This window comes from Zingiber officinale, chromosome 10A, assembly GCF_018446385.1.
Source record: "Zingiber officinale cultivar Zhangliang chromosome 10A, Zo_v1.1, whole genome shotgun sequence".
Classification (NCBI taxonomy): domain Eukaryota; kingdom Viridiplantae; phylum Streptophyta; class Magnoliopsida; order Zingiberales; family Zingiberaceae; genus Zingiber; species Zingiber officinale.
Genome location: NC_056004.1, coordinates 98508264 through 98580161, shown reverse-complemented (window position 1 = coordinate 98580161; position 71898 = coordinate 98508264). Strand labels below are relative to the sequence as shown.

The 71898-nt window shown below is 42.4% G+C and overlaps 3 protein-coding genes across 5 annotated transcripts; 2 read left to right on the top strand and 1 right to left on the bottom strand.

Moving 5' to 3' along the window:
• Window positions 1-33664: 33664 nt before the first annotated feature.
• Window positions 33665-37241, top strand: LOC122027917. Its single transcript, XM_042586930.1, has 6 exons — window positions 33665-34102; window positions 34565-34710; window positions 35673-35841; window positions 36293-36391; window positions 36540-36622; window positions 36819-37241. Exons 1-6 carry the CDS (start codon window positions 33698-33700, stop codon window positions 36949-36951), a joined length of 1035 nt encoding a protein of 344 aa, XP_042442864.1. The 5' UTR covers window positions 33665-33697; the 3' UTR covers window positions 36952-37241.
• Window positions 37242-39864: 2623 nt separating this feature from the next.
• LOC122026865 (C2 and GRAM domain-containing protein At1g03370-like) lies at window positions 39865-46948 on the top strand. Its single transcript, XM_042585582.1, has 10 exons — window positions 39865-40100; window positions 40223-40587; window positions 41812-43095; window positions 43168-43350; window positions 43459-43742; window positions 43822-43938; window positions 44108-44370; window positions 44630-44786; window positions 44887-45162; window positions 46071-46948. Exons 1-10 carry the CDS (start codon window positions 40039-40041, stop codon window positions 46272-46274), a joined length of 3195 nt encoding a protein of 1064 aa, XP_042441516.1. The 5' UTR covers window positions 39865-40038; the 3' UTR covers window positions 46275-46948.
• A 1983-nt stretch (window positions 46949-48931) lies between these two features.
• Window positions 48932-65131, bottom strand: LOC122026866 (acetyl-CoA acetyltransferase, cytosolic 1-like). 3 transcript variants are annotated; one of them, XM_042585584.1, is made up of 15 exons: window positions 64982-65131; window positions 64527-64609; window positions 64293-64391; window positions 64041-64214; window positions 63855-63960; window positions 53831-53969; window positions 53430-53507; window positions 53278-53343; window positions 52290-52375; window positions 51323-51422; window positions 51070-51180; window positions 50940-50981; window positions 50725-50811; window positions 50247-50351; window positions 48932-49037 (listed from the first exon to the last, which is right to left on the bottom strand). In XM_042585584.1, exons 2-14 carry the CDS (start codon window positions 64552-64554, stop codon window positions 50262-50264), a joined length of 1206 nt encoding a protein of 401 aa, XP_042441518.1. In that variant the 5' UTR covers window positions 64555-64609; window positions 64982-65131; the 3' UTR covers window positions 48932-49037; window positions 50247-50261. The 3 variants fall into 3 exon arrangements, 2 of the variants coding, with proteins under 2 accessions (XP_042441518.1, XP_042441517.1); XM_042585583.1 differs by having other exon boundaries at window positions 50266-50351; XR_006124186.1 differs by lacking the exon at window positions 48932-49037 and having other exon boundaries at window positions 50337-50351; window positions 50725-50836.
• Window positions 65132-71898: the final 6767 nt, after the last annotated feature.

The following is a 71898-nucleotide window of genomic DNA, read 5'->3' as shown; positions in this document are numbered from 1 at the left end:
AGGCGATCCAAAATTTAATTTAAAAGAACACATGATAGCTAGGAAAAGGTTCAGACCTTTGTACAAAATTTTTGTACAGTGGAACCTCTAGGCTTTCCGAGTATCAACCAACACCGTCGATCGCCATCATCCGACAGGCGACAGCGACACCGTGAAGCCGATCGACGACAGCCTCCCGAGCGGTATCATCCTCAGAGGCACGAGGACAATCCCCGGGTATCTAAGGAGCGGCCTAGGTCGTCCGCACGGGAGGAAGAAAATAGAAGCAACACGTCCCGCGGCGAAATCAACATCATCGCTGGCGGGCCGACCGGAGGTGACTCCAACAGAGCAAGGAAGGCGAGCGTCAGGCAGCTCCAGATCCATGCGGTCGGCTGCAGCCAAGAACGGGCGAGTGGGCCCGAAATCAGCTTCGGGCCCAGGGACCTTGAGGGAGTCGAAGTGCCATATGACGACGCCCTCATCATCAAAGCAGCTAACTATACTATTCACCGTATTTTCATTGATACAGGCAGCTCGGTCAACATCATATTCAAAAAAGCTTTCGACCAACTGCAAATTGATCGAGCTTAGTTGCTGCCCATGACAACCCCCCTCTACGGGTTTACGGGCAATGAAGTTCTACCGGTCGGACAGGTCCGACTAGCTCTTTCGCTGGGAGAAGAGCCGCTCAGAAGGACGCGGACGACAAACTTTGTCGTGGTCGACTCTCCCTCAGCATACAATGTTATCTTGGGGCGACCAACGCTCAGTGAGTTCCGAGCGGCCATCTCCACGTTTTACCAAAAAATTAAGTTCCCGGTTGAAGATAAAGTTGGAGAAGTACGAGGAGATCAGTTGGCGGCTTAGCGATGCTACGTCGAAATGGTCCGAGCCGAAGCTAATTCCGTGCGGAAGACGCCACGGATCGAGGTGAACGCCATAACAGAAAAACCATCCTCTTTGATTTATGAAGAAAAAGAGGAGGTGCAGATCCACCCGACCCGATCGGAGGCCACCACATTCATTGTGGCCGATCTGGAGGCGAGTCAGAAAAAGGAAGTGATCAAATGTCTACAGCGAAACTGCGATGTCTTCGTTTGGTCGACGCATGAGCTACCGGGAATTTCACCAAGTATAGCACAGCATGAGCTTCACGTCCGACCGGACGCTCGACCAGTGAAGCAAAGGAAGAGGGACTTCAGCGCCGAACAAAACACCATCATCTGAGCGGAGGTTGAGAAACTCTTGGAGGCCAGCCATATAAGGGAAGTCCAGTTCCCGAGCTGGCTCGCAAATGTGGTGCTAGTCTCCAAGCCGGGCAACAAGTGGAGGGTTTGCATCGATTTCTGGGATCTCAACAAAGCATGCCCAAAGGATTTCTACCCTCTACCCCGGATTGATCAACTGGTGGACTCCACAGCCGGGTGCGAGTTAATATGCATGCTAGATGCCTATCAGGGCTACCATCAGGGGCCGCTCGCCCGAGAAGATCAAGAAAAGGTTAGTTTCGTCACAACCGATGACACTTATTGCTACAATGTAATGCCGTTCGGATTGAAGAACGCAGGAGCAACTTACCAGTGCTTAATGAACAAAGTATTCAAAAAGTAGATCAGACGCAATTTAGAAGTGTACGTGGATGATATTCTCATCAAGTCCGTCCGAGCGGCTGATCTTTTTGCGGACATGGAGGAGACCTTCTGAACGCTGAGGAAGTATGGAGTCAAGCTGAACCCTCAGAAATGTTTGTTCGGAGCAAAAGGCGGGCGTTTTTTGGGCTATATAGTGACCGAGCGGGGCATAGAGGCAAAACCCAGCAAGGTAAAAGCGTTGCAAGATATGCCACCCCCAAGAAATCTGAGGGAAGTACAGCACCTGACCGGTCGGATAACTGCGTTGTCAAGATTCATCTCCAAGACTGCCGACCGGAGCCTCCCTTTTTTCAAGATCCTGCGCAAAGCTACTAAGTTTCATTGGGACGAGGAATGCGATCGGGCGTTTGAGGAGCTGAAGGCATACCTGAATTCCTTGCCCGTGCTAGCCAAGCCAGCTGTAGGTGAGCCGCTCTATATTTATTTATCTTCAACCGAGCGGGCAGTGGGCTCAGCATTAGTGAGGACGAGCGGTGAAGAACAACCCGTGTACTTTTTGAGACATATTCTAAAAGACGCTGAATCTCGCTACACTAGACTCGAGAAGCTGGCTTTTGCTTTGGTCCTCGCCGCTCGGAGACTTCGTCCTTATTTCCTAGCACATACAATCATCGTCCCGACAAATTGCCCATTGGGAAGAGTGCTGCTGAACCCAGAAGCGTCCGAACGGCTCATCAAATGGACAACGGAGTTAAGCGAATTTGACATTCAGTATCAACCCCGGTCGGCGATAAAGGCGCAGTCCTTAGCAGATTTTGTTACCGAAGTGCAAAATCCCGAGCCCGAAGCTATGTGGAAAATATTCGTGGATGGATCGTCTACTCGGCTCGGGAGCGGGATTGGTGTGCTATTACTTTCTCCCCAAGAAGAACGGATGCACTTAGCCGTTCGGCTGGACTACAAAGCCACCAATAATGAAGCGAAGTATGAGGCCCTCATAGCCGGCTTGCAAGCAGCCCGACATGTAGGCGCCGGTCGGGTAACAATCCATTCAGACTCTCAGCTGTTCGCCCAGCAGCTCTCAGGCACTTTTGAGATTAACAATGCTCGGCTTAAGCTCTACGCTGAGGCCTTCAAAAAGCTCAAGACCCACTTCAGAGAAGTTATTATCCAGAAGATACCCCGAGCGGAGAATCAGGCGGCAGATGAGTTAGCCAAGCTCGCAAGTTCAATATCACCGGTCGTCATCCAGCAGCCAATTGAGCAAGTATCCTTGGTGGCGCACATCGACCGGATGGAAGGCCTCGCATCCTTGAGCGATTGGAGGACAGCCATCATGGAGTTTCTCCGCTCGGGTGCTACACCTTCCGATCGAGAGGAAGCCCAGCTGTTAAGAAGAAGAGCCGGTCGGTTCACACTCGTGGGAGACCAACTCTACAAGAAGGCTTTCTCCCGTCCACTTTTGAAGTGTGTGAGCTCGGAAGACGCGGAGTACATCCTCCAGGAAGTGCACCAAGGATCGTGCGGAGGACATCCGGGCGGACGATCGCTGGCCAGGAAGATCCTGCTGGCCGGATATTTCTGGCCAACCCTGCAAGCAGACGCCGCTCGGACCGTCGCGACGTGCCTCTCTTGCCAGAAGTACCACAACGTCTCCCACCGACCGACGGAGGAGATGAAGGCATCTACAGTCTCCTGTCCGTTCAATCAGTGGGGAATGGATATCGTGGGTCCGTTCCCTATGGCGACCGGTCAGCGGAAGTTTCTTCTAGTGGCGGTCGACTACTTTTCTAAATGGGTGGAGGCCGAGCCACTGGCCAAGATCACCGAGCAGATGGTCAAAAGGTTTATCTGGCAGCATATAATCTGTCGGTTCGGTATTCCTCGCCGGCTCATATCTGATAACGGACGACAGTTTGCCGGGAAGCAACTCGAAGAATGGTGCAAAAGTTATGGCATCGAACAACATTTTACTTCCGTGGCGTATCCCCAGAGCAATGGTCAAGCCGAAGTAGCCAACCGGGAGATTCTTCGCATTCTTCGGGCTCGGCTCGACCATATGGGAGGAAGCTGGGTGGACGAGCTGTCGGGCGTCCTATGGGCTATTCGCACGGCCCCAAAGGAGGGAACGGGCGTCACGCCATTCCATTTGGTGTACGGCGGCGAAGCAGTTATCCCAGTTGAAGTCGGTATAGAGTCCGTCCGGATCCAGAACTATGATGATGACAACGCCGAGCGGAGGCAGCTGAAATTGGACTTGATCGACGAAGAGCGAGCCAAGGTGTCCGTCCGGTTGATGGCGTACCGGTAGAGAATGAAGCAGAACTACAACCGACGCGTGATCCCTAGAGCGTTCCAGGTTGGCGACCTAGTGTGGAAGAAAGTAAAGCCGATCGGGGACGTCGGCAAGCTGGAAGCTCCTTGGGCGGGCCCCTTCAAAGTCATCGAAAAGCTCCGCTCGGGTGCCTATTATTTGGAGGATAAAGACGGACGGCAACTGGATCGACCATGGAGCGTGAACCACCTCCAGCCTTACCGGGCGGGGTGAAAGGTGCGCCAATGTAATGTATTCTGTATACTTTCCGTTCGGCTGTATACTTGAAATGCAAGAGTAAAAAATCGGAAAATTAGCGCAAGTATAAGGCATCGTCAGCCGAATCGGAAGACCGTCAAGCTCCGACGTTAAATATCGAGAGTCGAACCGGCGACTATAAACCCTCCGGCCGGAAGACCGTCGAACTCCGACGTTAAAAATCGAGAGTCGTACCTACGACTATAAACCCTCCGGCCGAAAGACCGTCGAGCTCCGACGTTAAATATCGAGAGTCAAACCGGCGACTATAAACCCTCCGGCCGGAAGACCGTCGAGCTCCGACGTTAAATATCGAGAGTCGTACCGGCGACTATAAACCCTCCGGCTGGAAGACCGTCGAACTCCGACGTTAAATATCGAGAGTCGAACCGGCGACTATAAACCCTCCGGCCGGAAGACCGTCGAGCTCCGACGTTAAAAATCGAGAGTTGTACCGGCGACTATAAACCCTCCGGTCGGAAGACCGTCGAGCTCCGACGTTAAAAATCGAGAGTCGTACCGGCGACTATAAACCCTCCGGCCGGAAGACCGTCGAGCTTCAACGTTAAATATCGAGAGTCGAACCGGCGACTATAAACCCTCCGACCGGAAGACCGTCGAGCTCCGACGTTAAAAATCAAGAGTCGTACCGGCGACTATAAACCCTCCGGTCGGAAGACCGTCGAGCTCCGATGTTAAAAATTGAGAGTCGTACCGGCGACTATAAACCCTCCGGCCGGAAGACCGTCGAGCTCCGACGTTAAATATCGAGAGTCAAACCAGCGACTATAAACCCTCCGGTCGGAAGACCGTCGAGCTCCGACGTTAAATATCGAGAGTCGAACCGACGACTATAAACCCTCCGGCCGGAAGACCGTCGAGCTCCGACGTTAAATATTGAGAGTCGCCCCGGCGACTATAAACCCTCCGGCCGAAACGAAAGACGTTTGAAGATAAGCGGCGAGGGAAAGTAGTGACAAGTCAAATGTCACCTACGCCCGCTCGGGAGGCCCAGTTGGCCAAGTTGTGTGTCATAGGCTCCGACCAATCACTCACAAGCATGCAAAGTAAAGTAAAAATGAAGTTGCACAATGCAGATAAATTTTTCATTGAAAACAGGGGAATTAAGGCCGAGCGACCAAATTACAAAAAAGGATAGTCTTTGGCCGAGCGGCCGAATTATATAAAAACTTCTACTCAAGGAAGTCATAAATGTCCTTTGGGATGGTGCCGAGGAGCATCGCTTGGTCTTGGGCCGAGATGAGGACGGAGTCGGGAAGATGAGCCTTGGACTTCAAATAAGTTGTGGTGGCCATCATAGCAAGCTCAAAAGAAGTATACATCCGCTCGCATACTTTTTCGGAGAATTTGACCGAACGAATGTAATTCAGCCTCAAGGCGACGACCCGGTCTGGCTCAGCATCCTGGTATTCTTTAAGGGCCGCTCGGGAAGCATCGATGACCGCCTGATGTTCTTGCAAGGCACCCTCAAGCTTCGTCACTTCATCCGATCGGGCCGCCTTCTCGCCGGTCAGCTGATCCATCAGCTCCTTAACCCGCTGCTCCAGGCCCCAAGCCTCGACATTCTTCTTCTCCAAATCTGAGATAGCCGTTTTCTTCCGCTCGGTGGCCAGACTTATTTTGCGATCCAGTGATTTGTTCCGGTGATTGAGTTCGGCCAGAGTGTGAGCCTGGTCGGTCGTCTTCTTCTGCTCAGCCGCCAACAAGTCTTGGGCCTTTTTGAGCTCTTTCTGCAGATCGGCGTAGGAGGGGCCTTGGGAGCCGGGCGGACCGCCCGAAGCCTTCAGCCTCTATAGCTCCTCATCCACCATGGCCAGACGATTGCAAACGGCGATCTCCTCCACCCATCTCTGGCATAAACAAGATTGTTAATGGTCGATCGGAAAGAATGCGTAAAGGACTTGAGAAAATACGCTTACCCCAGTGGCCTGCTGCATGTGGCTGTTAGCCAAATTGCTGAGTGGAATCATAGCGATGCGTGCCCGAGCGTCAGCCCACATTTCAGCTAGAGGCCCCTTCATTGTGATCATGTGCTCGGGCGCAGTTGGCCGATCAGACTCGGGCATCAATTCTTCGGTGGGAAGATACGAGGAGACCCTGACGGTACAACGCTGACCGGGAGTAGTCTGAGCGGAAGCTGGGGAAGGATCGGAGGCCGGCGCAGAAAACTGGGACAAAATGGCCGAACGTTTGACACGGCGAGGAGCGGGCGGAAGGGAGCTGACAGGAATGGCCTCGAGGGGGCCCGCGGACGTGTCCAATTAGGATGGCGTTCGATCGGACGAGATCGCCTCCACCGCGGGGGCTTTGCCACGAGAATCGGCGGTGGTTCGTTCGGACGGCTGGACCGCGGAAGTCGCCGATCGAAGTGGTGTCTCCACTCGGAGCCTCTTTTGTCGAAGAGGGCGCTCTTCCTCCTGAGCGGAGCCTTCCTCCCGGGCGGAAGGCCCTCGGCTAGAAGTTATGCCAACCGCCGGCTCCGGGAGAGAAGCCTGAGCGGCCGACTCCCCCGTATTCGTCTCGCTCTCTCCTTCGTTAGAGCCGACCGGGGTGATACCCAGTTGCTCCATCTCTTTGGCAGCTGCGACCTCGAGCGCCGCCGCCTTCCTCTTCAAAATGTCGGCCATCACGGACTCCATGACAATGTTCGCTGCAAAAGAAAAAGGAGAAAATCAGTTAGCAATCAAGGCGAGTGTACAAGTAAAGTTCTTACCGAAGCCGCTCGGGAGGGGGGTCCGGATCGGACTCAGACCAAAGATGTACATCACCCCTTCGGGTAAGAATTTGTTGATGTCGAACTTCAGACCGGCTAGCATGTTGGCAGCGTGAAGGTAGTCCGGTCGGGTCTTGAACCTCTTTAGCTCAGGGGAGGTTGGTGGTCCAATCTGCCACTAGGTTCGGAAGGAGGCCCGATCGAGAAGACGCAGATAAAAGTAGAACTCTTTCCAATGTTTATTAGAAGAGGGTAGTTTATTAAAGAAGACTAAACCGGGCCGAGCCTGGAACATGTAAGTACCTAGCTCGGACTGTTTAGGATAATAAAAATAATAGAAGACCTCCGGTCGGAGGGGAATGTTGTGGATTTTGAACAAGACGATGACGCCGCATAGAAGGCGGAAAGTGTTAGAGACTAAGCTTCCGAGCGGAATGCCGAAAAAATTACAAACTTCTACGATGAAGGGATGGATTGGAAAGCGCAGACCGGCTATGAACTGGTCGCGGAAAACACAGAAAGCTCCGCGCGGCGGTTTGTGTGGCTGAGCGGAGGGGGAGGGTAGGATGATTTCAAAGTTAGATGGGATGTCAAAGTTGTCCATCAGAATATCGGCGTCGCGCCGATCGAAGCGCGACTCCATGGTGGTATACCATGGGCCGAGGGCTGGGTCTTGAGGTTGAGAAGAACTGGCCATTGTCCGAACGGACGAAACCACAAAAGGCAGATGATAGAAAGAAGAGGACGACAAACGAGACAGCGCCCAGAGGACCAAAACTCTGGAAAGAAACACAAAGAAAACCAAAGATAGAGAAGAAGAAGAACCTTATAGAGAAGAATAGAGTTCGACGAGGAACACGGAGTCGCCGGAAAAAGTAGCGACAAGATCACCGGAGCACTGAAACACCAAAGGAAGCTTCTGCGCGTGCCCGACCTTAATGTCGAAGATTGGCGCAAATTTCGAAGAGATCCGAGGAATGTTGCCGTTGACCGACGCCATAGCTACCCCCGTGGGGGTCGAGCGGAAGATAGTTTCAATGAGATGCCGCTCGGCGCAACTAACGGTCCAGTCAGTCGGACTAATCGCCTCCTTCGACTAGACTTGAAGGGGAGGCAAGTGATCCGGCGGTACAGACAGGGGATGTCACGCCCCAGAGGAGTCCCTGTCCGAAGAAATTTCGGCAGCATCTCCCCTGTACGACGGACAATCTGAAACTTTCTACATACATAAATACCTCAGCCACAGGCGGCTGGAATAATAACAGTAAATAAAACCAATCACCACGCAGTTTATATAAGTATTCAGCCTCTGGCTGTCACAACCACGCAGTTAATAAAATAGTAAACAAAATAATAAAACTCTGACTCGAAATCCACCCTACTCCACTACACTCGTAAAGCTCAAAACCGACGAACCCACCTCTTCTGCCGTCCAGGCAGGCATATAGTAGAATAAAATCCAAATCATATCAAAGGTCCATCAAACGAAAGGATTCCATACAATATCCATATGAAAAATCCAAAACAATACTAAAACAAAGTCTGATAGAGAAAAAAAAACTAAAATAAAATAACAACTCAACCCAACAGAGGACTAGCACTACGTGCTGTGGGGACTAGCGACTGGAACTCCCACCTGACAGCATCAACCTGAAAATAACAACAATGGAGGCGGGGTGAGTCCAACACTCAGCAGGTACAATTGATATGCAAAGTAAAGAAATAACACCTAACACTAATCATGCGTACAGTCTCCTGATAAGAAAGATAAGAATGCATCTGAAATAAACAGGAGAATACTGTACTAACCAGGTCCTGAGTATAAGGTCAAACAGTCCGAGGGATAAGGAAATCCTGTATGCATATCAAACATAGGTATCCAAACAATATGCAGCACATAAATGCAGCAAACACAAACACAAGCAATAAATGCATCATGCATATGATGCCAATGATGCGTCCTGGTCACCCCTGACGCCAGTCGATCATCTCATACCAAAGTGAGGCCGAGTGGGTAGGGTCATGACAACCGTGCACTGTCGTCACTACTCCCGATGAGTGACCGAGTGGACGGATGTTGTCTGAGTACACCTATCCTCCTACCCCAAATCATAGATGGGGAGCGCAATGCTCTCAACTCCGGTACTCAAAGACGGGAGGAATCCCCACACTGCAGTCACACTACCCATGAGCGGACCAACGGTGCCTAACAGAGTCCCTGCTGCAACACACTCAGCCTGAATCGACCACTAACCCATGAGTGGTGGTGTGTGCAGATCCATGTAACTGGCGATGTGCTCAACAATAATGGAGCGGACTATCGCACAACATGCAATCATGCAAATGATGCATGGCAATAACCATATAAACATCCTGACCTAATCCATATATATAGAAAAGTGCACCCTAGGTCAACGAATCATATCGAATCAAAGGTACACAGAAGGTATAAAAACCTAGGTCCTGAACATGGTCAAGCATGGCATATCACTACCCCTATAAGCATGTATAAACAGGTAAAATATACCTGAGATGCAAAACCAATCAATCAATCAAGCATGTAAGATTTGGGTAGTGATTAACCGAAACAGATAAGAAACACAATTAATGCAACATGTTAATTTAATTACTAAGCATATCAAATGACATAAGTCAAAAGTACCCGCCTCCGAAAATAGAAAGGTCCAATCCGATATCGAGATACTCGTCTCGCGACCAGTCCTGTAATAACCACATTTAATTTAGCTACATATATATCACATAGCTAAAGAAAATTCCTTATTTACCAGAACCCTAATTCGTTCCACTATAAAATTTGATTTAGGTCTAAACCTAAATCAACTTAAACTCTCCCAAATACGAACCTGATACCAGAACAAATTTATACACCTTACCTCTAAACAAACCATTAGATAGAAATCCAAAAACCTAAATCCAAGTACTCATGAACATAATTACTACACCTTACCTCTTCCTCACAACCCCTCTTCTGATGATCCTCTGCCAAGATCGTTGCTACTGGCAACCAGGTGAATCACTGGACCAAAGCACACCACAAGCAAACCAGATCAAAAATAAAAATCCTTGCACCTACTAAATTTCCAACCAAACAAAACCTCACCGTGGACTTGATCAAAGGCAAAGAGCACTAGGGCACAAGGTGAGGTCGTGGTCAGCACTGTGCAGTGGAGAAGGCTGAGGAAAAACTGTGGCCGACGGTGCTGAATGAATCAAGGGCAGAGGAAATGCAAATTTGTGGTCGGCGGCTGTAAACTCCACAGCAAAGGGCAGAGGAAAGGAAATGCAAAGCTGTGGCCCAAACCTAGGGCAGTGGCGTCGGGAAGGAGTCGGCTAGGGCACAAGATGGTCGTCGGCTCTAGGGCTCGGGTGCCGGCACAGAGGAGTCGGGATCACCGTACGCAGCGGGGAGGAGCGGTGCTCGGCGTCAGCGCCGGTGGGCAGAAAGCAGGCGGTCGGGTGGCGCCGGGTGGCTAGGGCACCGAGGGGTGAAGGCTTCGGCGGCGGAGAGGGCAGCGGTTAGGGCTTGGAGTAGTCGGCGGCGTCGGGGAAGAGATGAGGTGCGGATCGGGGCTGAGGGATTCGGCGATATAAGAGAGAATAAAGAAATAAGAAATATTTAATAAAAGAATTTATTAAAGGAACAATTCCTCACTTAAATCGGGTAGCCCAAATAGGCTTTTCCGGGCCCGCTCCTGTCCCCGCTAACTCGTCCATACGAGCTCGAAAAATTCGAAAAATATCCAAAAAGAAAATTCCCTTATTAATATTCGCATTTTTCAGTATTTTACATTCTCCCCACTAATAAAAATTTGGTCCCCAAATTTCAATATTCACCATCAGCAAGTACTAATAACAGATATATAAAGTATAAATGCTGAACGGTAAATTAAACCACATACCTCAAGTGAAAAGATGGGGTATCGAGCTCGGATCGTATCCTCGAGCTCCCAGTTAGCCTCCTCGTCCGAATGATACTGTCATCCGACTTTAACCAGTCGGATAGTCTTGTTCCACAATCGACGCTCTTTCCGGTCGAGAATCTGCACCGGAACCTCCTCATAGGTAATGTCAGGCTGAACGAGGCTGAGATATCAGCCAGTACATGCGCTGGTCGGTATATATCTCCTCAGATGGATACATGAAATACATCGTAACGCCCGCCAGAGCTGGTGGTAGCGCTAAACGGTAAGCTATCGCTCCGATCCTTCCCAAGATCTCAAAAGGACCAATATATCGTGGAGCTAGCTTACCTCTGAGGCTAAATCTCTTCACCCCTTTCGTGGGTGAAACTCGCAGAAATACATGGTCACCAACAGAGAACTCTAATGGTCTCCGTCTCCGATCAGGATAACTCTTCTGGCGATCCTGCGCCTCTGACATCCTCCGTCTGATAGTACGGACCAACTCTGCATCATGCGGAACTCTATGAGGTCCCAACAAGCCTCTCCAACCTCATCCCAAAGGACGGGTGTCCGACAAGGTCTACCATACAACGCCTCAAACGGTGCCATCTGGATAGCCGAATGGAAGCCGTTGTTGTAGGCAAACTCTACTAACGCAGATGATCCTCCCAACCGCCTCCAAACCATAACACATGACCTCGCAGTCCTCTAAAGTCTCGAATGGTCCGCTCGATCGCCCATCCGTCTCGGGATGAAAAGTCAGATCAAACGGAGCCAGTGCCCAAGGCCCGCCGCAGATCGCTGTAAACGAGACGTGAACCGTGGATCTCTATCCAAATGATACTCAATGGAACACCATGTAGTCCGATAATCTCTCAATACAGATCGCCAATCGATCCAGGGAATCAGTCCTCCGAATCGTTAAGATCAACGATTACCCAAATCGCGTCATGGCCTCGTCGTGTCCTCGGCAACCCTACCACAAAGTCCATGGTAATGTGATCCCACTTCCACTCGTGAATAGGAATCACTGAAGTAACCCCGCAGTCTCTCGTGCTCACCTTCACCACCGACAAACAAGACACCTACCACGAAACCGCGATGTCTTTCTTCATGCCGTTCCACCAATAGGAACGCCTAAGTCTCGATACATACGGGTTCCGCCGATGGATCGCAAACCGAGAACGATGTGCCTCCTGTAATAGCTCCCGTAAGACCGGATGAGACCGAGGTACGCATAATGCCTCGAAGTATATAACACCCTCCTCGTCTGTGTGAACTGGTCACGCCTAAGCTATCTCGATCACGATGAACCGCAATGTCGATCACCACCAGGCTCTCTCGGATCCTCGCCCGATCGACGATCGAGCAACCATGGTAACAAGAATACCCTGCTGGTCCCTGCTCCTCGAGATCTAACTCCGAGAAACTCAATCAAGTCCGTGATCAAGCCCTGGCAAGCCAAAGTCCCTCCGACTTCCCGCCGAAGTATTCGCAACCACATTAGCTTTCCCGGTGGTAGCTAATGGTACAATCGTAGTCCTTCAGAACTCCATCCATCTCCTCCGTCGGAGATTAAGCTCCTTCTGAGGGAAAATATATTTGAGACTCTTATGATCGGGAGAATCTCAAATGTGATACCATATAAATGATGACGCCATAGCTTCAGAGCAAAGATGATGGCGCTAACTCCAAATCATGCACTCGGTAGTTCTTCTCATGCTCCTTCAAATTGACGAGAAGCATAAGAGACTACCCTGTCGTACGAACAGCGCCCAAAACCTGAAGAGACGCGTCGGTGTAGAGTATAAATCTATCCTCTCCGTAGGTAAAATCAAAACCGAGCCGACACTAATCTCGCCTCACCGGAAGCTAGTCTCGCAACCTGACCATATGAACTTCACGCCTTCCCGGGTAAGACGTGGCATAGCAATACGCGAGAAGTCCTCGACAAATCGCCGGTAATATCCGCCAATCCCGTAAAATCGCGGATCTCTCGAATCGACTTACCGCTCCCAACCGTGATGACCGATCTTCCGAGGATCAATGAAATACCGCTAGAAACCACGTGTCCTAGAAAACCGATCGAGGATAGCCGAACGCACACTTGCCGAACTTCGCGTACAGCTGATGTCGTCGAAGAATCTCCAAGACGTGCGAAGATGCTGTGCATGCTCCTCCTCGAACGAGAGTAGACCAATATGTCATCAATGAAAACGATAACAAACCGATCCAGATACTCCAGAAAATATGCGGTTCATCAAGTCCATAAACACCGCTGAGCATTGGTAAGCCCAAATGGCATTACCAAAACTCATAATGACCGATCCGTACGGAAGTCGCTCGATATCGTAATCTCGACCTCACCGATGATATCCGGATCGCGATCAATCTTAGAATACACCGATGTACCTGAGCCGATCAAATAAATCCTCAATCCGTGGTAATGGATATTTATTTCGACGACACGAATTCACCTGTCAGTAGTCAATACATAACCTCATGGTGCCGCCTTTCTTCTTGACAACAGAACTGGAGAACCCCATGGTGAAACACTAGGGCGAATGAATCCTCGCCTAAAAGCTCCCGGAGTTGAACCTTCACTGCTCAACTCTTTCTGCCATACGATACGAAGCTGATGTCGGCGCTCCCTAATCACCAATAGCGAACTCCACTGGCCTTCTGGGAGGCAAACCTGGCAGCTCCTCTGGAAATACATCTGGGTACTCCCGGACTACAGGAACATCGGAGAGCTGCGAACTACTACTGTCCTCAGTACTAATCAACGACAACAGAAAACCATGACAACCGTGAGACGGCAACTTCTGTGCCTGAATCGCCGAAATAATCGAGATGCCGTCGTCTCTGATGCCAGTGAAACTCCACGAGGGTTGGTTCGGAGGCCGGAAGGTGACCACCCTCGTCTGGCAATCAACGGTAGCATGATATATTGACAGCCAATCCATGCCAAGTATGACATCAAACTCGACCATCTCCAATACTAAAAGATCTACCGTAAGTATCATGTTGCCAAAGTCTAACAGCCAATCCATGCCAACGGTACCCAACAGAGGACTAGCACTACGTGCTGTGGGGACTAGCGACTGGAACTCCCTCCTGACAGCATCAACCTGAAAATAACAACAATGGAGGCGGGGTGAGTCCAACACTCAGCAGGTACAATTGATATGCAAAGTAAAGAAATAACACCTAACACTAATCATGCGTACAGTCTCCTGATAAGAAAGATAAGAATGCATCTGAAATAAACAGGAGAATACTGTACTAACCAGGTCCTGAGTATAAGGTCAAACAGTCCGAGGGATAAGGAAATCCTGTATGCATGTCAAACATAGGTATCCAAACAATATGCAGCACATAAATGCAGCAAACACAAACACAAGCAATAAATGCATCATGCATATGATGCCAATGATGCGTCCTGGTCACCCCTGACGCCAGTCGATCATCTCATACCAAAGTGAGGCCGAGTGGGTAGGGCTGTGACAACCGTGCACTCTGTCGTCACTACTCCTGATGAGTGACCGAGTGGACGGGATGCTGTCGGAGTACACCTATCCTCCTACCCCAAATCATAGATGGGGGAGCGCAATGCTCTCAACTCCCGGTACTCAAAGACGGGGAGGAATCCCTGCCGGATAACACGTTGTGTCACACTACCCATGAGCGGACCAACGGTGCCTAACAGAGTCCCTGCTGCAACACACTCTGCCTGAATCGACCACTAACCCATGAGTGGTGGTGTGTGCAGATCCATGTAACTGGCGATGTGCTCAACAATAATGGAGCGGACTATCGCACAGCATGCAATCATGCAAATGATGCATGGCAATAACCATATAAACATCCTGACCTAATCCATATATATAGAAAAGTGCACCCTAGGTCAACGAATCATATCGAATCAAAGGTACACAGAAGGTATAAAAACCTAGGTCCTGAACATGGTCAAGCATGACATATCACTACCCCTATAAGCATGTATAAACAGGTAAAAATATACCTGAGATGCAAAACCAATCAATCAATCAAGCATGTAAGATTTGGGTAGTGATTAACCGAAAACAGATAAGAAACACAATTAATGCAACATGTTAAATTTAATTACTAAGCATATCAAATGACATAAGTCAAAAGTACCCACCTCCGAAAATAGAAAGGTCCAATCCGATATCGAGATACTCGTCTCGCGACCAGTCCTGTAATAACCACATTTAATTTAGCTACATATATATCACATAGCTAAAGAAAATTCCTTATTTACCAGAACCCTAATTCGTTCCACTATAAAATTTGATTTAGGTCTAAACCTAAATCAACTTAAACTCTCCCAAATACGAACCTGATACCAGAACAAATTTATACACCTTACCTCTAAACAAACCATTAGATAGAAATCCAAAAACCTAAATCCAAGTACTCATGAACATAATTACTACACCTTACCTCTTCCTCACAGCCCCTCTTCTGATGATCCTCTGCCAAGATCGTTGCTACTGGCAACCAGGTGAATCGCTGGACCAAAGCACACCACAAGCAAACCAGATCAAAAATAAAAATCCTTGCACCTACTAAATTTCCAACCAAACAAAACCTCACCGTGGACTTGATCAAAGGCAAAGAGCACTAGGGCACAAGGTGAGGTCGTGGTCAGCACTGTGCAGTGGAGAAGGCTGAGGAAAAACTGTGGCCGACGGTGCTGAATGAATCAAGGGCAGAGGAAATACAAATTTGTGGTCGGCGGCTGTAAACTCCACAGCAAAGGGAAGAGGAAAGGAAATGCAAAGCTGTGGCCCAAACCTAGGGCAGTGGCGTCGGGAAGGAGTCAGCTAGGGCACAAGGTGGTCGTCGGCTCTAGGGCTCGGGTGCCGGCACAGAGGAGTCGGGATCACCGTACGCAGCGGGGAGGAGCGGTGCTCGGCGTCAGCGCCGGTGGCTAGGGCACCGAGGGGTGAAGGCTTCGGCGGCGGAGAGGGCAGCGGTTAGGGCTTGGAGTAGTCGGCGGCGTCGGGGAAGAGATGAGGTGCGGATCGGGGCTGAGGGATTCGGCGATATAAGAGAGAATAAAGAAATAAGAAATATTTAATAAAAGAATTTATTAAAGGAACAATTCCTCACTTAAATCGGGTAGCCTAAACAGGCTTTTCTGGGCCCCGTTCCGGTCCCCGCTAACTCGTCCATACGAGCTCCGAAAAATTTCCGAAAAAATATCCAAAAATTCTAGAAAATTCCCTTATTAATATTCGTCATTTTTCCAGTATTTTACAGGGGACCCCCTTTAATGGGAATCAACGCCACGTGGAGGGCAAAATTCAAGGGCAGTATGAGGTTCGGCCGACCGGATAAGGGTCGGGTCAACCGACCGAACGGGTCAGTACAGAATCAAAGACAACCCGACGGGGAGTCGAGTTTCCGACGCTCATAGTGAACAGGGTCGCCGAGCCGAGCAGGAAGCCTACTCGGCCAAGGCGTAAAGCAGCGATGATGTGAAGGAACAGTCTCAGCTGAGCACGCGAGGGGAGTGGAAGCTTGCCGGTCGGACCGATATCCACGCCCGGTCGGACCGATGCCGGCCAAGCGGATGGACGATCGGCTCATGGAAAAAGAGACAAGGCCAAGGACAAGGGGACATTGGGGAACATCTTCTGACAACAGGCATGTTCGACGACCAGGCCATACGCAGAATCTGACGACGGAAGGTTCTGTTGTCCCATCAGAGACGTGCTCGGACTGTAGCAGTATGGTGTCAGGCAAGCTCCTCTGACAAGCCCATACTGAGGTATGGTAAGAGGACATGTGTTCACCTCGGTATGTGTGCATAAGCCTCTTTACAGCTCTATATAAGAGCCCCCATACTCCGTCGGAGGTACGCGATCTCTGATATTGGAAGCCACTTCATAGTTTCCTCTTGCCGACTTGAGCATCGGAGGGTCGTCGTCGGGAACCCCTTCCCGGCCCGACTTCTTTGCAGGTTCGCCGGAGCTCCATACGGCCGGTCAGAGATCCACGTCATCGGTTCGGAGAGTGCCACGTGCCCAGTGTCCATCGGTTCAGCGTTCGGACAGGATCAACAACTTTATTAAAAGAGGCAGAATATCAAGTTCTTTGAATAGTTTAGAAACTGAAAACTAGTTCTTTCTAAACTTGGTACGTAAAGACAATTACTCAAAATCCATGTTTTATTCTTATCAAAGGATAAACATCTACCACTGCAACAGTTGCCACTTTTACAGCAGTGCCCATGTGGACGTTGTTATTTTTTTCATTTAATTGTCAGGTTTCCTGGAACCCTGCAATGAATTGCAGACATGATTAATGACATCTGTATCTACACTCCAGGTTCTGGTAGATAACACCACTAGACATGTTTCAACTAATGAATTAAATACACCTATATTGTTCTTAGTTCTAAGAAGACAGTCTACCTTAATGTCCAAGTCCTATTTCTAATCATTACAATTGAGACTACTAAGTCTTTTCTATAGTATAACAACTAGGGGATTGACAAACATTTTAAATCCTAAGAGTCACAAAAATATTTGATCAAGATCAACTCCTTAAAATCCCCATGAATTTTATATGTCACGACAATGTGGACGTATACAAAATCAAAGAGGAGATTTTATCCATTAATTTTATTATCTCGTCAACTTTACTTTATGACGAATAAAATTAATAGTTGATATGTCTTTGATCAAATATTTGGTCAAAACTTTTGAATTTAAAATAATATTGATTCCTCAAACAATATTATTTAAATTCATCAACACCTCAAACGCCGTGAATTTTGCATGCCACGATAGTGTGGACGTATACAAAATTGAACATTTATAAGAGGAGGGTTTTACCCATTAATTATCTTGTCAATAAATCTTTATGACAAATAAAATTACCTCAAATACCGTGAATTTTGTATACCACGATAGTGTGGACGTATACAAAATCAAACATATGTAAGATGGGTTTTTAATTTTATTATCTTGTCAACCTATTTATTTGACAAATTAATAGTTGGTTTTCTTCGGTCACACAAATAATAGCAGTGACTCCGATGGGGAGGATACTATTAGACGTGCCTAAGTGTATACCATTACTTGACACTAAGTCCATTAATAAGATTGTGCCCCTTCCGATGGGGAAGATCACACGCTCTTAATTAATTTCCTATAGTCATCCAAAATGGAAGTTTGATCTAGTGATCCACAAACAAACTCATCCGATATGGAGGATGGCACTCAGAGACAACGCGCAAGTTTGTTGCATCACTTACAAACCAGTAATGGAAACCGTGGAATTTATTTAAAATCCATCTCCCACTTAGTTATTTAAAATGAGGAATTTTGACTATGCTAGCCTACTTAACATGCATACTAACAAGCACACACAGCACAACATAAAAGCAATAAATAGAAAAACTAATTTTCAACTATTATGGCTTTTATCTATTGTTGTCCAACGTGTGTTGTCATCCCTAGCTGCTGCCATTTTTGGCCGCCACCACTGGGTCTAGTTGTCGCATCCATCTTGCTCCTTGTTCCGCTGCGCCTCTGGTTCTCAAAAGGTTCCACGCCTTGCAAGATTCGATCCGCGACATAAATAGAATTTTACATTTTTCAATCCTATATTCCTCGAAGGAATGTACATGTATCTAGATCAAAAATAAAATCCTAATAAAACTAAATACAGCTCCTGCTGTATTTTATAATACAATCATGCACACATAATAAAATGCCGTTGACATGTCCAAGGGTCCAATCACACACACAATATCTATAAGTCATAATAGTTGGATCCTGCATCCACAAAGTTAGCACATCCTACTATTATCCTACCTAAATTATGTATGACATGTGCATAATTAAACTAATACCAAATACACAGAGGCAAAACCCTAGCTCTGATACCAATTGTTGGTTGCTACTCGGAAAACCTAACGGTTCCACTGTACAAAAATTTTGTACATAGGTCTGAACCTTTTCCTAGCTACCATGTGTTCTTTTAAATTAAACTTGGATCGCCTGCGGAACTTAACACGTTTGATCCTAAGTTTAATTTATTTGTTCTTTTAGGTTTAGACTTGGATCTCCTGCGGAGCTTAACACGTTCGATCCAAATCACCTAGGTCACGAAGACAATTAAATATCTATTTCCAAAATCGACTTCCAGTACTGCATGGCAAGGCATATGACCTTCTTGGATATGGGAGCAACCACCACCGACTAGACAAAGCCTTTTAAGGAAATTAAATATTTAACCTTCCCATAGTAACCCTAGGTTAACCACTAAGAACAATCAAATCACAAGGAAAAGAAAAAATAAAAGAACACAACTTCGAAAACTAATTCGAAAAACTAGAATCACATGCCTCTTGTATTTGGTATTTTTACAAAGAAACAAAACTAACATGATGCGGAAAATAATTATTAGTTATACCTTTCTTTGTGAATAATGACCTCTTGATCTTCTACCGTATTCCTCTTCTAATCTCGGACGTTGTGTGGGCAACGATCTTCCGAGACGAGAACCACCTAGCACCTTCTACTTTTTCCTTCAAGTTTCGACCAAGCACAAAACCTCCTAAGGATGAAGAACTTTTTCCACCAACCAAGGTCCAAGGGATGCAAACTTTCTCTCCTTCTTCTCCAAGCTAGAATCCGGCCACCAATTAAAACTCCAAGAGCATGAAGAGGTTCGGCCATAAAGAGAAGAAGAAGAGAAGAAGGAAGGGCCGGCCACACCACCAAGGAAAAGAGGGAGAAAAAGAATAGAGGTTATTGTGTATTTTTGAAGGCACCTCTACCCCCTCTTTTATAATCCTTGGCCTTGGCAAATAAGGAAATTTAAATAAAAACTTCCTTAATTCCTTTGCCATGAAAAAGAAAAATTAATTAATTAAAAATTAATTTTCTTTTTCCAACTTATTTGGCCGGCCACTTTCTCCCCAAAACAAGGAAAGTTTTAATTAAAACAAGAATTAAAACTTCCTAATTTGTTTCCGGAAATTTATAAAAATTTCTCCAATAATTTTTATCCCTTCATGATTGGTTAATAAAAAGGAAATTTAATAAATTAAAATCTTTCTTTTAAACATGTGGATAATTTCCAAAAAGGAAAGTTATCTCTAAAAATTAAAATCTCCTTTCAATCTACAAATAAGGAAAGATATTAAATCTTTTGTAGAAACTAATAAAAGAGAATTTTTAATTTTTAAACTTTCTTTTAAATCATGAACATGATTAAAAGGAAAGTTTTTACCAAAATTAAAATCAACCTTTTAATCTACAAATAAGGAAAGAGATTTAACTCTTCTCTTAATCTTTTGTAGAATCTTATAAAAGGAAATATTTAAATTTTTAAACTCTCTTTTAAATCATGTTATCCACATAAGAAAAAATTTTAAAATTAAAATTCCTTTTAATTTTAATAGGGCCGGCCACCTAAGCTTGAGTTCAAGCTAGGGCCGGCCACATGAATTCACCCATGAACCAAGCCATGGCCGGCCCTAGCTTGGTCTCCAAGTTAGCTTGGCCGACCCCTATAGGATGGGTAAGAAGGTGGGTATAGGTGGGTATAATACTCTATAATTAAGAGGCTACGATAGGGACCGAGAGGAGGAATTGGTTTTGGTCTCCCGATAAAATTTAGCATCCCGTGTTCGCCCCAAACACACAACTTAATTTTATCAATAATAATTCATTCCACTAGAGAACTATTATTGAACTACCGCACCAATCCCAAATTATATTTTGGGCTCCTTCTTATTATGAGTGTGTTAGTCTCCCTATGTTTAAAATGTCGAATGTCCACTAATTAAGTGAGTTACTGATAACTCATTTAATTAATATCTTAGTCCAAGAGTAGTACCACTCAACCTTATCGTCATGCCGGACTAAGTCCACCTGCAGGGTTTAACATGACAATCCTTATGAGCTCCTCTTGGGGGCATTCTCAACCTAGATTACTAGGACACAGTTTCCTTCTATAATCAACAACACACACTATAAGTAATATCATTTCCCAACTTATCGGGCTATTGATTTATCGAACTAAATCTCACCCATTGATAAATTAAAGAAATAAATATCAAATATATGTGCTTGTTATTATATTAGGATTAAGAGCACACATTTCCATAATAACTGAGGTCTTTGTTCCTTTATAAAGTCAGTATAAAAGAAACGACCTCTAATGGTCCTACTCAATACACTCTAAGTGTACTAATGTAATTATATAGTTAAGATAAACTATTACCTAATTACACTACGACCTTCCAATGGTTTGTTCCTTTCCATCTTGGTTGTGAGCTACTGTTTATAATTTATAAGGTACTGATAACATGATCCTCTGTGTGTGACACCACACACCATGTTATCTACAATATAAATTAATTGAACAACTACATTTATCATAAATGTAGACATTTGACCAATGTGATTCTTATTTCTAGATAAATGTTTATACCAAAATCTAGGCTTTTAGTATACATCCTAACACCTTCAACTTGTCTAGCTCTTCATCTTTGATGTCAAGCTGGGTTTTCGTGGTGGAGCGTTCGACTGACCTACTCTCTCTCTTGGCGTTTAGTGAGGCGTCCACATCCTTCAGGTTTTGAGCTAGCATCCGAAATTCTTTATTTTTGATCTCCAAGTCCTCGATGGCCCGGAGCTTCCTAGTGTTGGCCAAGTTAAGCTTTGACTTGAAGGAGCTGACTTGTTTATCAAGCCAAACCAATTAGGCAGCCTGCTTGACGCCTTTTCTCTTCTCCGCCTCCAGCTGCTCAGAACTCTTACTTAGATTGGCTCTTAGCACTCATCTGCTCCAGCTGCGCTTGGGAAACAGATGATTGGCCGCTCGATGCACGCAGCTGCTTGACTTTCTGCTAAAAAAATGCGAGTCTTTAGCACATGACCAGACTCTCTACCCAATACTGCAAGGAACCAGGAAAGTATTAAAGCCAAGTGGAAATAAATCCGAACGTACAAGTAAAATGCTCACCCCAGTAGACATTTGGGTATGACTGTTGGTGAGTACCCTTGGAGGCATGACCGTCGCGCGAGCTTTAGCGTTAGGCCATATCTAAGCGAGCGTCCCCTGAATAATTATTTGGTGCTCAGGGTCTCAGGATTCGGTGTCGTCCGAGGCATGTCACTCGTCCGTAGGTAGATAAATGGATGCCGTAATGTGGCGTCGATCACTCAGAACGAACGAGGCAAACATTGCTCTACCAATCGAATGAGACGATGTCGCCAGTCGAATGCGGGACACTTGTGTTGTCGGCAAAGGGGTGACATGAAGGAGACCGACGGTACAGCTATTAATCCCTCAGACAAACCGGACAGTGATGGTGTCTGGTCGGAAGATATAGAGCCTGGGAGCACAACGACTCCCTGATCGGGATGGCAATGGGGTGGGGCGGGGCGGGGGCGGGTTTGCCATTCCCATCCCCGCCCCGTCCTCATTTTTTCGGGTTCGGGGATTCCCCGAACCTGAACCCACGGGGATCAAATCCCCATCCCCGCCCCATCCCTATATTTAATTATTATTATTATTATTATTTTATCATTATTATTAATGATAATATTAATATCAATAATAATAATAATATTATTATTATTACTTTAAAAAAATCTTATTATTATTTATTAATAATAATATTCGGGGCGAGTTCGGGGATGGGGATAGTATTCCCATACCCGCCCCAAACCCGCCCCATCCCCGAAAAATCAGGGATCCCCATCCCCATTTCGTGTTTTCCCCGCGGGGCCCCAAACCCACGGGGAAAATTGCCATCCCTACTCCCTGATCGGGAGCAGGCACGGAGGTTTCGCCCAGCTCAGAAGGGGGACAAGAGATGATCGGTGTTGGAGTCTGCAAAGCAGAAGTAGCAGATCGAGAGGAACCCCCTTTCGCTCAGCACCACTTGCGGTGTCGTAGGGGCTTGTCGGAAGTCGCCGACTCCGAAGCGACCGCTATCAGGGCCATGGATGGTCGTTCAGGAAAGAAATTTGCTGTTGCAGCCGTCGCATTGCTCGCGGCTAGTCGACTTCCTCCAGCACCTCTCCCTAGCACTTGAGTTCCTCCTCACCGAGCGGATCCTCGTTGGAACCGATTGGCTGCAGACCACGGCTCTCCAGTTCGGCCACGACCGCGACGTTGATGTTTGCGCCCGCAAGCTTACACTTGCCGACCAGACGCGCTCGCAACATGATTCAAGCTGCACAAAAGAATGAAAAATCAGTTAGATTTAAAGGTTAGGGAAAAGAAAGAGTGTACCTAGGCTGAACAGAAGTCTTGTGTGGATCAAGCTCAGGCCGAACACGTAAAGGACACCCTCCAACAACTTGTGGATATGTTATTTCTGACCGGCCAAGCTGGAAGCTGCATGGAGGTAGTCTGAGCGACTCTTGTATTTCTTGAGCTAGGGAGGGTTCGACACCTCTAATTACCACCTGGTCGGAAGGTCTGGCTGCTCGGGAAAGCGAACAAAGAAGTAGTAGTCCTTCCAATGCTTGTTGGAGGACAACATCTTGTCAAAATAGACTAGGCCCACTTGGTCTTGGAAGAGAAAAGTCCCCGGCTCAGACAATTTGGGATAACAGAAATAGTTGAAGAGCTGAGGAGTAAGAGGAATGTCATGCAGGCGGAACAAAACAACGACTGGGTGCAACTCTACGATGAGGGAAATATCGAGAAGAGGTTAATGGAGCTTGACTTGGTGGATGAATCGCGGGATAAAGCCGACGTCCGGCTAATGGCATACCGCCAGCAGATGAGATAGAACTACAACTAAAGGGTGATCTCGAGTTCTTTCCAGGTCGAAGATCTGGTGTGGAAGAAAATCAAGCTGGTCGACGACGTCAGCAAACTCGAGGCACCATGGGGAGGACCTTACAAGGTCATACAGAAACTACGCTTGAGGCCCTACTACTTGGAGGATGAAGACGGAAGGTGGCTCGAGCTGTCATGGACCGCAAATCATCTCCAACTCTATAAAGCCGGATGAGGTGTGCGTAAGTAAATATAGATGTATTTGTGCATATGCCTTTTGGATGCAGGACATGCATGAATAAAAAATAAGTTTTCTAGAATCTTGAGCTGATCGGGCAAGTTAAAAGTTGAGCAACGACTATAAACCCTTGTCGTCATTAGCGATCAAACGATGACCTTAAACCTTTGTCACTATCAGCGGTCAAGTAGCGACCTTAAATCCTTGTCGACATCAGCGGTCGAGCGGCAACCTACCCTTGTCGCCATCAATGGTCGAGCGGCGACCTTAAACCCTTGTCGCCATTAGTGGTTGAGCGGCGACCTACCCTTGTCACCATCAACGGTCAAGCGACGATCTTAAACCCTTGTTGCCATCAGCGGTCGAGCGACAACTTTAAACTCTTATCGCCATCAGCGGTGAGCAACGACCTTAAACCCTTGTCACCATCAGTAGTCGAGCGGCGACCTTAAACCCTTGTCGCCATCAGCGGTCGAGCGGCGACCTTAAACTTTTGTCGCTATTAGTGGTCGAGCGACAACCTTAAACCCTTGTCACCATCAACAGTCGAGCAGCGACTTTAAAACCTTGTCGCCATTAACGGTCGAGCGACGACTTTAAACCCTTATCGCCATCAGCGGTCGAGCGGTAACCTTAAACCCTTGTCGCCATCAGCGGTCGAGCGACAACCTTATACCCTTATCGCCATCAGTGGTCGAGCGACGACCTTAAACGTTTGTCGCCATCAATAGTCAAGCGGCAACCTTAAACCCTTGTCGCCATCAGCGGTCGAGCGACGACCTTAAACCCTTATTGCCATCAACGGTCGAGCAACGACCTTAAATCCTTGTCGCCATCAACGGTCAAGCAGCGACCTTAAACCCTTATCACTATCAGCGGTCGAACAACGACCTTAAATCCCCGGTTATGCCATTCGACGATTGAGCGGCGACCTTAAACTCTGCATATACATCAAAAGCCGAGCAACAGCTATAAACCCGAGATCGATGAAAAATGGCCCGTCCAGGCAATTAATATGACGTCGATCGGTGGGCCACGGAGCCACACTAGTGAAATATTTCACTTCATGGTAAGTGGTTAGTAGCTCGAACCCTGAGCAATAGTGCAATGAAACATCTAAAAAGTATGAAAATGAAAAGCCGAATGACACAGAATGAAGGATTGACATTAAATAAAAAGGTCTGCCGAACGGGCAACCATCCATTAATACTCCGATAAAACCTACAAGCACATGAAGGGACAATACAGAATTCGCTCAAGCAAGCTCACTCCAAAAAATCCAAAACATCATCGGGCAGCAACTCAGTCGGCTTGTCCTTACTGATGACCTTGCTTGTCAGAGTGAAGGGGAGGTAGCTGCCTTCCTTTAGTTGATCGAGCATCCCGTCGATAGCAAGGTTGAATAGACGGAGTGTCCAATCAACGACCTTGTCGTTAAAAGCGTCCGAGTGGATGTAGGTCTGCTTTATGAGATCAAACCTGCTCAACTCGGCTCCCTGATAAGTCTCTAAAGCTACTCGGGAGGCCTTTAGCTCTTCCTTCAACTTGGCTAGCTCTTCATCTTTGGCGTCAAGATGGGTCTTTGTGGCGAAGCGTTCGGTTGACCTACTCTCCCTCTCGGCATTTAGTGAGGTCTCCACATCCATCAGGTTTTGAGCCAACACCCGAAACTCTTTATTTTTGATCTCCAAGTCCTCGATGGCCCATAGCTTCCTAGTGTTGGCCAAGTTAAGCTTTGACTCGAAAGAGATGGCATGTTTATCAAACCAAGCCAATTGAGCAGCCTGCTCGGTGACTTTTCTCTTCTCTGCCTCTAGCTGCTCGGAGCTCTTACACAGATTGGCTCTTAGCACTCATCTGCTCCAGCTGCGCCTGGGAAGCAGATGATTGGCCACTCGATGCACGCAGCTGCTTGACTTTCTACTCTAAAAATGCGAGCATTTAGCACATGGCCAGACTTTTTACCCAATACTGTAAGGAACCAAGAAAGTATTAAAGCCAAGTGGAAATAGATCCGGACATACAAGTAAAATTCTCACCCCAGTGGGCATTTATGTATGACTGTCGGTGAGTACCCCCAGAGGCATGACCACTGCGCGAGCTCTAGCGTCTGCCCATATCTGGGCAAGAAGCCACTCGATGCACGCAGCTGCTTGACTTTCTACTCTAAAAATGCGAGCATTTAGCACATGGCTCTACCCAATACTGTAAGGAACCAAGAAAGTATTAAAGCCAAGTGGAAATAGATCCGAACGTACAAGTAAAATTCTCACCCCAGTGGGCATTTGGGTATGACTATCGGTGAGTGCCCCCGGAGGCATGACTGCTGCGCGAGCTCTAGCGTCTGCCCATATTTGGGCAAGAAGCCCCTGAATAATTATTTGGTGCTCAGGGGCTCGGGATTCGGTGTCGTCCAAGGCATGCCACTCGTTCGTAGGTAGATGAATGACTACCGTAATGTGGCATCGACCGCTCAGAACGGACGGGGTTAACGTTGCTCTGCCAACCGAATGAGGCGATGATGCCAGTTGAACGTGGGACACTTATGCTGCCAGCAAAGGGCATGGCATTAAGGAGATCGGTGGTGCAGCTATTAATTCCTCAGGCAGACCGGACAGTGATGGTGTCCGGTCGGAAGATATAGAGCCTTGGAGCACAACAACTCCCTGATCGGGAGTAGGCGCGGAGGTTTCGCCCTGCTCGGAAGGGGGACGAGAGATGATCGGTGTTGGAGTCTACAAAACAGAAGTCGCAGATCGAGAGGAACCCCCTTCCACTTGACGCCTCTTACGGTGTCATAGGGGCTCATCAAAAGTCATCGACTCCGAAGGGACCGCTATCAGGACCATGGACGGCCGTTCAGGCAAAAGATTTACTGTTGCAGCAGTTGCATCGCTCGCGGCTAGCCGACTTCCTCCAGAACCGCTCCCTAGCACTTGAGTTCCCTCATCATCGCCGAATGGATCCTCGTTGGAGCTGACCGGCTGCAGATTGCAGCTCTTCAGTTTGGCCATGGCGGTAATGTTGATGTCTACGTCCGTAAGCTTACACTTACCGGCAAAACGCGTTCGCAACATGATTCGAGCTGCACAAAAGAAAGAAAAATCAATTAGCTTCAAAGGTTGGGGAAAAGAAAGAGCGTACCAAGGTTGGACAGAAGCCTTGTGCGGATCGGGTTCAGGCCGAACACGTAGAGGACACCCTCCAGCAGTAACTTGTGGATATGGTATTTCTGACCGGCCAAGCTAGAAGCTACATGGAGATAGTCCGAGCGGCTCTTGTATTTCTTGAGCTCGGGAGGGTTTGACACCTCTAATTACCACCTGGTCGGAAAGTCCGACTACTCAGAAAAGCGAACAAAGAAGTAGTAGTCCTTCCAATGTTTGTTGGAGGATGACATCTTGTCAAAATAGACTAGGCCCACTCGGTCTTGGAAGAGAAAAGTCCCCGGCTCAAACAATTTAAGATAATAAAAATAGTGGAAGAGCCGAGGAGTAAGAGGAATGACGTGCAAACGGAACAAAACAACAATCTCGTACAGTAGCTGAAAGGAGTTCGACACTAGTTGATCGAGAGAAATATGAAAATATTTACAAATGGCAGAGAAGAAAAGGTGGATTGGGAACCGTAGGCCGATGGTAAATTGGTCCTAAAGAAGCATACAAAATCCGGAGGCGGCTCATTCGGGCAGTCAAAAGTCGAAGGAAGACCAATTTGATAATCGGAGGAAATTTCAAAGACAGTTCTCAAACTCTCAGCATCGCCTCCATCGAACCTGGACTCGATGGACGTGTACCAGAGCCCAAGGACGGAGACAAGAGGTTGAGAGGAGCTTGCCATCGAAAATAAACGTCGACAAGAAACAATGAAGAAATTTGATTGAAAGAAAGGACGCTAAGAACGAGTAGAGTCGGTTAAAGGGTACATAAAGCTTATTAGAGAGATCACTACGATTGCCGGAAAGGAAGAAGAATGTAGTGTCGCTGGAAAGTTCGAAGATGAAGACGCAAAGTGAGGAAGACGATGATGCAAGCAAGGTTTATAAACCTCGCGGCTGATCGACCTCAGCCATCCGATCCAGAGCTATGGAAACCTAGAAGCATATCCCATTGTTGATTTTGAAAAGGTGCATGCCTCGTTACAAGAGAATATCCGTCTGTCACATCGAGGGTGCAACGACAGTAAGGGACACGTATCATTCGATCACCGTATAGCATTTAATGAGATTAATTAAAAAGGTATGGTCGCGTGCTCGACCATAACTATTAGGGGTTTGCACGGTCTTCAAGAAATTTGGATGACGTCAGCCGAGACCGAGCTCGCTTGAGGACGCGTAAGGAAAAGGAAAATATGTGCCAAGTGTTGCTGCTCATCGTACCGATCGACGCAAAGAACGGGTTGTTGGTTAGTCCTAGGAAAAACGTACCGGTTCCACTGTACAAAAATTTTGTACAAGTGTCGAACCTTTCCTTAAATAACCTATTGTGTTCTTTAGAAGTTAAATTAGGAATCACAGACGGAACTTAACATCATTGATTCCAAATTTAACTTATATGTTCTTAATGGTTTAGATTTGAATCGCAAGCGGAACTTAACACTATTGATTCAAATCCACCTATGTTATTAATTCCATTAAATATTAATTTCCAAAATTGGCTTCCAGGACTGCATGGCGAGGCACATGACCTTCTTGGATATGGGAGCAACCACCACCGCCTAGACAAAACCTTTAAGGAAAGCTAATATTTAATTTCCTTAAATAACTCTAGGTTAACCAAAAAGAACAATCGAATCAGAAATTCGAAAACAAAGAAAACACAAATTCAAAACAAATCCAAAAAAACTCTAGAATCATATGCCTCTTGTGTTTGGTATTTCCAAAAATAACTATACAAAGACAACTAGTATGATGCGGAAAACAATTACTAGTTATACCTTTCTTTGTAAGCAAATAACCTCTTGATCTTCTACCGTATTCCTCTTCTTATCCCGGACGTTGTGTGGGCAACGATCTATCGAGATGAGAATCCACCTAAGCCACCTTCTTCTCCAAGCAAGATTCAGCCACCACAATTCTTCATGAGAAATAGAGGTCCGACCACCACCACCAAACTCCAAGGGATGTAAGAAACAAAACCTCCTTTCTCTCCTTCTTTTCCTAGCTAGAACCGGCCACCATCAAGAGCTCCAAGAGGGGATAAAACCGGCCACTAAAGAAGAAGAGAAGAGGAGAAGGAGAACCTCTAGGGCCGGCCATACCAAGGAGAAAAAGAGAGGAAGAAAATAATAGAGTTCGCACCCATGAAGGCACTTCTACCCTCTCTTTTATAATCCTTGGCCTTGGCAAATAAGGAAATTTAAATAAAAACTTCCTTAATTCTTTTGCCATGAAAAGGAAAGTTTATTTTAATTAAAAAACAATTTTCTTCTCATTATTATAATGGCCGGCCACAACCAAATCTCCAAGCAAATAAAATTTTAAACACAAATTAAAACTTCCTTATTTGCTTCCGGAAATTTTATAAAAAATTTCTCTAATAATTTTTCCCTTCATGGTGGATTATAAAAAGGAAATTTTATAAATTAAAATCATTCTTTTAAACATATGGATAATTTTCAAAAGGAAAGTTATCTTTTAAAAAATTAAAATCTCCTTTCAATATTCAAATAAGGAAAGATATCAAATCTTTTCTTAATCTCTTGTAGAAACTTATAAAAGAGATATTTAATTTTTAAACTCTCTTTTAAATCATGAACATGGTTAAAAAAGGAAAGTTTTCTTAAAATTAAAATCCACCTTTCAATCTACAAATAAGGAAAGATTTCAAATCTTTTCTTAATCTTTTGTAGAAAGCTATAAAAGGAAAGATTTAAATTTCAAACTCTCTTTTAAAACCATGATATCCACATAAGAAATAATTTTAATAAAAATCTCTTTTTAATATGATGTGGCCGGCGACCTAAGCTTGGGCTCCAAGCAATTGGCCGACCACCTTAAGGCTCAACCTTTAGGCTTGGTCGGCCCTAAGCTTGAGCTTCAAGCTTGGCTTGGCCGACCCCTATAGGTTGGGTAAGAAGTGAGTATGTGGTGGGTATAAATCTCTATATACAAGAGGCTACGATAGGGACCGAGAGAAGGAATTGGTTTTGGTCTCCCGATGAAATTAAGCTTCCCGTGTTCGCCCCGAACACACAACTTAATTTCATCAATAATAATTCATTCCATTAAAGAATTATTATTGAACTACCGCACCAATCCCAAATTACATTTTGGGCTCCTTCCTATTATGAGTGTGTTAGTCTCCCTGTGTTTAAGATGTCAAATGACCACTAATTAAATGAGTTACTGACAACTCACTTAATTAATATCTTAGTCCAAGAGTAGTACCACTCAACCTTATCGTTATGTCGGACTAAGTCCACCTGCAGGGTTTAACATGACAATCCTTATGAGCTCCTCTTGGGGTCATTCTCAACCTAGATTACTAGGACACAGTTTCCTTCTATAATCAACAACACACACTATAAGTAATATCATTTCCCAACTTATCGGGCTTATTGATTTATCGAACTAAATCTCACCCATTGATAAATTAAAAAAAATAAATATCAAATATATGTGTTTGTTATTATATTAGGATTAAGAGTACACACTTCCATAATAACTGAGGTTTTTGCTCCTTTATAAAGTCAGTATAAAAAGAAACGACCTCTAATGGTCCTACTCAATACACTCTAAGTGTACTAGTGTAATTATATAGTTAAGATAAACTATTACCTAATTACACTACGACCTTTCAATGGTTTGTTCCTTTCCATCTTGGTCGTGAGCTACTGTTTATAATTTATAAGGTACTGATAACATGATCCTCTATGTGTGACTCCACACACCATGTTATCTACAATATAAATTAATTGAACAACTACATTTATCATAAATGTAGACATTTGACCAATGTGATTCTTATTTCTAGATAAATGTTTATACCAAAAGCTAGGCTTTTAGTATACATCCTAACACGGGTCACAGGGTTGAACCTGGCAACGGTAAAATGAAGCTAAGTGGCATCGGCTTATAGGCCGATCAGTGATTAAAGACCAAGCACAGTCTGATCGGCCACTGAAACATATGAGCTGAACGGACCTTAAAGTCGCCAAAGACACATCTTCTTGTCCAGTCAGCCGGACTTGCAACCTCTTTCGACTAGACTTGAAGGGGAGACTTGTGATGCGGTGATAAGGAGGAACCCACCTAGCACGAGTCAACGGCCACGGTGGAGGTCAAAGTCAAAACGATCAACGTCAAGGCTCAGGGGCTCAGACGCGTCGCCCGAGCGAGAGGGGCTATATAGCACGATCAGAGGAACCACTGTCCGGTTGGCCGTCTGGATGAAACAACGTTTGGTCAACCAGATCGACAGGAGAGCGGGTCGTGTGAGCCACTCATCCAACTCGGGGTATACCATTAATAGTGTAATGGACCGATATAATAAAAGAGGAAAAGACGGATCCTTAATAAGGGGAAGAGAAAACAAAAGAGAACACTCCATCTATCATTGAATACGGAAAGACTAAGATAAAGATGTCTTTTGTCTGCAATTAATATCATTAAAAGGGGCATATGAAGTGTCACCAAAATAGATATAAAAGAGTATGATAGGTATGAAAAAAATGCAATATTGATTTCGGTCCCTAGTGCTTTCACTTTCTCTTCTTTTGTTTCTAACTTGAGCGTCGGAGGGCCAACGCTAGGGACCAATTCTCTGGTTTGATTTTATTTTGCAGAGAGGAGTGAGGTCTTCGTCCAGTCAGCAAAACCGCCACCTCCTTATCTTTCCAACTTCACACTTTCGGACAGTATCAGTAATATAACTTAAAAATAACACTTAGAAAATTTCAACAATAAATTATCGGCAATTTACCAAACATCGCACCTAAAGTTTTAAATTTATTAAAAGACATATGTTACTTTACTATTTATCAAAGGGCGCACCTTTTCAAGTGCAATTCCCATTTTACCCTCCTGGCAATCTGACTTTTTCTACCATTTTTCTTTTCTCTATTATTTTTCTCTCTCTTCTCTTTTTTACAGGCATGCAGAACATATGAATAACATTACTTAGATTTAGTCAATTTTTAATAATATTTTAATACATTTGAAGAAACCAAAATAAATAATTGATAACATATTTGAACTCCTTGTAATCTCAAAAATACACTAGAACTGAAATGAGTGTAATCGGAGCTCTTTAGATCCATCAGTAGATTTTAGTCAAAACCCACTGATGGACCTAGAGAGCTCCGATTGCACCCATTTAAGTTTCTATGGATTTCTGAGGTTTTAAGGAGTTCAAATATGGTATCCATTATTTATTTTAGCTTTTTATAGATGTTAATATGTAAAATGGAAGAATCGTTAAAAAGGCCCACATTGGGCATGATATAGAATCATATCAGGCCTAACGCGTGCCTGATATGATTTTATATCAGGCCCAGTGTGTGTCTTTTTGACGATTCTTCCATTTTACATATTAACGTCTATGAAAAGACGAAATAAATAATGGATACCATTTTTGAACTCTTTGAAACTTCAGAAATCCATAGGAATTGAAATGAGTGCAATCGAAGCTCTTTAGGTCCATCGGTGGGTTTTGACCAAAACCCACTTATGGACTTAGAAAGTTCTGATTACATTCATTTCAGTTCCAGTGGATTTATGAGATTACAAGGAGTTCAAATATGTTATCCATTATTTATTTTGGGTTTTTATAAATGTTAATATGTAAAATGGAAGAATCGTCAAAATGACCCACATTGAGCCTGATATGAAATCTTATCAGGCCCACGTTGGACCTGATATCATTACATATCAAGGCCATGTCGGGCCTGATATGATTTCATATCAGACCCTCATTGAGCTTGATATGATTCCATATCAGGCCCAATGTGGGTCTTTTTGACGATTCTTCCATTTTACATATTAACATCTATGAAAAGCTAAAATTAATAATGGATATCATATTTGAACTCTTTGAAACCTCAGAAATATATAGTAACTAAAATGGGTACAATCGGAGCTCTCTAGATCAATTAGTGGGTTTTGACGGAAATCCACTAATGGGCCTAGAGAGCTCCGATTACACTCATTTCAGTTCCAGTGGATTTCTGAGATTGTAAGGAGTTCAAATATATTATCCATTGTTTATTTTGACTTCTTCAAATGTATTAAAATATTATTAAAAAATTGATTAAATCTATGTAATGTTATTTATATGTTCTGCATACTTGTAAAAAAGAGAAGAGAGAGAAAATAGTTGAGAAAAGAAAAATGATAGAAAAAGTCAGATTGTCAAGAGGGTAAAATGAAAATTACACTTAAAAAGATGCATCCTTTGATAAATAGTAAAGTAACATACGTCTTTTAGTAAATTTAAAACTTTAGGTACGTCGGATAAATTACCAATAAATTATTATGACAAACTCTTTCTCATTAAAAATTAATTAATTTAATATAGTAAAATAGTAACATACCTAAAACCTTAGGTTATAAACAATAAATAATATTTTTAAAATTGATCCACTATAAAGTTTGTATAATATGAAAAACAAAAAATAATTAATTATAACTTTATAAAATAATACGACAAAATAGTAACATTGTGACAAAATATTAACATAGAGTTTAACAAAAGAGCTTTTAGTTATATAACAAATTTATTGTATATATAAAAAAAGTAATACGACAACATAATAGCATAGAGTTTAACAAAAGAACGTTGAATTCTACATTCCCACGTGCTTATCACGTGCTAACTCAGGATATAAAGCCAAAAGAGAAGCTTTGTTGCTTCATCATCTTCTGCATTCATGGGAATGCTCCCGGCCAAATCCTATCCAACTCTGTGCCACTACCCTTCGTCCTCTCCCTCCCTCTCCAAGCGCCAAAACCCTAATCCCAGATCCCTTCTCCCCCATATCCCACCTCTGGGTGCTCAATCCCTATTCCTCCTGGAAAATTCTACGCCAAGATTGGTTTTTGGGATGAAGCCTACGACTTTGCCGCTGGAGAAGAGGCGTCTCCTCCACACATGCCGAGATTCCATCGAAAGGGAGGATTTCGAAGCGAGTGTCGAGGAGAAGGAGAAGAATTTGGTGGAGAGGACTGCGGATGGCGGTGCGAGTGCCAGTGATTGGATTACCTCCGTTCTGCTCTTTGGGCTATGGGCAGGGCTCATGTACTATGTCTTCCAGCTCGCGCCCAACCAAACGCCGGTGGGTTTTCTGTGCTCTTCGATTATGGTTGCGGAATTGCATTTGTGACTTGTATTGTTGAATCTGAGCTTCAAAATCTACTGTCTGTCTGCTCGAATCCCTAACTGTGTGTTTGCTTCATGAAATTAAATATAGGAATGGAATAGGATAGGAATAAGTGTTCATTAGTTTGGTTCACGGAATAGAAATAGAATAGAACAGACATGGAATAGACTGAATATATTTTTACAATGATAAAATATTTCGACATGAACTTGTGTGTCAATTTATCACTTTAAGAGCAACAATAACAAAAACACATGCAATGCAATGCAATGAAATTTATCGCTTTGTTTGTTGAATTTCTGACCAAATCAACTGAAGTATCCAGGTCTTAAGGATACAAATGGCATGCTTTAACAACAACAAATGACTTTATGTACCCTCCATTTTTCTCAGAGAGATCTCTTCTTAAAATTTCAGTACAGGGATATGTATTTCTTGCAAAAGCTATTTTTTCTAAAAGGAGATGATGGTTTTGTGATGAACCGTGTTCTCGTGGCCGTGTGGTGGATGATGGGTCTGTGGCCCCTTGTGTATAGCATGTTGTTGCTTCCTACTGGAAGAAGGTGACATCTGAGCTCAAATCCCTGCTTTGCAATTTCATAACTCTTACCTTTCTCTGTTGGTTGTTGTAGTTGTAGTATTTCGTGACCATGTATTAAACTATTAAGGTTGTTTAAAATGTTTTGCTTCGTATTTGTGTTGATCAATTGCCATGATATATTGTCGAATTGTATGGATTACTGCAATATATATGATAAAATATCCACATACTGCATCTGACAAAGTGAGGTTCAATAGTGGAGACATAGAAGCAGAAATCTTTAGAAGAAAGTATATTTTTCTTTGGTTTACAACTGTTATAGACTTAACGATCATTCTCACCTTATTGATAAGGTAGCTAAATTTACTTTGAGCTGATCAATCGAATTTAAGATAAACTTCAAGATATTTGATGGCGATACAGTGTTAATTGATGAGAGTGTAATTTGGTGAGCTTCAAAGTTTGAGTGGTCAAGGAAATCTTTAGATGCTTTATGATAAGTAGAATATACACTGAATATATGAAAGATAGTTTCAGCAACAAAAGAATAATTGATGGAATAGTTAAGATGAATGGATAAAAGATTTGCAAGTAAAAGATATAGATATTTTGGATCTATTATTCAATAATATGAGGATTAGGAGACGCTATTAAAGATGTAATTAAGCTTCTAGAGTAAAAAGGAAACTTTATAAGAGCGCAATAAACCTGTAATGCTTTATGGATCAAAGTGTTAGATTGTTATAAAACAATACTTAAATATGAGTAAATAATATTATTTACATTTATTGTATAAAGTTCAAACTAAATTATAAAGGATAATATTATATCCAATCGAGCTCAATAAAACCTCAACTTCAATAAAGATTGAGTTTGGTAAGCCTCTTAATGAATAAGCTTTAAAAAGACAACCATCCAAAATTAAAACAAGCTCACATTCGTATGCTATTTTTCTCATTTGACATTGTTCATCTTATCATTCAGTTCAAGAAGCAAAGTTCCTGTCTGGCCGTTCCTAGTTGCTTCATTCTTTGTCGGTGCTTATGCTCTGATTCCTTATTTCGTTCTTTGGAAGCCTCCGCCACCAGCTGTTGAAGAAGAGGAGCTCACTAATTGGCCTCTAAACTTTCTAGACTCAAAGGTCACTGCCATGGTAAGGAACTAATAGCTCAACTTCATACATAGTTCAATTTCTCAATTTTTTTATATTTTAAATAACTCAAATCCATTATCTTTCATGATTTTTCTCACTCCTTTTATCAACACATTTAAGATCTAAATTCACTAAAATGCATCATAACTTCCATTACAATCCAAATGATGAAATCTCAGAATAACATCAACTTAGAAAAGACAAATAATAATAATAATAATAATTTGATCCAATGTAAATCAACATTGATGGATAAGATCCAACTCTTAGCTTCTAATACCAAAATAACTCTGAGAAAAATCTCATTTTTCTACAAGCCTTTTAGTATTTTACAGAGGCCTCCGAATGCACCCCCATAATATATTTTACTCTATGAAACACTTTATCGGTGAGAAATTCATGCCTTTAGCAGTTACCATGTAAAACTTGAATACTAATACTGGCACATCAGATTACAATTATTGCAGGTTTGGGTCTGATTGTATATGCCGGTTTAGCTGATGGAGCAGTGTGGATGGAGTTCTACCAATACTGCAGAGAAAGCAAGCTTGTAAGTCTCAGCACAAACTCAATGAACTACTACCATCCTTCTTTTCCTCAAAATGAATCATTCATAGCTGAAGTTTCTTATGACTTTTTTGAAAAACAATTCACCTAATGATATAATTATATGCATTTATTCAAAATCTTTGTTGCAGATTCATGTCACGGTCATCGACTTCTTATTATGCACCGCCTTCGCGCCATTTTGGGTGTATAATGACATGACTGCTAGGGGATGGTGAGCTCTCGATCCTCCAAAGTGTTTCACATTCATGTCAATAGATTTATAAAATGAATGCTACTATGTTACACGAAAGGAGGAATAGTTTCTATTTTGAAAAGTGTTTTATTGTCGTATGGATAAATTTATAAAATGAATGTTACACGAAAGGAGGAAGTTTCGTTTGACTGATCAAACACTCTCTTGGTTGCAGGATGAACAAAGGCTCCTGGCTTTTGCCAATTGCGCTGATTCCATTAGTCGGACCGGCATTGTATGTTCTATTGCGCCCTCCTCTCGCAGCACTCCCCATGTTTACCTCTTCCACCAGCACAAAGAGTGACTAACTGCAATCTAGTGTTGCAGTCTCTCCCTCTCTCTCTCGTCGAATTTTGATGTTGCGAATCAGCGTCCAAGTGAGACAATTTTAGCAAAAGTGAGATCAATGAAGTTTTAAAATGTTCTGGTAAACTGTTTGAACACAAATTTCAAATGCATCCATCCAGTGAATGTAAGTTGTACTCTGGATTTATCGAGTAGGCAAATTAGAGAGAAGGTTGTCTGTCTTAGAATTAATAGGGCGAAACTTGAACATCTTTATTATTAAAAAAAAAGTTTCATTATTATTTTTGTAACATAATGAATGGGTGAATTATATATGGGATTTATTACCTTTTTACCTACTTTAAAGTCTTTCTTTTTTTTTAATGGTTCACATTAACTTTTAAAAAGTACTAAAGTATTAATAACTAAACAATAAGGGTATAATTACAAAAAATGCTTTAAAATTTTAACAATCTTTTTAAAAGGTTTTATTGATTTTAGTTTTTTTTTTTTTCAAAATTGAATAATTTAGATGATAATTTATAAAAGTAAATTGCTTTTCCTACCAAATGACATTTTTACCCCTCTTCTTTAAAATAATAAGTTTGTGTTTTCCACGTTATTTTCTGTTTTCATTTTATGAGAAAATGGAAAACGCGTTTGGTTTACGTTTTTCACGTTCATTTTTAAGAAAATATGAGAGTGTTTTCTAAGAAAACGAAAAACGCAAAAAAGTCATTTTCTGAAAAATGAAAAACACGCGTTTTTCAGAAAATGAAAATGAAAATGAAAATGAAAATGGGACAAATCAAATACCCCCTAAGTTTTTTTAATTTAAACTCCTTAACTTCTTTTGTTTTTTAATTTTATTTACTATTTTCTTTACTTTTATTTTTTTAATCAATTTTTTTCATATTTTTTTTATCTTTTATAAATTTTATTTTGATCTATATTTTTATACTTTAAAATTTTTACAAATAATAATCCTTAAAATCTACTATTTAAAAAAATAAAAAATTATCAAAGATCGAATTCTCTATCCTCGTGTCCCACTCGTCACCCTAGCCCACAGCCAGCAGTCTTCGACCGTCGTCCTGATCAAAACTATATCCTAGGGGGAAGGTGAATGCATGAGGTCACCATCAATGCGATCGGCGTCGAAATCTGACCGGATCTGAACAGATTTTCCTCCGCTGTCGATCTAAGTCCCTGTTCAGATTCGGCCGCATCGGTGGCGACCTCCTTGGATTCACCTTCCCCTAGGATATACTTATGATTGAGGCGATGGGCTGGAGGCGACGAGTAGGACACGAAGATAGAAAAAATTGAGGACAGAGGATCCGACTCTAATTGTTTCTCTCATTACCAGTACCCCTCATTTCAAATGATTTTATACCTTTTTTTTTGTTAATTTATTTTTTTAAAAACAATTTTATTTATGATTTTTTTCATCAATTTTTTTATCTTACTATTTTATTAAAAATCTCTCCCCTTTACTAACTAACTTTGATGAAACCTAAAATTAATTTACGTTAATATCATTTTTTCTATTCATACTAAAAATAATTCCAAGATTTATTAGTAATTCCACAAGCGAAACAATCAATGATCTAGAGTTCGAGACTCAGGTACGACATATTATTATGAATTTTTCTCATCATTAATTTTCTCTGGTTGTTTTATATAAAAAAATATAGTTCTCTTTAGTCCCACATCTTAGAATTGACAACACTATGATTAAAGAAGCTTCTATAAATATTTTAGGCCAACAATATTAAAAAATATACTTTCTTTAATTTTTTTTATTAAGATAAGTATAATATTAAATTAAATTATTTTTTTTCATAGGGAAGTCATGGGTCTGACGAATCTTAAGGGTGACACTCAAAAATCCAAACAACTCGGATTTTAACAATTCGGATTTTTAAAAGTCAAGTACTTTATCCTAATGACTCTACTTTAATATTTTAATACTAAAATATTTTAATTAATATAATTTCATTATAAATGGTCAATGTAATTTTAATGTATTATATAGAAAATTTTATTTTAATTTAATCAATTTTGTTTTTATTTTGATTTAATTTTAAATTTTATATTATTTTTATTAATTATATATATATATATATATATATATATATAATCTACTATTAAAAAATATAAATATATAACAAAAAAATATTAAAAAAAATAAAACTGATAAAAAAATAATCTTTCGTTTTTTTAACGCTAACTGATAAAAAAAATAAAATTCATAAAGGAGTGTAAGAGTAAATTTTAAGATGGGACCCGGGAAAGGAAAAATATGGAAGGGGGAAACGCAGGTCCCTTTATAAAATTAAGCAAGATTTAACCGTTTTAACGAGGAATATTTTATATTATTAACGAAGCATTTGACAAAAAAGATTGGGCAGTTTTTATATTATTACCCTTAAAATACCCGCCGGCTGACGTGGCGTATCTCGGTCGCCGCATGATTCGGTTCCTACTCCGATCAAATTCAAAATCCCGTCGAGCAAATCCTTGGCGGTTTTCGATTCACGCCCGCGATGTGTCGGATTAGGGTTCGTTCTTCCTCCCCTCTGATTCCTGTTTCAGATATCCCCATTTCGGTCTCTGCATCGGTCGCCGCGGCTTCCACGTGGGAGTTCGACGTAGGACGGTTATTTTGATAGATTTCCATGATTCCGAACTCTTCGGGGTTTGCGAGGAGCGACGCTACGCGATTCCCGATGGCATTTTTCCTCCCCTCAGTTCTCAGGAATAGTTCACCTTCTGTGTGACTTCGCATTTTCTCCGCAGTCCGCTCCTAAAGTAGTAAAGTTTCTTCCGGTTGCATCGGACCAGGCGAGGCAAGTTAGGCTCAAAGCTTTTGAACATTTTGATCGTCAAATAGTTAATTTCCATTCTATGCTCCAAAATCTTATTTTTCACCCTTTTTTTTTGTTGCCCTAAGGATTGAAGAAGATCTGTGAGTCCGAATTGTTTGATTGCAATTTTTCCTCTTTCTTTGAGGGGGGGAAAATGGAACGCAAATCCGACCAGATTTTTCTTTCCATTCCTTTGTAGTACCCACATGAGAAATATCTCTGAAGCTGCTCATTATCTAAATGCTAGATTCATTTCCATGCTCGGAGCACAGAATCTTGGATAAATTGCCCAAAGGAAATATGTAAGTTAATTTTGATGCTATGCTTATCGATTTTGATTAATCGATAGCAGTTTCATTCTCTCTCTTGTGTGTGTGTGTGTATCTCTAATCTGCTTGTTGTTTTTCTTTTCCTTAAAGTTTAGATACAGTTTGTTGGAAATGAAGCTTTGGGTTCATGTCATTGAAGCCCGTAACCTTCCTGTGGTGAATCTGAGTGGCACATGTGATCCTTACGTGAGATTGCAGCTTGGCAACCATAGGTCAAAAACAAAGATAGTGAAGAAGAACTTGAACCCTGTTTGGGATGAAAAATTCGACTTCATGGTTGGAGAACTCAGCGAAGAGCTTATCATAACCGTCTTCAATGAGGATAAGTACTTTAACAATGATGTCCTGGGGAAGGTGAAGGTGTCATTGTTGAAAGTTTTGGATGGTGAAAATCTATCATTGCAGACACATTGGTACCAGCTTCAATCCAAGAACAAGAAATCAAAGACCAAAAAAACAGGTATGAATTCAATTTATCTTCTTGTTTCTCTTATTTATAGTCTCAGTTCAGATTCTTTCTTTGTGGTTTGGGTAAAATCTAGAGAACCAGGAATATACAAAGAGTGCTTGCCTTGTTTCGGCAACTATGATCTTGTTTCATTCTTTGGTGTTTGATAGATACACCATTCCTTGTCAGAAATTTCAAATTTAAAACCTACTAATTTGGTCATTTGATTTTTTACTCTACTTGGTCCAACCATTTAATGTCTAAGGTTTTATGATATCATCACCAAGCTGTGTTGCTGTTGGCTATATTGTATCTTATCTTTCTATGTAACTCCATACAAGGATATATCACTATTAATATTCATATCTCATAAAATCTATTTTAATTGCATCAAATAGAGTTTTCTTTATCTTCCTTTGCCCCTCATACTTTCAACTTTTTGATTCAACTTGGGTTACTTGCAACTTCAAAAACAAGTAAATCAAAGTAATAGTTAGGTAAAATATAATAGTAAGTATATTAAGAGTATACCAATAAATAATATATTCAATTACACGAATTAAAATTATTGATATAATAGAAAAATATATATATCACAGATGATCATGGTTATAATAACACGGTTGATCCATCTTAAGGATAGGCTTGGCCTTGGCCCAAAACTAAAGATGAAATAATATAATAATAATTAGATAATTAAAAATTAAATAGATAAGGACAGATGAAATAATAAGTGTTAATATATAATATGCATCTTTGAAGGGGAGCCTTGGCGCAACGATAAAGTTATTGCCATGTGACCAAAAGGTCACGGGTTCGAATTCTAGAAACAACATTTTGCAAAAAGAAGGTTGTGTACAATGGATCCTTCCCGGGACCCCGCATGGCGGGCGATTCGTACACTGGGCTGCCCTTTTTTTTTATATATAATATGCATCTTTAAACTATTGTATAGTGAAACTATCTAATCTATGCATATTGTATTAAAATTGGATGAACCTAAGTTTAGCACATTAGGTGTGCTTGGCCTATATATCTTCACATTTTTATTAATGAACAAACACTAGAAAGAAATCTTTAGCTTGTTTTAAAATGCATAATCAAACACAAAAAAATTTCCTCACCAAGAGCATTAATGTCTTTATAGCTTGAGAGTTTTACATTATAGTTTACTCATTAATGGCTATTTATTTTATTTATTAGTGAGACTAACCATTTAGTTTCTACTATGTGTAGGGGAAATTTGTCTTGCTATATCTTTGTCCCCTAGGAACAATATCTTGGATGAATCTTCTATTACCGAACAGGTATCTTCCTCTGCTAACGTTGCATCAAGTTCGGAGTCATTTGAACTAATTAAGGAGGCTCCTTTCTACACTTCTAGTGAAAAAGTAGAGCCTTCTTCTCCTTCTTCTCCACCTTTGAGACTTGACAATACTACAATTACCAAGGAAGATAAGTTGAGTGCAGGCTCTTTTGTTGAAGTATTGTCTCAATTTTTTCTCGGGAGAAATACAGATTCCTTGGTGTTAGCTGATAGAAAAGATCTCGGTTCCCCGGAACAATCCCAAAGTGCACCTGCAGAAACAGAGATATGTGCTGACCCATCTTCTAATGAGCCATGTGAAAATAATTTCAGTTCTCTGTTGGAAACTGTAGCTACAAAGGATAATGGGACTGGTATGCCCGGAAAACTACCTGGTGGGGTATTGCTAGATCAGTCTTATGATATTGCACCAGTTGATTTGAACAACCTCTTATTTTCACCGGATTCAAATTTTGGGGATTCTGTTGCAGAAGTTCAGGGAACTACAGATCTGAAAAAGGAATCCTGGAGGCTTATCAATGATGAAAGTAGTTTGAGGAGAGTGATAACTTATACAAAAGCTGCAAGTAAACTGATTAAGTCTGTAAGAGCTACGGAAGAGCAGGCATATTTGAAAGCAGATGGAAAACAGTTTGCTATTCTGGCAAGTGTAAGCATTCCCGACGTTCCTTTTGGTAGCTATTTCAAGACAGAGATCCTTTATTGTATAATGCCAGGACCTCAGTTGCCATCTCCAAACCAGTCATCAAATTTGCTGATATCGTGGCGTATAAACTTTCTTCAAAGTACTATGATGAAAGGCATGATTGAAAGCGGAGCAAAGCAAGGTCTGATAGAGAGTTTTGCCCAGTTTGTTGATATTCTTTCCAAACATGTTAAACCACTTTCCCTGGAAGACTCTTCTTCTAAAATAGAGGAAAACTTGACAGTGCCCGAGACAAAGAAAGAAACGGGATTGTGTTTGGCAGTTCACTTCCTGCAGAATTTTGCTGTTCTCCTCTCTCTTTTTATATGCATTTATGTGTGTGCTCACATCCTAATAGCCAACCCGAGTATGGTTCATGGGCTTGAGCTTGTTGGCCTTGATTTGCCTGATTCTCTTACAGAATTTCTAGTGTCAGCAGTTTTAATAATTCAAGGGCAATATGTTCTAAAAGTAATTGGACGCTTCTTGCGTGCCAGAGAACATAACAGTGAGACCTTCATCCCACCACATACATTGTATTCAACTTTTTCCCTTGATTAAACTGTTTTTATGTCCACAGGGAATGATTGTAGCGTTAAATCACAAGGAGATGGTTGGTTGCTGACTGTTGCATTGATTGAAGCAAGCAACATCGCAGCTGCATATTCATTTGGATCATCTGATTCCTATGTCGTTTTTAAATGCAATGGAAAGACGAAGACAAGCTCTATCAAGTTTCAAACAACAAATCCTGTATGGAATGGTAATCGCATGAAGTGCCACTTCCTTTTGCGCACTCCAGGCTTTTCTTTGTTTCTTAAACTTGACATAGTGCATTACTACTTATTTTCTTATTTGGTTGAAATTGCAGAGGTATTTGAATTTGATCCCATGGATGATCCTCCATCGAGAATGGAGGTTGTAGTTTATGATTTTGATGGGCCTTCAGAAGATGCTATCTCCCTGGGCCATGCTGAAGTCAACTTTGTGAAATCTAACTTGTCAAAACTAGCTGATATCTGGATCCCTCTTCAAGGAAATCTTGCTCAGGCATGTCAGTCTAAGTTGCATTTGAGGATTTTCTTGAACAATTCAACAAGCAATGAAGTTGTTAGACAGTACCTAACTAAAATGGAGAAGGAGGTTGGGAAGAAGGTAAACCACCATTCAATTTCATGATACTTTTTTATTTTTCATTTCTTCTAGCTTAAGTTTTAGATGATTATATTTGTAGATAAATCTGCGGTCTCCTCAAACAAATTCTTCATTCCAGAAGCTTTTTGGTCTTCCCCAAGAAGAATTTCTCATTAATGATTTTTCTTGTCATTTGAAGCGGAAAATGCTTTTACAGGTACTTAATGCTTACTTTAGGGGCAACAAATTTGGAAATAAATTGTAAGAGGATATTCTATCTCAATACATTTCTGTACAAGTGCATTATTCTCAATCTGTATTTCCATTTTGATTCTGTTTTACATGTTAATTAACCTGCTTGAGTAGCTAAACTCACAGTTCTGCAGGGTCGTCTCTTTCTTTCTGCAAGAGTTGTTGGGTTTTCTGCAAACATATTTGGACACAAAACCAAGTTTTTTATTCTCTGGGATGACATTGACGACATCCAAGTTGCTCCACCATCTCTGGCTAATGTAGGTATCCCTTCTTTGATTATTATTCTAAGCGAAGGCAGAGGCATGGATGCCAAGCATGGAGCAAAAGAAATTGACCATGATGGGAGACTAAAATTCCATTTTCAATCATTTGTCTCATTCAATGTAGCCAGCAGGTAAAACTTATAGTTGGATGATACTTTATTTCAACATAACTTGGATGACACTGCTAATGCAACCTATAACAGTTAATTGAATTATAGAATATCAGCTTGGTCTTAGCTTCGACGTTATTGCAATTGATATCCACTTGATTTGAGAAATACCACTTTTTTGGTGGAAATTTCTTGATGTAAAATCAAGCAGCTGCAATTTTGCTGTTAGTTATTTTTTCAACATAATTTCTTATCTTGCACTTTGAATCATGGCAAACAGGACTATCATGGCATTGTGGAAAGCAAGATCTTTGAGTCCCGAACAGAAGATGCAACTTGCCCAAAATGAATCTGAAGCAAAAGAAGAAACTGGTTCATTCCTGGGATCAGAGGATGTGAAGATGATCGAGGTATTCTCCGATGGCCTTCCACTGGCTGTGAGTCATTTTCCCAACTCAGATTGAACAATGTTAAAGTAATTCATGAATTTTATAAGAAAAGTATCAGTAAAAATTGTGATGCTCAATGTTTTTTTAGGCAAGCTCCGTGGTGGATCTATTTGGAGGCCTGTTGGAGCCTAAGATTATGCAAAAAGTTGGTTGCATTGACTACTTGACTACACCATGGCAATCAGTTAAACCTGACGTGTATCAGAGGCGAATTAGTTACAAAGTTGACAAGAATCTATCATGTTTCACTGGTGAAGTTACCGGCACTCAGAAAAAGTATCCCTTGTCTGATGGAAGCGGATGGGTTATTGAAGAGTCTATATCCCTTCAACCCCAAGAGCATCAATTGTGTGCCTATCTAAGTGTATGTGCCTTTATGGATTCTGCCACTTTCATCCTGTTTGCATCTTTAGAAAATATCTGATATTGCATTTGCTGATCAAAGAGTCGCTTGTTTCCAAGTTTCGTAGACATCCTTGATACTAAACAATATTTCGTAAGCTCTGTGATATCTTTTGGATCAAGGCCCTTTCTGATTACTGCATAATCACACAATCCCTGTACTTTTGAAATTTGATGCTCAAACCTTTTTGCTTTTTGACTGTTCTAGTGGCTTATCAGTCGTAGAGGTAAGGTTGTAAATCAACCAAAGCTGAACTGAACTTGATGCTTTGATGGTGTTCAAGCTTGATTATTTATCTTGATGAGCTTGTTCAAACTTGTTAGAAAGCTTATTGAGCTCTAGCCGAACTCAAGCTTTTATCAAACTCAACTAGCAACATCACTTTCCTTAAAATTTACTGAACTCAATTAGCCATATGGCCGTGCTTATAATTTACCGAGCTCAACTAACCACACGGTTCTCTTTAAGATTTAGTTAATTGATTGATCCAATAAATAGAACTTTCTAACATGCTATAAATAATTTAAAACTGTAAAATTTATGAAATACCAATATAATTGATACAAATAGTATATTCTAAATATACATGTGTATTATCAATTTTTTCTGTTCATGATACATTCATATATCTATATAATTGAACAAATATACAAGTTTTTATTGAGCTGAGCATCAATCTTCAATCTTGTTCATGAATTCTTTTTGTCCATTTAGTCCTACACACAGGGTTTGCCAATTCTTGCTGTAATCAGAATCTGTATAATTTAATTCCATGAACTGGCTCATTTAGTTGGAAATTCTAGTCTCTCATAAATAGGAAAAAAAAGCGCTACTCAGTTCATTCAAGTTCATGTTTCCTTCTTTTGCAGCTTCTTCTAAAATACCAGATCCAAGATGTGTCTTCTGTACCGAAAGCATGTTATGTCCAGGTAACTCTAGGAATTAGTTTGCTCAAAGGTACCAAACAGAAAAGGAAGATCACTAAGAGCTTGACATCCGATGCTTCCCTTCGCCTTAAGGATATGTTCTGTCAATTTGAAATAGAGCTACTCACCGGGGACCAAATTATATGAGCCTGACATAGAAGCTCATAATTCTCGAAGTAGTGGCGACTAGAGTTTTAGAACTCCATCTTATTCCAGCCTCCAGACAGCAGTGTTGATTCAGCTGCTGAATTTGAGGTCATTTTTAGTTCTCTTTGATGAAAAGTACCACTGAACACAACTACTTGGATGGTGCCCTTCAAAGGTGTTCTTGGGACTTCACAGAACAAGTAGGATTTCATTTACAGCCGGGTCTGGATCTCATGGATGATCCTGCTCCCTCCTTTTACTCGTAGATGATATCTATCTCGCCTTTCCGAAATTTGGATTTCTGTTTGAGATTAAGGCTGCCATTCAGCTAATGATAATGCCCACATGAATTAAACAAAGTTAATAGTTTGATTCACTGATGCAGTGGAGATGGAAGCTGCAACCAATTGACTGTCATAATATTCTTCGATAAAAATAGCTGAAGGAAGCAAAGGAGAGCAGATTGCAACTGTATAGTTGCACATTACAATGTAGTATTTTTTTTTTTTCCATAGAACAATTTCAAACTGTGGCCATGTTTTAGTTGAAGTATATAAAGGTGGTAGATTGCTGTGGCCCAAAGATTGTACCATATTGCATGGAATGAATGTCATTGTTATGTTGTACAAGATTGTAAGGGATTTTCCCAATTGAAGAAATTACTATTCATATTCTATTTTGAGAAAATGATACTTTGTTGTTGTTGTTGTATATTCAAGTGTTGGTGAATTACATTGTTAAAATTAATGTTAGATGATCTAAAACTTACTTGAAGGTGTTGAATATAGACATATGGCATTATGAATCTTTTCTCCAAACAGATTGTTAGTGGTTCTTGTTACTGATTTCCAGTTACTTTAGTTTATGGTTACCTTGATTTGGATTCATTGGACCGGATCGACTTCAATGATGCAGCGCGTGCTCTAGTGTTGTGATTTTTGTTGGAGATTCTGAAGTTCCATTTGGTTCCAGGGACCCCGAGGATGTTTAGTAGGCTCTTAGGAAAGGCCAAGGGGCAAACCAGTGCCTTGGCAACTATTGAGAAACTAAATGAGGTTCTTCGATCGACCAGGATTCGGTAATTTTATGTTTCATGTCAAACTGTTCACGATCAACTAAACTTCAACACTGGAACATAAAAACCTTGAGGGAAAAGCAACAATTCATTCGAACAACTCGCTATGCATTTCTGCCTTTGCCTGATAGAGTAGTTTATTCTTTGTGAATTGTATTCATAAGAACATGTTTTTGATCAAAAAACATGTTCTCCTTAAGAAGGTTGATTCTGAGATCGAAAAGGCTAAAAGATTCACCATTGTAATATAATATTCGCTGTTCATATTTGTGTCCCATGTGTGTATTACTAATGATCCTTAGCATTGCCTTTACCGCTTATTCTAAGGCTTTATTGTAAATTGAAAAAAGAAACATGAATGAGTATTGATCCCATGCTTCTGAAGCTGAGAAGAGTGGACCGCTAATGATGTGATGTTGGTGTTGATTATGAGAAGATTTCGAGCTAGAAACTAGAAGGAGGGAGTGAGTTATCCCCGTTGGTGGAAGAATCTGTAAACAGACCGGGCCGGCCTTGGCCTTACACTCCAACACTCGAGGCCGGTCCCAAAAATGTGTAAGGAGCCAGCTAAATGGTAAAGAGATGAAATGCATGAAGAATAAGCTTCGGAAATATACCCTGGTCCAAGCGAGCACCCTCTAGTAGATCGATGAGCTGGTTGTAACGCTGATCGTAACCGCTCAAGTTAATTTCCGGTGATGTCCTGTATAAAGAAGATGAATAGTGCCAAAGAATAAATAACAAAATAAGTGTATACAGTAAGGAGTCTCTACTCTCTATCCTTTTTTCCCTTTATCTCCTTCCTCTCCTTTTTTTCCTCCCTCCTTTCATAGGAGGATCATGTCAAAACAAAAGATATTAGAAGGTCATGTTACCCCTGTCTAGGTATCAGTAGATGAGACAAATGATTGATAAACTTAGCGGTAACCTTCAATGGGTTGCTTGGCTCTAGAATAATGTCGGACGGTCCTAGCTTGGGTCTACCTAGAATAGTACCGGATGACCCGGGCTTGGATGGCCCTGGTCTAGTGCTGAGCGGCCCTGGTCTGGGTGGCCATGGTCTACTGCTGAGCGGCCCTAGTCTAGGTTGCCTTGCTCTACTTAGCCAAAAAGACTAGTTGGCATGCTCGATCAGTCGATCGGATGGTCGAACAATCAACTCTAGAAGACTATCGATCGGCTCTAATCTGAGAGAAATGATCATTACTTAGCATATAGCTTTAACCCCCTTTTATATCCGTGGCAGTTTTCAATACTCGCCGTATCAAGTATGACAATAGAAACTTGATAGTATGATTAATATCGACGATGTCGACAAGACTATGGAGGAGATTCGGAGAGAAAGTGCTTAGTTAATTTGCTAAACGCATTGCCGCTGCACCATATTTTTGTTAAGGTTTTATGGGCACCGATTGCACAAATGGGTAGTTCAAAGTTTTGATACATACGGCATGTTTATTTGTAAAATCTGGGAAACTATGATGAGAATAGTTCGTCCAGTTATTTAAGACTTCGAAAGCATGTTCTAGCAAACTAGTTTTTCAGTTCTTTTGAGGAACATTGTCTTCTCTTTTTTTTTTTCTGAGACTTTAAAGATTCTCAACTAAAATATTTGTTCTTCGGCAGAGGACTTGGAGACCGACTAGGGCTAAACTCACAAAAGAGATCGCTTCATTCCTCCATGAGGCCTGCAAATAAAAGGAACACATTTAGAAATTAAAACCACTAGCTACTCCACAATCGTAACAAGATCTCCTAAAAAATAAGCTGCTAAAATTTAAGATTAGTTAGGCTTCGATTGTAATACTGGTTAAGATTTAATTCATAGGCAAAAAGAAAAAGAAAAAAAAGGAATCAGGCCTTGTCTCATGGATCAAAGTCCAGTGCCATACGACCGAGACAGCCACACCGAGACACAGAATGCCATTGGCATGACAAGGATAGCGGGTGCGAGGCTTCTTCCTATTTGATATGCAACCTAGGCACTACACTCTTCTTTATTCTTGCTTGGGTTCCTTGGATCCTCCCTCTATTAGTCAATTGGCCATGTGATGTAATGCAGACGATTTCGATCCACTTGGATTTCCATCATCAGCAAGGTCATAAGAGATGTAGATGCTTCACCAGATTTGTGCAAAACTTTCTCCAACACTAGTGAAGAAGGTGGCGTTTCCTCCATTTCTTCCTCAAAATTAGTTCCGCGGGCACCTGTGTCAGCACAGGCAAAGTACTGGCACAGAAAAGTTTTTCTATGACCGCAGACACTGCACTTTGTTCCAACTCTCTGTGTTTCTGTTTTCTGAAGAATTACGTAACTCCATAATCTAGTTGCCAATAGAGAATCTCTGATCCCGGAGTGAAATGCAGCAACCAAAACCACTGTTTTCCTCGGTCTCCTAAAGTGCAGAACTATGATCTTCAAATCAGTTCACATGTGAAGCCATTTAATGGCTGTTTTATTCATTGAGCCGATTTAGAGATATGCTCAGTTGAGCAGTGATCGCTCCCTCAGACAATTACAATTACAACTACTAAAGGACTCACTTGTTCAGGGATGAATGGCTTCCCTCAAACAGTTGCTGCTACTTGAGGATTGACTCAGTTGGGCAAAAGTGAGTTTAATAGCTATTTAATATCAAGGTTTAGTTGTCCTATTATTAGATGGAAATGCTGAATACCTACTTTTGATCAGTCCCTTCGGGGTATATTCCATTGTCTTATTGTTCGGTTGGTTAGACAGGCTCCTTTCTTCGACCACTAATAATGATAAAAGGTAGTGCATATAACAAGTGAAACTTCTACTTTCCAGATGAATTCGTCTATTGCTAGCTGAAGGATAAGAACTGATTTTAAGCTCCAACCTATACCTCCGGAGAGGTATTGAAGCTGAATCTTACCGAAATTAAAAATGCTTACACAAGCTCTAAGACCAGGGCAGAAGCCCCTCCTCCACCATTGCAAACACCAGCAACTCCAACTTTGCCATTTCTGTGTCTCAGAACCTGCAAAGACAGATAAGCTGTTTAAATGCCACATCCACACTTCTCGATACTAAATATATATGGACATAAGCTGATGGAAAAATAATAATCATTCAAAATCTCAAATTTTCCCCCCTTTTAGTATAATTAAGTTATCAATAAGGTCATGCTACACAATTTAAAACCTCCGATGAGCATGTAATAATTATTTACTTAAGTTGAATATTACTAGTGTTATATCCTTGCATTAAAGCTCAAAAGTGGAATAAGATTTATGTGGTCGACAACAAATAGTTAGGATAACCACATCTTGAAGATAATGATGCTAAATTCCAACATCGTAATCTGATATTTCAACTGGGAATACATAAAAGAGCAGACCGCAAAAGCATACCCCTAGTAAGGTAACCAGTATACGGGCTCCACTGCAACCTAGGGGGTGCCCCAAGGATACAGCTCCACCGTGCACATTAACTTTCTCCTGCCAAGGCAGCAAATGGAAAGATCTGTTGGTTGAAATGTGCCATAGTTGGTTACATAGCTGTTGATTGCTACCACATATGGTTCAACAAAAACTAAACATATGAAAAGAGAAAGATTAAAGCTTACAGACGGAAGCGAAAGAAGCTTTTGGTTTGCTAGGGCAACAACCTGCGGAAGGGCAAAATTTTGAGCCCGCATATAATAGAATGATGAAAGAGGTCCAGTTACATCAGCAGTTTAAAAAACTAAAACTCACTGAGAAAGCTTCATTTATTTCGTAGTAATCAACTTGAGAAGCATCCAAGCCTGCACTTAAAATAGCTTTGGGAATTGCAAGTGCTGGTGTTGTTGTGAATAATTCGGGGGCCTGAATAATGAATACAGTATCATTCATTTATCATATGACAACTTGGTAAGTAAAAGAATAAACTATAAAAGAATCTACAAGTCTGTAAGCGAAGAAATAGTCTTCTTTAAGAGAAGAAATGAAGTTTCTTGTTTGTTAATACCTGCGCTGAGTCTGCATAACCTCTGATCTTCGCAATCACTTGCAATCCTAATTCTAGAGCCTTCTGTCCACTCACCAGCACCAAAGCAGCAGCGCCATCACTACAACAAATGTATTTTACAAATTTAGATTGAAAATGATATGCAGAAAAGTTCCCAACTTAAATAAAATGAGTTAGATCAAGTGTGTCTTACAGTTAACACTCACATGAAAGCTATATGTGTGGCATTACTAGAAAGGATAAAAGAAAAAATAATAATACTCGAGAGCAATTATGTAAAATTTCAATATGAGATAGAACGACAGAAGACAAGTGGAGATAATGTATGTTCAAAGGCAATCAATAGATATGACACTATGAGAGTTGGATCAATTAAAATGATAGATGTAAAGGGAAAAGGAAGATCAAAGAAAAGTTTAATTAACATGATTTCAATGATAATGATGAACTAAATACATACTTGTAATTTAGGGAACCTATCAATTTTAGCAATGTAAAATTAGCAAACTCCTGCAGTATGCTTTGCTATCACCATGATCATATAGCCAAGGAAAGATGCACACCTCATTGCCAATGTTTCAGAAACCAAATTACTCCATAGTCTAGTAAAGACAAGGAATAAAGCATTTAGAATCTAGTGGATTTGAATAAAACATACAGATGGAACTACTGTTAGTTCAAATCATCACGAAGAAATTATTCAACATCGGGCCAGAATGGACAATGAATTGTAGAAAATAAAATGCCAGCTATACAATTCTCTCATTAAGAGATTATTCCTACAAATTAATATGTTTCTGTCAGTATGGATAATGGATTGTGGAAAATAAATCGCCAAGTGAAAGCCATCAGAATTTAGGGTGGTGCAACCTATATAAATATCACATTAATAGTAAATTCTTATAAATCAATCTGTTTCTCTGATATTATACTCGTAGAAGGACAAAATGGTACAACAAAAATCTACCTTATACTAGATGCATTTCCAGCAGTCACTGTCCCACCATTCTCCTTAAAACTGGGCCTGAGCTTCCTTAATTTAACAGGATCAAACTAGCCAAAAAAACACACACAATTAAAGCTGGCCCATAGAAGCATTGAAGGATTTGCACAGAACTGATATAGCATTCAACTATAAAGTTTTACAATTTGCCAAAAAGAGATATAAGAGCAATTACTCTCCCTAGAGTTGACTACACATACTTTCAAATAAATGCATGAAGATTAGTCAGCTCAACTGCTCAAAGAATTAAACCATAATTGTTCTTGAAACTAAAAATATTCTAAAATGCCACGTACAAGTTTTTTTAACCCATGATGCAAGAGATTAAATATATAACTTCTAAACTGGCAAAATTGCTTCAGCAACGACAGATCAGCAGAAATATTTGCTTTTGTGATGCTGCTTGTAACTTAAAAAAGATCTAAAGTCCACAAACAGAAATTTAATAATACAGCATCAAATTATTCATGCTAACATAATCAATTGCATAAGGATTTTGTTAAGCGTTATCAATAACTTGATGTTCTACAGGCTGTGCTTTGAACTCATAAGACAATAAATTGAAGAAAAGATGCTCAAATAAAGTAGCCAAACTAAGGAAAACGTATTTCTATTCTATTCCTACTCTGATACTATTCTCAAAGATAGCTATTCCATTCCGTAAACCAAATAGAGCTATTAATGTTCTTGAAAATCCAAATTTTCTTGTGTCAAGAGGATGCTTCACAGGAAGCATCCAACAAAATAAAGATTAGATGCAAATTATATGCCATGTGCATTTCACCAGTAAAACTGAAGGGGACTGCAATAAGCAAGTAAGCAGGAAGGAACACTACAAAGAGATAATAGACTACCTGAAACACATCAAATAAAGTAAATGAAAAGTGGAAAACTGCAGCATAAATTCAAAAACTGTTTGCAATGCAACAGGTTGCCCGATTATGAAATTTACTTTTTCTAGGCTTTCATCCTTCTCGATAATCATTGATGGTCTTCCTCTGCCTACAGAAACTTCAACCTGTAAAGCAAAGCATTGGAGAACTTCGGTGAACTTTTTGAATATTAGATATCCAGTCTAATATATCACGTAGAGGTAATTCTTACGGGTGCAATTTCCCATGTGAATGCACCAGAGTCACGAGCAGCTATTCCTCGCTCATTGCTCTGAATAGCATAAGCATCCTGAAAATGACATAATGAGCAAAACAAAGTCAAATTCTTTTGAAAATCGAATTCATGCTCAATTATATGAACCTACTATACATTATAAATAAGAAGTAAATAAACACTACACACACAAAAAAAAAATGAATTGAAGTATTCACATAGAATAGCCTAGTTTTCCTAGGGTTTAAGCACACAGCTAATTCAGTTGCATGACTAGTAACATGCAAATCTTTCAAAATACATATAGAGTAGCCTAGTTTTCCTAGGCTTTAAGCACACAGAAAAAAAGGAAAACAGGATACAAGCTTCCTACTAAAGTATGCATGATGTATATTCACCTGTTCTTCTCTTGATATTGAATAATTAACAGCACATAATTCAGCACACATTCCCATGCCAAAATCATTATAGACGTCCCATAGCCCATCTTTAAGCATTCCATCAACAAGTGTGTCATGCCCAAATCGAGATCCTTTTCTGTGAATTAAAAAGAACAGGAGGATTAATGGAATAAATGTAAATATTATTGAAGGTAGATTCCATCTGTAATGTGAGATTCAAAGCAAGAACATAATTTTACATTTAAAGAGACTCACACAACACCAAAGCAGAGAATATATGATATAAATTAATAATTTATAAAATATTAAAACATGTATTCAATTAGAATACATGCTAATTCATAGATCTTGTCATTGCAGTTATCACTATTGATCCTGTCCGAGTGCTGAGTCGATGGGCACTGGGGGCGTGGCGCTCTCCGCTGTCTTCGACTGGTGATGTGGATCTCCGACGAACCTGCAAAGAAGCCGAGCCGGGAGGGGTTTCCCAGCGATGACCCTCCGACGTTCAAGTCAGGCAGTGAAGAAGGAGAGGAGCAAAGCAACGCTACTGTGGCTACAGTGATGAGAATCGCCTACCTCCGTCGAAGTCTGGGGGTCCTTATATAGGACCCCGGGGAGGCGCGGGCACGCTTCTCGATGCGTGCGCGCTTCCCCAAACATACCTCAGTAGGTTGTATCAGAAAAGCATGTCTGACGTCATTCCACAATCGTCCGAGCATATCCCTGATGTGACGGTGGAAACTTCCACCATACGATATTCTGTCCGCTCCGGCCGCCAACCATGCTGTTTGTCGACGGCAGGTGTCTCGAGGATGATGTTACCAGCTGTCCTTTTTGTCCCTTTGCGCTCTTGTCTGTTCCTGGGCCGAGCGGACTAGCCGCTCGGCGCTCATGGCCTCAGGGAATGCGCATACCTCGGCCCGGGCGGGGAAGCCCTGCTCATGTGCTCGGATGGAATTGCGCCTTATTGTCCTGTGGCTCGGCCGAGTAGCCTGTCCACCGCCTCTCCGCTCGGCCCACAAACTCTTTTACCTTGAGCATCGGAAACCCGACCCCTGGTTGGGCTGTCTTTCGTCCGGCCTGGGAGACCCCTGGCCGGATGCTCGGTCGGCTCGCCAGTCCGCTCGGCGTGACCTCTGTCCGCTCGGCACGACCTTGGGGTTGACCTCCACGTGTCGTTGACCTCCCGCCAACGAGGGTCCCCCGTCTTTACCACCGGATCACATGCCTCCCCCTCAAGTCTAGTCGAAGGAGGCGCTAAGTCCAACTGACTGGACTATGAGTTTGGCCGAGCGACAGCCATCCTGCCACTTCCGAAAGTGTACCTCCGCTCGGCCACTATGGGGTCGAATAGCGCCGGTCGGCTAATTGCCGAGGGCTGCCCAACTGGCCTGTGATGATGTCCGCGGGATCTTCTCGGAATGCGTGCAAATCTCCGCCATTATGGTTGAGCACGCGGGTTCTGCCTCGTGATGGGGCTCATTAAATGCCTTCCTCTGACCGAGTGCCACGTGGCGCTGTTGACGTCATCGCACGGCCACCGCCTTACGCCCGACGCGACGTTCACTGGTTTGAAATGGACGGTTGGATGCGGGCCTCGGGTTATGTGACCTGCATCCGACGGCTCGGACGGCTCGAGCCCATCCTTATAAAGCTCTCATCGCCTTCTTCCGCCGCATTTTCGCCGTCGCGTGCTCAGAAGCCCTCTCCTGCGCCCCTTGCTCCGGTGACCTCGTTCCTCGGCACTCCGACGACCTCTTGCCCACTTCTTTCAATCCTCATCTTCTCTGTAAGGTTCTCTTGTTAGAGTGTATACTAAAAGCCTAGCTTTTGGTATAAACATTTATCTAGAAATAAGAATCACATTGGTCAAATGTCTACATTTATGATAAATGTATTTGTTCAATTAATTTATATTGTAGATAACATAGTGTGTGGTGTCACACACAGAAGATCATGTTATCGGTTTCCTTATAAATTATAAACAGTAGCTCACGACTAAGATGGAAAGGAACAAACCATTGGAAAGTCGTAGTGTAATTAGGTATTAGTTTATCTTAACTATATAATTACACTAATACACTTAGAGTGTATTGAGTAGGACCATTTGAGGTCGTTCCTTTTATACTGACTTTATGAAGGAACAAAAACCTCAGTTATTATGGAAGTGTGTGCTCTTAATCCTAATATAATAACAAGCACATATATTTGATATTTATTTCTTTAATTTATCAATGGGTGAGATTTAGTTCGATGAATCAATAAGCCTGATAAGTTGGGAAATGATATCACTTATAGTGTGTGTTGTTGATTATAGAAGGAAACTGTGTCCTAGAGATACTAGGTTGAGAATGTCCCCAAGAGGAGCTCATAAGGATTGTCATGTTAAACCCTGCAGGTGGACTTAGTCCGACATGACGATGAAGTTGAGTGGTACTACTCTTGGAGCTAGATATTAATTAAGTGAGTTGTCAGTAACTTACTTAATTAGTGGACATTTGTTATCTTAAACACAGGGAGACTAACACACTCATGATAAGAAGGAGCCCAAAATGTAATTTGGGATTGGTGCGGTAGTTCAATAATAGTTCTTTAGTGGAATGAATTATTATTGATGAATTAAGTTGTGTGTTCGGAGCGAACACGGGATGCTTAATTTCATCGGGAGACCAAAACCACCTCTTAATTATAGAGTACTATACCCACCTATACCCACCTTCTTACCCATCCTATAGGGGCCGGCCAAGCTAGCTTGGAGACCAAGCTAGGGCCGGCCATGGGTATGTTCATGGGTGAATTCATGTGGTCGGCCCTATTAAAATAAAAAGGAATTTTAATTTTAAAATTTTTCTTATGTGGATAATATAATTTAAAAGAGAGTTTAAAAATTTATATCCTTCCTTTTATAAGATTCTACAAAAGATTAAGAGAAGAGTTAAAATCTCTTTCATTATTTGTAGATTAAAAGGTTGATTTTAATTTTGGTAAAAACTTTGCTTTTAATTATATTCATGATTTAAAAGAAAGTTTAAAAATTAAAAATTCTCTTTTATTAGTTTCTATAAAAGATTAAGAAAAGATTTAATATATTTCCTTATTTGTAGATTGAAAGGAGATTTTAATTTTTTAGAGATAACTTTCCTTTTTGGAAATTATCCACATGTTTAAAAGAAAGATTTTAATTTATAAAATTTCTTTTTATTAACCAATCATGAAGGGATTAAAATTATTGGAGAAATTTTTATAAATTTCTAGAAACAAATTAGGAAGTTTTAATTTTGGTTTTAATTAAAACTCTCCTTGTTTTGGGGAGAAGAGTGGCCGACTATTATAATTTGAAAAGAGAAAATTATTTTAATTAAATAAATTTTCCTTTTCAATGGAAAAAGAATTAAGGAAGTTTTTATTAAATTTTCCTTATTTGCCAAGATCAAGGATTATAAAAGAGGGGGTAGAGGAGGCTTCAATGCTAACGACTCTATTCTATTTTTCCTCTCTTTTCTCCTTGGGTGTGACCGGCCATTTCTTTCCTCTCCTCTCCTTTGTGTGGCCGAAACCTTCTCATGGTGGAGATAGCTTTGGCGGCCGGATCTAAGAAGGAGAAGAAGGAGAGAAAAGAAGCCTCTTTTCTAGCATCCCTTGGAGGTGGTGGTGGCCGAACCTCTTCATCCTAGGAGAAGTTTTGATGGCCGAAACTTGCAAGGAAGAAGAAGGTGCTTGGTGGTTCTCATCTCGGAAGATCGTTGCCCACACAACGTCCGAGGTTAGAAGAGAAATACGGTAGAAGATCAAGAGGTCTTTCTAAAAGGTATAACTAGTAATTTTTCTTTCCGCATCATACTAGTTATTTTTGGAAATAATACCAAATACAAAAGGCATGCGATTCTAGTATTTCGAATATGTTTTTCGATGTTGTGTTCTTTTGTTTTTATTTCCTTGTGATTTGATTGTTCTTTTCGGTTAACCTAAAGTTATTTTAGGAAATTAAATATTAGCTTTCCATAAAAGGTTTTGTCTAGTCGGTGGTGGTTGCTCCCATATCCAAGAAGGCCATGTGCCTCGCCACGTCAGTACTGGGAACCAATTATGGAAATTAATATTTAATGGAATTAATAACTTAAGGTGATTTGGGTCGAACGTGTTAAGTTCCGCAGGAGATCCAAGTCAAAACCTAAAAGAACGAATAGATTAAGTTTTGGATCAAACGTGTTAAGTTCCGCAGGCGATCCAAAATTTAATTTAAAAGAACACATGGTAGCTAGGAAAATATTCAGACCTTTGTACAAAATTTTTATACAGTGGAACCTCTAGGTTTTCCGAGTAGCAACCAACATCTCTGCCTTTCTCTTTTCGGTTCTCGTGTTTTCTTTGCGGTCCTTGCCGCGTTCTTGCCTTCCGGTTACTGTTTCGTTCGTCTTCTCTGAGCCTTTGCGTTTTCTTCCGATCCCTGCCTCCTCCACTGTTCCGGCGATGGCTAGCTCTTCCCAGCCCGCGGACCTCGCTCTCGGCCCATGGTATACTACCATGGAGTCGCGGTTCGATCGACGGGACGCCGAGAGCCTGATAAACGCCTTTGACATCCTCTCTGATTTCGAACTGATTTTACCCTCTCCTTCCGCTCGGCCACACAACCCTCCGCGCGGCACTATCTGTTTTTTCCGCGAACAATTTACAGTCGGTCTGCGGTTTCCTCTCCATCCCTTCATCGCCGAAGTTTGCGATTTCTTCGGCCTCCCGCTCGCCCAGTTGGTTCCCAACACTTTTTGCCTTCTGTGCGGAGTTGTGGTATTATTTAAGATACACAACATTCTCCTCCGCCCGGAAGTCTTTTATTATTTCTACTACCCCAAGCAGTCCGAGCCGGACACTTATCTGTTTCAGGCTCGGCCCGGTTTAGTCTTCTTTGATAAACTGCCCTCTTCCAACAAGCATTGGAAAGAGAACTACTTTTTTCTTCGTATCCCCGGTCGGCTTCCTTTCCGGACCAAATGGCAGGTCGGACCGCCCACTTCCCCCGAACTGAAGAGGTATAAAACCCGACCGGATTATCTTCAGGCAGCCAATATGCTCGCCGGTCTGAAGCTCGACATCAACAAGCTTCTTCCTGAAGGCGTGATGTATATGTTTGGCTTGAGTCCGAGCTGGACCCCCCCCTCCCGAGCAGCTTTGGTAAGAAATTTATTTGTGCATTTGCCTTGAGTTCTAACTGATTTTCTTCTCTTTTCCTTGCAGCGAACATCGTAATGGAGTCTGTGCTGTTCGGGATCTTGAAGAAAAAAGCGGTTGCGCTCGAGGCGGCAGCAGCCAAGGAAATGGAGCAGTTGGGCATTGCTCCGGTCGGCTCTCACGAGGGTGAGAGCGAGACAAATGCAGGGGAGTCGGCCGCTCAGCTTCACCTGCGGAAGCGACTGGTGGTGCAACTTCTAGCAAGGGCCCTTCCGTTCAGGAGGATGACTCTGAGCCGGACGACGAACTCCCCCTCAACCAGAAGAGACGGCGTGTTGCGATGTCACTCCGTTCGGCAACCTCCGCAGTGTAAGCGTCCGAGCGGACGGGCACCGCATCTCCCCGCGGCAAGGCGCCATCGGTCGAGGCGCTCTCCTCCGACCGGACCCCCTCTCAATTGGATCCGCCTGCGGCCCCCATTGAAGCGATGCCGGTCAGCTCCCTTCCTCTTGTATCCCGCCGAGTCCGCCGCTCGGGCATTCTGTCCTCGATGTCCAGCCCGGCCTCCGATCCCTCGGCGTCCGCTCACACGACTCCGAGCCGGCGCCGCACTATTAAGGCCACCCTGCACCTCCCCACTGAGGCGTTTATGGCCGAGTCAGATCAGCCGACGGCTCCTGAACACATGATCACTATCAAGGGGCCCCTTGCTGAGATGTGGGCGGACGCCCGGGCCCGTCTTGCCATGATACCGCTCGACAAACTGGCTGACAGCTACATGCAGCAGTGCTCAGGGGTAAGCTTAGAGATCGCTGTCGCCAACCGCTTGGCTATGGTGGAGGAGAAGCTGAAGAGACTGAAGAGTCCGGGCGGCCCGTCTTCTTCTCAGGGCCCTTCATATGCCGAGCTGCAAAAGGAGCTCGCAAAGACCAAGGGTCTGCTGGAGGCCGAGCGGAAGAAGACGACTGACCAAGCATACATGCTGGCCCAGCTCGAACAGCAGGTCAAAACTTATGACCGCAAGATAGAACTCGCCACCACTCAGAAAAATACCGCGATCGTCGATCTGGACAAAAAGAATGTTGAAGCGAGGGCTCTGGAGCAGCGGGTGAAAGAGCTTGCGGATCTGCTGGATCGCGAGAAGAAGGGCCGCTCGGTCGAGGCGGCGGCTCTCAGGGACGATTTGAAGGCCCTGCAAGAAGTACATCCGCTCGGAGGAATTTGCTGAAAAGGTCTGTGACCGGATGGTCATTGCCTTCGAGTTGGCTATCACCGCCACGGCGGACTATCTGAAGTCCAAGGGTCAACTCCCCGAATTCGTGGTCATCCCTGCTACGGAGCATGCGGCGCTTCTCACCACCAGTCCGAAGCATGTTTTCAATTATCTGGAATGAAGTGTTTTTTGTAATCCTTCCGATCGGCGAACTTATAATTTTGAAATGCCAATTTTTACTCTATTAGCCTTCCGTGAAGTGTTTCTTATAACTGCACCGCTCGACCTTCATTCCGCACGGAACTTCTGTTAGTTTTTCGTTAGAAGTGTTTTTCTCAACTACGCCGCTCGGTCAAACGACCTTCATTCAACATGGAACCTCCGTTAGTTTTTCGTTGATCGGCGCTGGTAAGCGCACGCCATTGTTTTCTCCCTGTCCTTAGAATCAAGGCTTGCTGATCATCGGCCCTAGATGCTGGGTCTCAGTCTATCTGTGCGACGCTGTCCCGTCCGGGGGGTTTATAGTCGCCGGTTCGACTCTGGAGTTTAACATCGCCGCTCGACGGTCTTCGTGCCGGGGGGTTTATAGTCGCCGGTTCGACTCTGGAGTTTAACGTCGCCGCTCGACGGTCTTCCGACCGGGGGGTTTATAGTCGCCGGTCCGACTCTAGAGTTTAACGTCGCCGCTCGACGGTCTTCAGGCCGGGGGGTTTATAGTCGCCGGTCCGACTCTAGAGTTTAACGTCGCCGCTTGACGGTCTTCGGACCGGGGGGTTTATAGTCGCCGGTCCGACTATAGAGTTTAACGTCGCCGCTCGACGGTTTTCGAGCCGGGGGGTTTATAGTCGCCGGTCCGACTCTAGAGTTTAACGTCACCGCTCGACGGTCTTCAGGCCGGGGGGTTTATAGTCGTCAATCTGACTCTAGAGTTTAACAACGCCGCTCGACGGTCTTCAGGCCGGGGGCTTTATAGTCGCCGGTCCGATTCTAGAGTTTAACGTCGCCGCTCGACGGTCTTCAGGCCGGGGGATTTATAGTCGCCGGTCCGACTCTAGAGTTTAACGTCGCCGCTCGACGGTTTTCAAACCGGGGGGTTTATAGTCGCCGCTTCGACTCTAGAGTTTAACGTCGCCGCTCGACGGTCTTCAACAATGAGCTTACAGCTCGGATAATATACGCCTGGCCGATCGGCACGGGGTCTTCGACATCGAGCCTGTGGCTCGGATAATATACGCCCTGCCGATCGGCACAGGGTCTTCGACATCGAGCCTGTGGCTGGGATAATATACACCCGGCCGATCGACACGGGGACTTCGACATCGAGCCTGTGGCTCGGATAATATACGCCCGGGCGATCGGCGCGGGGTCCATCGAGCCCGTGGCTCTGATAATATACGCCCGACCGATCGGCGCGGGGTGTTCGACATCGAGCCCATGGCTCGGATATGATGGAAACTCGGCCGATCGGCACGGGAGTCCTTTCTCGAGAAACTATGATAAATTCTATGACCGAAAAAGAATATAACTAAAAAACTGACCTGCCGACCAGCAGAAAATCTGACTCAATTTCTCGACTCCCGAATACCCGTGGAGTGAGGATACAATATACTCGTCGAAACCCATCAAAGTCATGAGTAGGGCGAAACTTTCCGGGTCGTCCGTCTTCACGTTCCAGACCAGGTGCGTTCCCATCGGCCCTTTGTTCTGGCCCCATATTGAGAGTTGCCTATTGCGCTATCCGATCGGCTTGAGCCTTTTGTTGTTGCTCGACTATCTTGGCCGCTCGTGCTTGGATGAGCGCGTCTAGTTCTTCGGGAGAGAGTGTCACCATGAGTTGGCATCCAGCTTCTTCCATCGTCTCTGCTCGGATTCAGGAACGTTCCCACAGGGACGAGGCGCTCTCCGCTGTCTCCGACTGGTGATGTGGATCTCCGGCGAACCTGCAAAGAAGCCGAGCCGGGAGGGGTTTCCCGGCGACGACCCTCCGACGCTCAAGTCAGGCAGTGAAGAAGGAGAGGAGCAAAGCAACGCTACTGTGAGAATCGCCTACCTCCGTCGAAGTCTGGGGGTCCTTATATAGGACCCCGGGGAGGCGCGGGCACGCTTCTCGATGCGTGCGCGCTTCTCCAAACATACCTCAGTAGGGTTGTGTCAGAAAAGCATGTCTGACGCCATTCCGCAATCGTCCGAGCATATCCCTGATGTGACGGTGAAAACTTCCACCGTACGATACTTTGTCCGCTCCAGCCGCCGACCATGCTGTTTGTCGACGGCATATGTCTCGAGGATGATGTTACCAGCTGTCCTTTTTGTCCCTTTGCGCTTTTGCCTGTTCCTGGGTCGAGCGGACCAGCCGCTCGACGCTCATGGCCTCAGGGAATGCGCATACCTCGGCCCGGGCAGGGAAGCCCTGCTCATGTGCTCGGATGGAATTGCGCCTTATTGTCCTGTGGCTCGGCCGAGCGACCTGTCCACCGCCTCTCCGCTCGGCCCACAAACTCTTTTACCTTGAGCATCGGAAACCCGACCCCTGGTTGGGCTGTCTTTCATCCGGCCTGGGAGACCCCTGGCCGGATGTTCGGTCGGCTCGCTAGTCCGCTCGGCGTGACCTCTGTCCGCCCGGCACGACCTTGGAGTTGACCTCCACGTGTCGTTGACCTCTCACCAACGAGGGTCCCCCGTCCTTACCACCGGATCAACTATGATAATGCATTTGTATGATGTAAAAATAGTATATAAGTATAAAAGGTTTGAATCCAGTAAAAAAAATTACACTTGGTGATATCCCTATTAGTTATGCATTACCCAGGCATGACTCAGAGAATCAAGCATTATAATTACACCCTGTTTGGAATCCTATGGAACTGAATTCCTATGGTAATTGGAATTCAATTCCATAATTTGGAATGAATTTTTGAGATGGATTTGATATGGAATTCAATTCCAATTCCATTCAAAACGTGAACAGTAAATCAGACCTCAAATGGTCAGATTTGGATAGAGAATTTACCATGAACAACTAAAATTACTTAATTGTCCTTTTAATTTAAAATCCTTTTTTCCATCTGCCGACTCTCTTGTTTTCTCCTACCTTTCTCCCGTGCGACGAAAACTTCTCCTTGCACCGTTTCTCCCGTGCGCCACCTTCTTCATACTGTGCGATCGTAAGTTGACAATTACAAATATCCAAGCTTCGAAATGTAGTGAGATGTTCCAGAACGGAAGTTGCCTTATAAACATTTTAATGACAATTTAGTGAGCGAAGTAAGACCTCGTAGATGACTTGTCAAATCTTTGTGTTTGTTAAGAATTTTAAGTTTTGAGTTTTTTCAATGCTATCTTAACCGTGCGATCCCTTCTTCCTATTCTCTAATACTTAACTTGATTATTAAATGGTTAATTATGAGGATAAAATGGTAAATGTATAAGAATGGAATTCAATTCAAATAGATTCCAAATTAAGGAATTCAATTCAATTCTATTATTCACTAATCCATTCCAAACATAGGAATTGAATTCAATTCCTAATGGAATTCAATTCAATTCCTTCACTTAAGTTGTTTCCAAACAGGGTGTTAAGGAATGTATGGAGAACATAATTTATATATGAAACAAAAACCAGATAGTGACTTAGCTAACCTTGCTTCTGCGATATACTTAGGAGCATTTGACATACTTTCCATGCCACCAGCTATAACTACATCATTAATACCCAGCTGGATACTCTGTGCTGCGAGCATTGTGGCTGTGGAACAGAGGAAGAAGTTTATGTGATTCAATAGAATAACTCAGAAAAATTGTATCCTTGACTTTAAACAACAATACCCTTCATTCCAGATGCACAAACTTTGTTTATAGTAGTGCAAACAACTGTATTTGGTATTCCAGCACCCAGAGCAGCCTGCCTGGCCGGAGCTTGGCCGAGATTTGCACTCAGAACGTTGCCAAAAAAGACTTCTTGCACAATTGAGGGATCTATATTTGCCCTTTCAAGAGCATCTGAGAAAGCACAAACAGATCAGTAGGTCCAGCACAAAGAAAAGTGAAAAGCTTTGAGAAAGTTCTATATGCACATACACTTGATAGCAATAGATCCAAGTTGTGTTGCAGATAAAGATGACAAAACACCAAGAAATCCACCCATAGGTGTACGTGCAACACCAACAACACATACATCTGCCAATAAGAACTGACAGGTCTCAGGATAAACCACAAAAGCAAAAATCAACGGGAGAAACAAAGATAAGAGGAGTATAAGGCAAATTTCTCCAACTACTCGTCGAGCATAAAATATGGGGACTCTTGATATACCTCTTGGGTTTATCTGCTCTGAAGCCATGGGTATTGCCGTGATCGGATCCAAAAAAAGGAGCAGCTAATCAGCCTAGCAAACGCTGATTTATCCAATAATATAACAGTGAGTGCAAATCATAAGCCGAAAGCAATATGCAAATAAATCTTGACTAAAAAATATTGAATATAAAGGCCAAAGCGAAACGAAAAAAAAAGTTAAATGGGCCATATGTGCCAACTTGTTGGGATGTGAAATGAATCTCAACAAAAAAAAAAGGATTTTTTTTTTCTAAACGCAACGAGAAGACTAGGATTAGGGCTCCCTCCGAGAGATCGAATGAGAACAGATCAGGAGTGAGCAGAGTAAATCTGCTAGCGAAACGCATCAAAGCGCGTGATTAGTGGATAATAGCGAGTTTTACAGGCAATACGGAATACGGAGATCGAGAAGAGAGGAAGAACCGCAGCTTTACCTTCCGCGCCGCTGCCAAGGACTCTCCGATGCGTTCGATTGGGCCTGCCGGTGGCAGAGAGAGGAGACGGGGACAGCGGCAGCGGATTGGAGGAAGAAGCTATTAATCGCAGCTGGAGCCGTGCAGGACTTAACCATGGCTTTTATGCACATCGCCCCCCTTCTATTTTGTAATTGCAACACCAATGATTTTTAACTTTTTACTTTTGTTTCCCAGAAATAGAATCTGAAAAAATATATATATTAATCTAGAAATTTTGTACACATTTGAATAAATTTTTAAAAAAATTATAGAATATTATGAAAATAATTTTTTGACCTTTATCTTAGTGTTATTATTGAGGAAAAAAGAACTGGTTCAACTTCGAAGCAAGTTTCAAGTTGCAATTTTTTTTTTTTAAATTCAGGAGCTCATTTCGAACCAATTAATTTTAAAGATTATTTTTTTAATTCTATAAAAGTTTCAATAGCTCAACATCTCGGATTTTTCATTTTACTATAGGAAAATGTTCATGTCATATTTAGAAATCGAACATTAAAGATTTGGAAGACTGTATAAGGTGACATTTGGTTCGCTCTTAGAAATCGAAATGAGAATGAGTATTATAGTATTATGGAATGAGAATGAGTATGAGCTTGGTATTATACTATTATTCTTAAAAATAGTATTTGGTTTGTTGAATATTTTCAATCGGAATGAATCTAAATTTCCTTTTTTACCCTTAAAAGAAAATAAAAGAAAAAATTATATTGGAGAGAAAGTTGAATGTGAGAGAAACATATGAGTGTGATGAAAAAAAATGAAGAGAGGGAAAGTATGATGAGAGAAATGAGAAGAGAGTGCATGATAGGAGAGATTGAGAAGAGAAAAAGTATAATGAGAGAGAAAGAGTGATGAGAAAAAAATGAAGAGAGAGAAAGTACGATGAGAGAAAATGAAAGATTGAGGAGAGAGAAAATGAAAGATTGAGGAGAGAGAAAATGGGTTGAGAGAGAAATGGTGATGGGAAAATGAAGAGAGAGAAAGTATGATGAGAGAAACTGAAAGATTGAGGAGATAGAAAGTGTGATGAGAGAGAAAGTATGATGAGAAAAATGTGTGACTAGAGAAAATGAGGAGAGAGAGTGTGATGGGAAAGAATGAAGCGAGAGAAAGTGTGATGAGAGAAAATGAGGAGAGAATAGTAAGAGAGATTGCGGAGAGAGGAAGTATGATGAAAAATGAGGAGAGAGTGTGTAATGAGTGAGAAAATGTGATGGAAGAGAATGAAGAGAGAGAAAATGAGGAGAGAGAGTCTATGATGAGAGAAAATATAGAGAGAAAATGGTAGAGAATGTGTGATGAGAGATAAAATATATTGAGAGAGAAAGTGTGATAATAGAATAAGGAGAGAAAAAATAAGGAGAGAGTGTGTGAAATGAAAAAAAAATTTGAACAAATATACTATGAGTATTTTTGTCCAAAACTTAATTCACATTCCTATTCTATCAAAATCCAAGGGAGGGAGTTAGTTTCATTCTAAAATCTTGATTCTATTCCCATCAACCAAACACAAAATTTATGAATGAATCTATTCCCTGATTCCTAAATCCTTAAATCAAACACCATCTAAGAGCATTACACCTCAATGTAGCTCGGGTTTATAATCTCAAATTCCTGTGATGAAAAAAAATGATAACATTCAAATGCCCCTCTATTATCCACCCTAAGACCAGCCGACTCCTAGATGAGAAAATTTTATTTCATACAAGAATGAACTTTAGGAATTCAAATCTTATTATGAATCTATTGTCCTAGTACCAACTCATCTATACCTGTCAAAGCTTAAAATTGTAAACTTAGATAAAACATAAGGCTATCGAATAAAGTGGTAGCTAGATGAGTGAGAGTTTGAGTGTTGGGCTGATCAATACTAAGATGAGATATGCAAAAGAAATTACAAAAAGAGATTAGGAATGTGTTTAAATTTATGTATTTATTTTATTTAAATTTATTTATTAAAGATTGAGATCGAGTTGAATTTAGCTTCTTATAAGCTTAAATAACAATAGTATTATTGTGCTTAAAATTAGCGACATTAAATTATATTATTTTTAACATATTAATAATAATTAAAATTTTATAAATTAATATATATTTGAATAAAAAATTTAAATAGGTAACATGGGAAAAAGTTCTTGATTCACCTTCTTCACAAGTTCCTGATAAAAGTAAAGAAAAATGATATGCACAAGGAAAAAAACTCAATGAAAACCTCAAGGATAGACACATAAAATGATGGGGCCCACAAAAAGTGAAATGGTGGGCCATGACTTTATGTGTCTATCCTTGAGGTTTTCATTGAGTTTTTTTCCTTGTGCATATCATTGCTCGTCTAATATACACTTAATCTTAGGACTAAATTTTTTTTTAGCACCTGATTGTTGGATTGAGAAGCGCTAGAGGGGGGGGGGAGAGGGTGAATAGCGCACGCGGCTATTTCGTTCGATTCGTAAAACTATCGGAGTTAAAAACACGCAGCGGAATAAAGAAACACAAACATAGAGACACAGGGGAATTTACTTCGTTCGGAGCCTAGATCGACTCCTACTCGAAGGCCCACGATCCTTGATCGCTTTCCGTGGGCAACAACTATAAGCTCGAATAGAATTACAAGTGAAGTACAATAATCAATAAGAAATAATTAAATTATACCGACGACAATATCAATAACTGAAGATTCGAAGCTCCGGGTCGTCGGGGGGTCGTTGCAGCACTTCGGGATCGTGTCGTTAGCAGCTAGTCGCAGAAGGATTGCTTGGAGTGAGTTATCTTGAGCTGCTGGTCGAAACCCCCTTATAAAGGGTGTTCAAGGCGCCTTCATCAAGCTCCAAGGTGCCTTGAATCCCTAAGTTTTATCCCGGAAATTATTCTACGAAGAAGCTTTGACCGCTGCCCTTTGTCCATCTCAAGGCGCCTTCATCACTGTCCAAGGCACCTTAAACCACCTGTTCAAGGCGCCTTGAGCTTCCTTCAAGGCACCTCCAACCATTCTGGACAGCTGGCTTCGGCTCGTACCCGAGGCGCCTCCATGGGGCTTAGAGGCGCCTCGGACACTGTTCATCCGAGGTTAACTTGTGCTCCTTTGGTCCTGCAAAGTGTTAGTCCCAAATACATACTCTGCAAACCAAAGTTAGCACAAAACAATAGTAAATATGATAACAGAATCTAATGGCAGTCTCCGGACTGTCTGGGTCTGATTTCGGATTTCCAACCGAAAACCCTAGGTCGACCCGACGCCTACTGTTCCCTCTACGGGGAACGCGTCCTCACTTACTCCACTCAGGATATTTACCTGATGCTAGTGTGATCCTCCAGATCGACTGGACTTTTGCTCAGTGCTCGATGCTTCCGGACTTTCTACTGGACTTCCGCTTCCCGGCTGGTCCAGTCTTTCACCTGGTTCGCGACACCAGGACTTTCCACATAGGGTTACCCCCCTAGGACTTTTGCCTGAAGTACTCGACCCACCAAGACTTTCCGCATAGGGTTACCACCCCCTATGACCTAGGGTTACCACCCCCTAGGGTTTTTACCTTGCCTAACCACAGTTAGGTCTTTTCCTGAAACACTCAACAGACTTGTTAGATCACAACACACCTTAACTTTGAATCCTTTGCCATTATCAAAACTCAGGTTCGATCGCCGGATGCTTCCCGCACCAACAATGATAATGTTTTCCTTCTAACCAAGGATTATGCTCTCTTTTTTCCCTCACCTATAGTATCACCCATATTATCAAACTATCCATATATTATGTTGGGACCTTGATCACCGACTAGAGGAGGTGAATAGACGATCATCCATTTCATTCACTTTCCTACACTTATTAGGGCAGCGAAATACAAAACAATAAGTAGAAAGCTAACCCTAGAAATAATAAAGACAAGAAGAAAACAAACAAACCCTAACACATTTGTTTAACTACATGATTTGGAGATGATGATCCTACTCCACGGCATGTCCGTAAGATGGGCGATCTCTCAATCCGTCGGTGGATCAATCCCTGGAACTCTGGCTATCACAATCCTCCCTATCGGTGGAGAAATCTCGCCACAAACTCGATCAAGATCTTGTTGGTTGCTACTCGGAATATCGTACCGGTTCCCTTGTATAAAAATTTTATACAAGTCCTGAACCATTCCTAACAACCTATTATGTTCTTTAGAAATTAAATTTGGAATCGCAAACAGAACTTAACATTATTGATTTCAAATTCAACTTATCTGTTCTTAGAGGTTTAGACTTGGATCGCAAACGATGCTTAACATTATTGATCCAAATCCACCCATGTTACAAATTCAATTAAATATTAATTTCAGAGACCAGCTTCCAAGTTAAACATGGCGAGGACTAGGCCTTCTTGGGTATGAGAGCATCCACCACTTCCTAGATAAAGCCTTTCAACGAAATTTAATATTTAATTTCCTTATAGTAACCCTAGGTTTAACCAAAAGGAACAATCGAATCACAAGTTCGAAAAAACAAAAGAAACACAAACTCGAATCACAAATTCGAAACCTAGAAACGTTAGCCTCTTGTGTTTGGTATTTCAAGATCTAAATAAAAAGATGAACTAGTTATGATGTGGAAACTAATAACTAGTTATACCTTTTATAGCTTATAGACCTCACGATCTTCTGTCGTATTCCTCTTTTTATCTCGGACGTCGTGTGGGCGACGATCTACCGAGACGAGAATCCACCCAAGCTTCCTTCTTCTCCAAGCAAGTTTCGCCCACCACAAAATCTTCAAGAGAAGATGAGGTTCGGTCACCACCACCAAGCTCCAAGGGATGCTAGAAACAAAACCTCCTATATCTCCTTCTTACTCTAACAAGATCCGGCCACCAACCAAGCTCCTTGAGATGAAGATGCCACTGGCCAAGGAAGAAGAGTAGGAGATGGAGAGGAAGAGAGGGGCCGACCACCAACCAAGGAAGAGAGGAACCAAAGAAGATATCTTGTTATGAGGTGAGGCACCTCTACCCTCTCTTTTATATTCCTTGGTCTTGGCAAATAAGGAAAGTTTTATTAAAACTTCCTTATTCTCTTTGCCAATGAAAGGAAAGTTTAATAAAATTTCTCTTTCAAACTATATATGGTCGGCCACCTTAATCCCTCCAAAGAAGGAAAGTTTTAAATATAAAATTAAAACTTCCTAATTTGTTTCTGGAAATTTTTAAAATAAAATTTTCTCTTTTAAAAATTCCCTTCATGGTTAGTTATAAAAGGAAACTTTTATAAATTAAAATCTCTCTATTAAAACATATAGATGATTTACAATAAGGAAAGTTTTCTCAAAATTAAAATCTTCTTTTCAATCTACAAATAAGGAAAGATATCAAATCTTTTATCTTAATCTTTTGTAGAAACTATAAAAGGAAAGATTTATAATTTTAAAAACTCTCTTTTAAAATCATGAAGATGATTACTGATCCTGTTCGAACGCTGAGTCGACGGACGCTGGAGACGTGGCGCTCTCCTCTATCTCCGACCAGCTGAACGGATCTCCGGCGAACCTGCAAGGAAGTCGAGTCGGGAAGGGGTTCCCGGCGATGACCCTCCGACGCTCAAGTCAGGCAAGAGGAAAACAATGAAGTGGCTCCAAAGATCAGAGATAGCGCGTACCTCCGGTGAAGTTTGTGGGCTCTTATATAGAGCTCTAGGGAGGCTTGTGCACACCTGTCAAGGAGTACACGTGTCCTTTACCACACCTCAGTATGAGCTTACCAGAGGAGCATGCCTGACACCATACTGCTACAGTCCGAGCACCTCTCTGATGGGACAGTAGAACCTTCCGTCGTAGGATTCTGCGTATGGCCTGGTCGTCAAACATGCCTGTTGTCAGAAGATGATGTTCCCCAATGTCCCCTTGTCCTTGTCTCTTTTTTCCCCGAACCGAGCGTCCAGCCGCTCGGCATGCACATCACTTCCGACCGGGCGTAGGTATTGGTCCGACCGTGAAGATTCCCAGTCGCGTGCTCGGCTGAGACTGTTCCTTCACAACATTGCTGCTTTACGCCTCGGCCGAGCACGCTACCGGGAATCTTCACGGTCGGACCGATACCTACGCCCGGTCGGAAGTGATGTGCATGCCGAGCGGCTGGACGCTCGGTTCGGGGAAAAAAGAGACAAGGACAAGGGGATATTGGGGAACATCATCTTCTGACAACAGGCATGTTCGACGACCAGGCCATACGCAGAATCCTACTGTTGGGACTGAAATGAAGCTAGAGGGGGGGGGTGAATAGCTCGTTGTGTGCTCGTGTCTTGGCGTTGCTTGTTTCTTCAGAGATGCAGCGGAAATTTCAAGAAGCAAACTATAGCAATGCTAACACAGTAGATTTACTTGGTATCCACCTCACAAGAGGTGACTAATCCAAGGATCCACGCACACACACACACCTCCACTATGTAAACACTCCTTTTCGGTAACTACCGAAGGTGGAGAAGCCCTATAAGACTCTCAATACAAGAAGAAAGGAAAGGGAACAAAAAAAAATATAACCAAAGCTTACAATGAAGTGCAGTAAAAAGCCCTAACCCTAACTTCTCTTCTTCGCCTCTTGACTTGGACTAGCTTCCAAGAATCTTCAAGATCTGGCGTGGAGAGCTCTGTGGAGAGGTTGTGGAGGATCTGAGATGAATGCTGTGAAGTCTGGTAAGCTCTCGTAATCCTTGTCCGAAGGAATCGAGCGCTTGCAGCCTTTATCGACGCCAACGGTCGGATCCCGATCGATTGGAATGCTCCTAATCGATCGGGGAGGCTTTGGATCGATCGGTGGATCGATCCAGAGCACCTCTGTGCTCTGGGAATTCACCTGGATCGATCGGCCGATCTATCCAAGGCTTATCGCAACAAAACGTGTCATCCCG

Coding starts and splice junctions, on each gene's coding strand:
- LOC122027917 (XM_042586930.1), top strand. CDS start 33,698: ATGGGAATGCTCCCGGCCAAATCCTATCCAACTCTGTGCCACTACCCT. Junction 34,103..34,564: donor TCGCGCCCAACCAAACGCCG/GTGGGTTTTCTG, acceptor TTAAAATTTCAG/TACAGGGATATGTATTTCTT. Junction 36,392..36,539: donor ACTGCAGAGAAAGCAAGCTT/GTAAGTCTCAGC, acceptor TCTTTGTTGCAG/ATTCATGTCACGGTCATCGA.
- LOC122026865 (XM_042585582.1), top strand. CDS start 40,039: ATGCTAGATTCATTTCCATGCTCGGAGCACAGAATCTTGGATAAATTG. Junction 43,351..43,458: donor AACAAATCCTGTATGGAATG/GTAATCGCATGA, acceptor TTGAAATTGCAG/AGGTATTTGAATTTGATCCC. Junction 45,163..46,070: donor AATTGTGTGCCTATCTAAGT/GTATGTGCCTTT, acceptor CTTCTTTTGCAG/CTTCTTCTAAAATACCAGAT.
- LOC122026866 (XM_042585583.1), bottom strand. CDS start 64,554: ATGGCTTCAGAGCAGATAAACCCAAGAG. Junction 64,215..64,292: donor TGGATCTATTGCTATCAAGT/GTATGTGCATAT, acceptor GTGCTTTCTCAG/ATGCTCTTGAAAGGGCAAAT. Junction 50,352..50,724: donor TACTGGTTACCTTACTAGGG/GTATGCTTTTGC, acceptor CTGTCTTTGCAG/GTTCTGAGACACAGAAATGG.